This window comes from Diorhabda sublineata, chromosome 1 (genome assembly GCF_026230105.1).
Source record: "Diorhabda sublineata isolate icDioSubl1.1 chromosome 1, icDioSubl1.1, whole genome shotgun sequence".
NCBI lineage: Eukaryota > Metazoa > Arthropoda > Insecta > Coleoptera > Chrysomelidae > Diorhabda > Diorhabda sublineata.
The window spans coordinates 13,257,323-13,329,411 of record NC_079474.1 but is presented as its reverse complement, the minus strand read 5'-3'; the positions used below and the strand labels follow the sequence as shown (position 1 = coordinate 13,329,411).

Below are 72,089 nucleotides of genomic sequence, written 5' to 3'. Positions count from 1 at the left end.
CTATATAATATGAATGCTTTAACTTTAGCGGGGCTTTTCCAGTTGTTCAATTCATTCTTTATCCCGCTAACCGGGATCCGTACAAATCAAGTGCTTTGGACCGCATTATAATGCATATATAATGTTATATTGCAAAAAAAGTTTGAGGCTGTGTTCCGACTCCATCAAGGACATTTAATGGAGTCGAGCATTACAACAGAAGGAGGAAGATTTAATATTACGGATTTGTGGTTGGTTGTGTTGGCAATGCGGACGTCGCATTATTGAAAATGTCATGATTCTATTATCTATGTATATATATATATGTATAACAATTAAATACACGATGTGACAATGCTGTCACGTTCATTGTCATCTTATCAAATTTGATTTAAATGAAGTTATGACTTTTTGATTATACATCATTAGTTAATTTTCCATAAATCATTAAATAGCAAAAAAACATAAAAATATATCTACATGGAGATCAGGATTTGTAGAAAAGTTGCTCTAAGAGGCGGCGATTTCTTTAAAAATTATTTGGAGAGGCTAGAATTTGTTAAAAAACATCCATGGAGGCTTAGACTTGTAGAAAAGTTAATCTAAGAGGCTTCAATTCAATAAAAAATCTTCTACTTAAGCTAGGATTTGTTAAAAAACTTCTATGGAGGCTTAGACTTGCAGAAAAGTTAATCTAAGAAGCTTCAATTCAATAAAAAATCTTCTACTTAGGCTAGGATTTGTTAAAAAACATCTTTGGAGGCTTAGACTTGTTGAAAAGTTAATCTAAGATGCTTTAATTCAATAAAAAATCGTCTACAGAGAATAGGATTTGTTAAAAAACATCTATGGGGGCTTAGACTTGTAGAAAAGTTAATCTAAGAGGCTTCAATTCAATAAAAACTCGTCTACTTCGGCTAAAATTTGTTAAAAAAATATTTATGGAGGCTTAGACTTGTAGAAAAGTTAATCTAAGATGCTTTAATTCAATAAAAAATCGTTTACAGAGACTAGGAATTGTTAAAGAGGCTTCAATTCAATAAAAAATCGTCTACTTAGGCTAGGATTTGTTAAAAAACATCTATGGAGGCTTAGACTTGTAGAAAATTTAATCTAAGATGCTTTAATTCGATAAAAAATCGTTTACAGAGACTAGGATTTGTTAAAAAACATTTATGGAGGCTTAGACTTGTAGAAAAGTTAATCTAAGAGGTTTCAATTCAATAAAAAATCATCTACTTAGGGTAGGATTTGTTAAAAAACCATCTATGAGCTTAAGGTTAATTCAAAACTTTCAATAAAGTGTAGAAAATGTCGAAAAACATCTAGAAATTGATGTAGGAGCCTGTGATTCATTAAAAAGTCACTTATAGAGGCTAAGATTTGTTACAAAATCATCAAGGAGCTTGAATTTTTTAAAGAAATAATCAAAAAGTCTATAAGTTGTTAAAAAATCATCTAGGAGTCTTGGAATTCATGAAAATCATCTAAAGAGGCTAGGATTTGTTGAAAATGTATCTATGGAAGCTAAGATCGTCTACAGAGAGTGGGATTTGTTGAAATACCATCTAGGAGCTTGAGGTTTGTTAAGAAATTTTATAGAAAAAATAATTTTAGAGGCTTCAATCAATAACTAAAACATGATTGTTGATAAGATTACCTAGAAGGCTTTGATTTATTGAAATATTTTTTCTTAGCTATGGTAGGAATCTACTCGACGAATTATTTATGAAGCTATTGTATTGTATTATTAGATAATCATCTTCAGAGGCGAATATTTGGTGAAAAGGTAATCTAGGAGTCTAGAATTTGTTGAAAAAATGATCTAGGAACTTGATGCTTGTTAAAGTCATTTAAAAGTATAGTCTAAATCGTATAACAAAATCTAGAAAGCTATGTTTGGGTGAAAGATAGTCTAAAGAGGCTAGGACTCATTGAATGATCATCTATAGAGGCTAGGATTCCATCTATAATCATCTATAGAGGCTAGCATTTCTTAAAATATCATATGGGAGTTGGAGATATGTTGAAAGCTTGTTTTAAAGTGTAGAAGTTGTTGAATAATCATCTGGGAGTTTAAGATTTGTTAGGACATCATTTATAGGAGATAAAATTTGTTGAAAAATCATCAACGAAACTAAGAATTATTGAAATGATGAACTATGAGGCTATAATTTGTTAAAAAATCTTCTAGGAGGCTAGGATTTGATGATAAATCATCTAAAGAGGCTAGGATTAATTTAAAAATTGCTCTAGTAGTTTAAAGTTTATTAGAAGTTATTTAAAAAATAATCTGAGAGGTTTAGTTTATAAAAATTATATAGAGGCTGGAATTGATTTACCTATAAGGGTGAGGTTAGTATTGAAAATCCAAGCAAGATATGTTGAGGCATCTTTAAAATTAACCTGTAAGTTAAGAATGTGTAGATTACCAAGGAGTCTAAGCTCCGTTATAAAAATAATTTAAGAGGCTAGTATTTTTTGATAAATAATCAAAGAGGTTGTAAAAGCATGTAGGAGGTCAAGGATTGTTGAAGAGCGACCTAAAAGGCTAGGATTTGTTACAAAAATCATATAGAACGCTAGAATTTGGATGGAATAAATTTAGCATTTGATAAAAATTCTTTGTTCAAATAAATAAAATCGAGTGTATTTTTTTAAATAAACCAAAATAGCGTATTGGTACACATCCACGGCGTCCACCTTACAACGAGTATCATATTAATCTTCAAGCTTCTGCGGTTGATGTATATTATATTGGATATTATAACTAAGGAAAAACCAAAGCCTAGGCTATAGGTATATAGCGCCCTCTTTATCTCGCCCCGCATTTAATTCTGCTTTTCCTTCCTTCCCGCATACATATACATATATATATACAACAAACAAAAGCTCTCTCACTAAGTTTTATTGTGTCTATATTAATTAACGGCTTTGTAATTGGGATTTAGTACGAATTTTTCGACGTACCAAACGAACATAGAATAGTAGAAACACGCTTCTAACAATAGTGAAACTAAAAAGTGAAAAATTTTCGAAAGGATCCACGGAAACACATTTTAAGCGACAAAATTGTGATTTGAAAATATCGACAGAGGCTAGGATTAATTTGAAAACCATCTAGTGACTTGAGGTTTGCTAAGAAATCATTCAAAACTGTAGAATTCATTGAAAAAGCATCTAGGAGGCTGGAATCTTATAAAAAATCTTCTACAGAGGCTAGGATTTGTTGAAAAATTATCTGTGGAGGCTGAGATTTGTAGAAAAGGTGATGTAGGAGGCTTTAATTCATTGAGAAATATTTACAAAGGCTAGGATTTGTCGAAAACTATTTAGGAGCTTGAGGTTTGCTAAGAAATCATTTAAAACTGTAGAAATCATTGTAAAATCATCTAGGAGGCTAGAATTTGATAAAAAAGCATTACAAAGGCTAGGATTTGTTGAAAATGTATATGTGGAGGCTAAGATTTGTCGAAAATATGATTTAGGAGGCTTTAATTCATTCAGAAATATCTACAGATGCTAGGATTTATCGAAAAACCATGTAGAGGCTTGAGTTTTGCTAAGAAAACATTTAAAACTGTATAAATCATTGTAAAATCATTTAGGAGGCTAGGATTTGATGAAAAAGCATTACAAAGGCTAGGATTTGTTGAAAATGTATATATAGAGGCTAAGATTTGTCGAAAATATGATTTAGGAGGCTTTAATTCATTGAGAAATATCTAGAGATGCTAGGATTTATCGAAAAACCATGTAGAGGCTTGAGTTTTGCTAAGAAAACATCTAAAACTCTAGAAATCATTGGGAAAGCATCTAGGAAGCTGGAATCTGATGAAAAATCTTCTACAGAGGCTAGGATTTGTTGAAAAATTATCTGTGGAGGCTAAGATTTGTAGAAAAGGTGATGTAGGAGGCTTTAATTCATTGAGAAATATATACAGAGGCTAGGATTTATCGAAAAACCATGTAGAGGCTTGAGTTTTGCTAAGAAATCATCTAAAACTGTAGAATTCATTGAAAAAGCATCTAGGAGGCTGGAATCTGATAAGAAATCTTCTACAGAGGCGAGAATTTGTCGAAAAATTATCTGTGGAGGCTAAGATTTATGGAAAAGGTGATGTAGGAGGCCTTAATTCATTGAGAAATATATACAGAGGCTAGGATTTATCGAAAAACCATGTAGAGGCTTGAGTTTTGCTAAGAAATCATCAAAAACTGTAGAATTCATTGAAAAAGCATCTAGGAGGCTGGAATCTGATAAGAAATCTTCTACAGAGGCGAGAATTTGTCGAAAAATTATCTGTGGAGGCTAAGATTTATGGAAAAGGTGATGTAGGAGGCCTTAATTCGTTGAGAAATAGCTACAGAGGCTAGGATTTGTTGAAAAATTATCTGTGGAGGCTGAGATTTGTAGAAAAGGTGATGTAGGAGGCTTTAATCCATTGAAAATATCTACAGAGGCTAGGATTAATTGGAAAACCATTTAGTGGCTTGAGGTTGGCTCAGAAATCATTTAAAACTGTAGAATTCAGTGAGTAAGCATTTAGGTGGCCGGAATCTGATGAAAAATCATCTACAGAGGCTAGGATTTGTTGAAAAATTATCTGTAGAGGCTCAGATTTGTAGAAAAGGTTTAATTAATTAGAAATTCATCTATACAACCTCGAGTTCGTCAAAAAACCATCTAGGAGCTTGAGGTTTGCCAAGAAATCATGTAGTGTAGAATTAATTAAATGTGAAAAAAAGTGAGAGAGTAGAGTTTGTTAAAAAATTTTCTAGGAGGTTAGGAATTGATAAAAAATCATCTATAGAGGCTATGATGTATTGGAAAATTATCTAGGAGCGGTTTGCAGTTTGTGCAGAATACATTTGAATGTGTAGAATTTGTTATAAATTTTCTCAGGAAGCTGGCAATTGATGAAAAATCATCTAAAGAGGTGAAAAATTATTGGAATGTGTAGAATTTGTTGTGAAAAATTATCCAGGAGGGTAGAATTTTCTGAAAAATCATTCCAAAGGGCTAGGATTTATTGAAAACCCATTTATAGAGGCTAAGATTTGTAGAAAAGATGATCTAATATGCTTTGGTCCATTAAAAAACCCTCTACAGAGAATAGGATTTGTTGAAATGCCATCTAGGAGCTTGAAGTTTATTAAGGCTACGAATTGGTGAAAAATCTTCTATAGAGGCTTGAATGTGGGAGCTTACGACTGATTGCAAAATTCGATATTCAATCTCACGTTTTTTTTGTTTGCCATACAAAAATAACAATCATTATGATGGTTAATAGATCTCATAAAAAAATTAATTTGTTGCTTTTTCTACAGTGTTGCTAGAAAAATACTAATCCAAGTGAATTTTCCATAATTAATTCATATTATTTTTAATTAATAAACGTTTAAACCAGAACTAATTTATCAAAATTAAATTTTTCCCTAAAATTTCCAGCTTTCTTTAATCATCTTGATGCACGAAAGAATTAAAAGACGTAGAGGAGAATGATTAAGATTTTCTTAGGCAGGAAATAAGTCAGACGTGGATCGAAATAATGAAAAGAGTGAAAAGAAAACGACAGGCCCCTGGGCTCGGGTGAAAAACAGTTTAAAAATTTAATTATCTTGACATAAACTGCGGAAAAATCGGTAAGTGGAAAAGCTCTTTTCAGAACCAATTAACTTAAAAAATCAAGCGACGTCTGTTTTACTTTTTTCGTTTATTTAATGGTAGTAGAATCGGGGTTTTATTTTATGCTTTTTATGACCCAAAAAGGGAGAAATAGTCGTTTGTTTTATTTTGGATTTATGTAAATGTAATTATCAAAAGTTGTGAAAAGAAATAACACGAATTATTTTTTTTAATATTCAATTGAATTACAAATTTAACGGCTAGTCGAAGAAATCAAGCACAAAAAGGGCAAATCCTTGGAATTTCTGAGCAGTGAGTGGTATCAAGATGCAATTAAGTGCATTCCATTCGGGAAAACCTCAGAAAAATCTTTGTAGTAGTTATAAAATTGGCCGAAAATATGTATCCTGGAGGTTTTCGAGGTCGCTGAACACGAATATCACAACAGACATGACCTGCAATCAATAAGCTTGAAAAGAGTTTATTAACAAGAGTTTATTGTAATTTATATATAACCATGTGCTTTTGTGGATTGCTTTGAGACTTCCTAATCTTCTAAGAAGAATGTTTAGAAAACAGGTTCAATTAGAAGTTATTAGAAATATTTTTCCTTTTCTTTCTTTTCTTGTATTTCTTCGTTCATATCCTTATAAAAATCCCCACGGGCCGTTTTCATACATCCACAATCCCTCTTTAAAAGCTGCATAAACAAGTTTTCATCGAGGGTGCTTACGATATACAAAAAAAAAATAAAAATTCAACTGGCATTTCCAAACGATACGTCTATTACGGTTATTTGGTATGTTACATAATTTGAGTATGGTTTATTCTACGAAAGCATCCGAGTTGAAAATTGGAGAGAAAACACAAAAGGCTGAAGGGTTCAAGGGTTCTAATTGATGATAAATTGATGAATCTTTGTATGTAAATTGTGTATGCCCATGAATCGAAACTAGAGCTACCCACCAGAGACGTATTGCAATTTTAACAATTTAAACAGAAAAAATCAGTCTCGTGATTATTTTAATGAGAGGACAGAAGAGCAGTAAAACAAAAGAGCGAAAGGTAAGATAAAGGAGACGGAAAGATAAAGGAGAATACAATAGAAAAGAAAAATAACAGGCAGATAGATTGGCAGGAGGATAGAATGAAGGACGTATAGATAGAAGAATAAACAAAAGAAAAGTAAAACAAAAGGGCAAAAGAACGGAAGACAATATGGCAGAAAGACCGAAAGATAAAAGGAAAGGATAATAGGAAACTAGAATAACAGGAAGATAGATTGACAGATTGGCAGGAGGATAGAATGAAGGACGCATAGATAGAAGAATAAACAAAAGAACAGTAAAACAAATAGGCAAAAGAACGGAAGACAATATGGCAGAAACACCGAAAGATAAAAGGAAAGGATAATAGGAAACTAGAATAACAGGAAGATAGATTGACAGATTGGCAGGAGGATAGAATGAAGGACATATAGATAGAAGAATTGACAGAAGAACAGTAAAACAAAAAGGCAAAAGAACGGAAGACAATATGGCAGAAAGACCGAAAGATAAGAGGAAAGGATAATAGGAAACTAGAATAACAGGAAGATAGATTGACAGATTGGCAGGAGGATAGAATGAAGGACGCATAGATAGAAGAATAAACAAAAGAACAGTAAAATAAAAAGGCAAAAGAACGGAAGACAATATGGCAGAAAGACCGAAAGATAAAAGGAAAGGATAATAGGAAACTAGAATAACAGGAAGATAGATTGACAGATTGGCAGGAGGATAGAATGAAGGACATATAGATAGAAGAATTGACAGAAGAACAGTAAAACAAAAAGGCAAAAGAACGGAAGACAATGTGGCAGAAAGACCGAAAGATAAGAGGAAAGGATAATAGGAAACTAGAATAACAGGAAGATAGTTTGACAGATTGGCAGGAGGATAGAATGAAGGACATATAGATAGAAGAATGGACAGAAGAACAGTAAAACAAAAGGATAAAAGGAAGAAAAGACAAAATGATGGAAGGGTTGAAGAAGGACATATAAATAGAAGGATGGGTAGGAGATCAAAACGATCGAAAGATAGAAAGGCAGTAAGATAGAAAGACGAAAGCCAAAGGACAAAAATGTGAAAACACAGGCGACGGAAAGAAAAAATCATAGAGTGGCAGAAGGTAGGAAATACAGAACGATCCAAGGAATAAAGGAGGATGTACTTAAAAAAAGGATAAAAAATAATGACGAAATGAAAGAGGAGAAGAAGGAAAGGAGGATAGAAAAATCTTGTGCTAAAATGACATAATGACAAGACAGAAGGACAGGTGGGCAGTGGAAGAGGATATGGAACAGTTAAGCTGAAAGTTCAAATAACTGAAAGAGAGAAAGACGAAAATATAAAAGGACAAGAATATTGAAACAAAAGGAACAAAACTAAAACACTGGGACAGAAGTGTTGTTAGAAAAGCTGGGAAACCGAGAGCTAGAAATACAGAAGGAGAGTGGGATATAAGGAGAAAACAACAGGAGGATGAAAAGTTAAAATGATAAAGCGACAAAAAAATGAAAAGAGAAAATGATAGAATGACAGAAGAAGAGAAATATTGAAAGATATTATAATAAAATGACAGAATGACCAGACCAAAGAACTCGTGGACAGAAGAAAGAACAAATAGTAGAAAAAGGAGACAGGATATGAGATTAGGAGAAATAAAGAACAAAACAATAGAAGTGTGAACGGATGGGAAAGATAAAATGACAGAAAGACAGATAAACGATTAAAAGAGAGACAGAAAGACAGATAAACGAATAAAAGAGAGACAGAAAGACGAAAATATAAAAGGACGAGAATATAGAAACATGAAAGGACAGTAGATAAGACAATTGGGCATAAATATATATGGAAAGGCAAGGCAACCGAGGGCTACAAAAAGATAGGTGAAAAATGATAGAGGGGCAGGTCAAGAGGATAGAAACTTATAAGGATAAAATGACAGAAGACATTTTAAGAGAAAGATAGGATAGAACAATAGGGAGATAGGGAATTGGAAGGCAAAAAGTAGAATGACAGAAGAACGGACATGTGGAATGTGAGTCTTATCTTCAACTATCTCATGATTGGCAGTTGTAACACCCTCTTCAGCAATATAAATATATCCAAATCGTTGGATGAGGACCCGATCTTAACTTATCAGATTTCTCGTTGGTACCGATGGCAGAATTATTATTTCACATTCAACAATTTTCAGTTTTTGTGATTTTTCGTACCGAAATTATATGAAAACTACATTTATTCATAAAAATATGAAATTATGTGGTGAATTTTAAATGCATTCTGATTTATTTTCTATATAAATAGAACGTCTTCTATTGATTGCTGATTTATATCCGGCTCGAAGGACCAGACGATGTAATTCTAATAAATAGCACATTTTACTTTGTACATATAACATTATATACTAAATATGTGTTTTTTGGGCTAGTTGGTCCCTGTATTATCCGACACCCAGATAATACATCATAAGGTGCGAGCCGAATATCACAAATGACAATGGAGTAAATTTGTAGCCATATACCAGGATTAGAAATTTAAATTTGTTTGACGAAATTAAAAATAACTGTTTAATATGCACGTCGGCAGGTTTTTTTCACGGTTTATTAACTTCAGATAAAAGTTAACAGTCGGTTAATTGCTGTCTAATGGAAATCGGGGAGACCCACTATCAAAGCTCAACTTAAATTTATGGGTACGGCAATGTTTAGTAAACAATGCTACTAACGAGAGTCGTTGAAGATATTTATTAGGGTTTATATTTGATTTGATTGTTCTTTTCATTTAGTATTTGAACGGTAAACTGTTTAGTTCCTCGGTGATTAATTAATTAAAGATGGCGTGAACCCGAACTACAATTCTAAATAAACATCTGATTGGGTTATCTGTTTAATTTGAATAATTTCAATGTGAAATATGATACCGAATAGAGAAACCTTCCAATGAAAATTCAAGAATTTTCTCGACCCTTTGTCCCTCAATTTTAATTTAATATTTTTCCACGAATTTAACTGGAGGAAGACATCTTTACGTAGCCGTTGCATTTGACAAGTAAAAAATTATATCGGGGTGTATTTAATTATTCTTTATTAAATAAATTAGTTCTTATTCTTTCCCCCAGTCGGATTTGAAAAAGCGCCGGTTCTTCAGCTTGCCCAAAAAGGACCGTATTAAATACGTTTGAAAGTTTATCAAAAAGACTTTGGATTTGTATGAAGTGCAGGTAGATGTTTTTTAAAAGATAAAAGTCGTTTATGATTATAATTTCGCGAAACATATGTTTGCAAATATTTCTTTTACTATTATTGATTAGTTTCGTGGTATTTCTCCTTTTTGATAATGCTGCAAATCGTAGAAATTTCCAACACCACTCCTACTGCTTAATAATTGCACTGTTTCATCAACATTTTCACATAAATATTTATCTGTTAATGATTGTTATTCACTATTAAAGGACTCTATTGAGTAAGAATTAGTTTTTCCTACTATTTTTGAGGTAATTTTTTATATTGGTAAGTTTGAAGACACGTTGTTTAGTACTATCTTGATAGTCATCAAACGTTTTCATGTAAATATGTAAGCAATTGATCATTGCAAAAGCCTTATTTAACTCTGGGAGAGAATGCTCCTTCGTTATTAACAGTAAAATATTGGGTAGCAAAGTTTAAACGAGACCGTACGATCTGCTAAGACCAGCATCGCAGTGGTCGACCAAACGAGGTGACAACTGCAGAAATGTTGAAAAAATCCACTGGATGATGGTCGACTGGAAGTGTGCTAGCTACCAGACATAGTAGGCATTTCAAAAAGTGCATTACGTCGTATAAAAACTGAAAATTTAGAAATGAGAAAACTTTGCCTGGGATGGTTGCCCCGTTTGCTCACATTGGACAAAAACAGCATTTCCATCGAATATTTGGTAATGTTTCTTAGAAATGGAGCCGTTTCATAACCATGGATAAAACGTGGGTCCATCACTTCACATCCAAATCAAAAGAACAATTAAAACAATGGATCGAAAAGGGAGAATCGGCTCCAAAGAAGACAAAGACCGTTCTATCTGCAGGCGTCTTTTTTTAGGGTGCCCGTGGGATAATTTTCATTGACTATCAACGACGAGTGTTATGCGAATATATTGCAACATTTCAGCAAAGAAATCCAGCAAAAACGGCCGTATTCGGCTAATAAGAAAGTGTTTGATGAATTAAAGCTTGAATTGCTACCCCATTCGCTAGATTTAGTCCCTTCAGACTATTTTCTGTTCCTAAACTTATAAAATGACTCAGTGGTCGGAGATTTTTCGATAAAAAGGGATTACGTTGCAAAATAAATATATTTTTTCCAAAATTTTTTTTGGGTTTTCTTTGTTGGTCCATGTAAAATGCAAATAATTAATTTAAACAAAAAGTTTATACGGATTTGTAGACCCCGAGATACTCGCGCGTTTTTAAACTGAAAATAAAAAAGGTTTTTCGTTTTGTTAACGCCGAAAAGTAATACGTAATAATAAAATCCAACCCCGTCCCCTTCAACGTTACCAATATACTATATCCATTTTAATTGATATACATTTAACAAGCGTATCATTATGACTATTATGCAATGGAATGATCGATCGTTATGGAAAGCGCACCTTTCCGATTCTACGATCGATCCCACTGATTATTGTCGATTTCCCATTGTCGTTTGCAATGGCAACAAAAGCTCGATGACAAATCAGATTTTATTTATGTGATTGATGATAGGAAATCGCTGAACTCGATTCTTGAAAGGTATTGACGATGGGTTATTGTCGAGAATATGTCACTTGTACATGGTTTTTTTGGATATAGCGAAATTTTACCTTAACGAATTCATTTCGAAACGAATCCAGTTTGAATATTTGTCACTAGCTTGCAGAATGTACTACAGAATGTCCCTTAAATACTTTGATTTAAGGACGAAATATTTACAAGCGATAAAAATTTCTTCTTTCATGACAATGTTCGTGTCCACACGCTTTCCAAGGCTACTGTACAAGAATGTGTCTTCACGGGGATTTAACACCCACATTTGTTAATACGGGTAATTATTTAGAATTGGGGCTCCGGGCAAAAATTGTTCCAAAAAAGTTTTCTCGCATTTGGGGTTGTTTCTGAGGGTACAAATAGTAAATTTAAGGCGGGGGAGACATATCATTTTAGACATTACATGGTACAACTTACATATGATAAATCAATGAAACCTAACCTAACCAATTCTTAATATTTACCATCTTGGTTAGGTTAGGTTAGGTTACGTTTCATTGATTTATCATATGTAAGTTGTACCATGTAATGTCTAAAATGATATGTCTCCCCCGCCTTAAATTTACTATTTGTACCCTCAGAAACAACCCCAAATGCGCGAAAAATTTTTTGGAACGATTTTTGCCTGGAGCCCCAATTCTCAATAAGTACCTTAATACGTGGTAATTAAGCAAGTTGTCAATGTTTAAAATCTAATTTTCAATCAGAAGAGACCTAGAATAGATACAATTTGGCAACAAAAACATATAAAAGGTTTTAAGAAATAGGAAATTAAAGAAATTTATAATAAAAATATAAACTATGTGTTTGGGTAATCTACATGTGAACGTTTGTTTCATAGACTTAAGTCTTAAAGTAAACTTAGAAAAGTCTAATGGAGCCAGGTACGGTTTTTGTACCGGCCAGGGTAAGTCTCCTCTTCGAGATGTTAAAGAAAAGTGGTGTTAGAGGTATCAGCAGTTGTGTAATTTTCTGCTTTAAGGCTATGCCTCATGGTTATTCCAGTAGCGACAATTTTGCTTGTTGACATGGCTATTGATGTGGAAGTGAGCCTCATCAGACAATAACACTAGTTCTTTCTATAAAAACTTTATTACAAACGACGCTGGTTGTCTTCTAATGACAGCAAAATATCTAAATTTACATCGCCGCTTGCAATGTTGCTTACTATTTTTGTAGCAATTACAGATCTTTCAAGAAGTCTATATCCGTGACCTACTTACATTTGAATTTTCATCCTTTTTGGTTAAAGGAACCTTAATAATAAAATTAGTATCAAACTAATTGCAAGAGTGACACAAACAAAATAAATGATTCATACTATTCACCTCCGAAATAATTTCGAAACTGTACCGTTTTTCGAAGGAGAAAACAACTACTTTCCTGGTTAAAGCCTTAACTAATATTCTGAAGAGCGTGATCGCCCTTTTGAACTATATTACCATCTCCAATGGTTCGCAATTACAATGAGAGGTTCGTAACTACTGACTAGTTTCGACGTTACTACGTCTCATCAGAGGTTCAACAACTCTCGTTCATGATTGAGACTCGAACTGAAGACAACGTCAAAGAGCGTCGTATCCTTATCTAACATATAAAAATTCAACGTCATTCATAATCTAACCAATCAAAAATTAATGAAACTTCCTATAGTAACCATAATTTTGAATTCTATGAGTTTAAAAATTTTTACAAGCTTTAATAATATGAAAAATCACCAGAAATCTCAATTAATTATTGTAAGTAAAATTTTATTGTTATACATTTATACATATTTCTTATATTGTATTTGACCATAATTTCAGTCCCAGGCTATGAATATATAAGTATTCGAAAGCTCGGAAATATATTAGAATTAGTACACTTTGGTGTTTCCTTGCTACGTTCCCAATAAAAAAACCGCTCATTATGAAAAAAATCAACTAAAAATTATTTTGGGTAATAAAGTTGGTTTAAAGGCATTGTTCCACTTTCTCGCTCCTCCACGAACGGGCGTCTATGATCCCGGCAGGAATCTGACACCCTTATAAAAGCTGTCACTTGCAGAAACTCGTCCTACGAGGGCCGCGATCCGATCCCTTCGGGGTCCTTTTCGCATTGGGGCACGTCACCGCTGGACTATTAGTAATACGATTAACGCCCGTTTTTGCAAATACACTCGGTGTACACTGATTGATTTTTACCGCATCCGGCACAATGGCTATTGTTTTTGACTCGTTTCAATTAATAATACGCGATGGTCTTATTGGGCGCTTTGCTTTTTGTAACATGAACGAAACCGACAAAAGATATAAAATAATACATAAGGATACAAGAAAACTGAGTTTTTCTGGGAAAATCACCATCTATATCAATGCATTTTTGGAAGTGAAGTTTATACAATTTGATGATGGAACGCTCTCGACGAGTTATTCCATCTATTATATTGTCTTCCATAGCAGTGGAGATTAGAACTATTACATACAAAGAAATAACTATAAACGAAGCAAACCAAAAAGAACAAACGAAGAAAGTATAAATAAAAATCATAAACAGTAACCTAGCTTTACATGATGCACGTGTCATTTCTTCAAATCAACGCTAGGTGTCTGGATTTCTTTTAAGTTTTTAACTGCTAGTACAGCTATAGTTTATTTCAGAAAGGTATATAGTAATAAAACCTCATTAGGTATGCAAAGGGACCACAGAGTGACACAACGAATACTTAAGCCACTTTCATACTTTAGCATTGATTTCATTGTAAAATTCTTTCTTTTTATCAAGTACAGGTATGGGTTTAGCCTATTGTTATCCTTTCACAAACACTGAAAATAGTGTGCCAAAGGCGTGCTGATAGGATAGTCCTAAAATCGAAAGCCGAATCTGAAATAGGGTTGGAATGAGGTAGAGGCATTTGCCGACACCAAAATTGAGCCGATCTGGATAGAATTCCCCATTTTATTACTCTATACCTTTCAAGACACTGAAAGATCGTTCTGCCGTTGAAGTAGATAGTCAAAAATAGTTGTAGAAGTGTAAACAAATGAGGAAATACACAGACTTGAATTGAGAAACCAAATGCCGTGTGGATATTGATCTTGAACTTTCGTAGTTTGTTCGGGGAAGACGTGTCTTGTTAGCTGATTCCATAGGCGAACTCAGTGCTCATGAACCACGACTGCCTGTCGAGGAGGTCTTGCAAATACTTTAGGGGTTCTGCTGGACAGCTCGGAAGGAGTATCGATAAAATAGAGTCAAGTCAGCGATCTTCCATCTACGCTCTGAGCTGTCCAAGTTTCTGGTTAGGTTTGCCTATAAATCGAATTGCTCTGTATTGAGTCGAGCATCTTCAGGGTATGCTTGTGAGCCGAGCTCCAAATGTGTGAACGATACTCCAAAGATGGACGATTCTGAGCCTTGTAGAGATTTGGAAGCTGTTGTGGAATATATATTTCTGTGAAGCGAATTTGCGGTGATTTTAGTTGGTATGGCTAAATCCTGAGCTGCAGTACCACCGTTTTTTGTAAAAACAGCAACCTGGGTCTCTGCTGCATGAAACTCAATCAGATATTGTCCACCAAACTTCAAAATGATTTGAAGATCGCTATTAATGGTGATGATCTGTTACAGTCAACGGATTTGGGTGGCAGAGTTCATTAGGACGGTTGATTTTAACGACTACACTGATATCGTCAGCTAAGCTGTAGATCGAGTTTGCAGGTTTGTCGAGTAGATGCAACACCAGCGTTGACCTCAAAGGTTTCTAAAGTGTTTCCATCGATAGCGACCTGGATGGATCGGTTTTCGAGAAAGTTACTAAGCTAGACGATAAACCGTACGATCTTAACGGCATAACAAACTCTGTCAAAAGCCTTCGATATGCTCTAAATTCCCCATATTTATCTATAGCTTCAGTCCATACGTTGGTGATATAGGCCAGGAGATCTTTGGGTGATCTGTTTACAGAAACCGTATTGATGATTGATGATAATGTTAGTAGACTGAAGATATCTCAATCTAGAGCAAAAAATGGAAAAAATAGTTAATGCAATGAAAGCACCATTCTCTGGAAAAGAACCAAAAACCATCACAATAAAATTTTTTTCGATCATATCGACTTTAGCTTTAATCATGTATGTAGCAGTATTGATCCAAAAATATTGTGGTTTATTATTACTTTCTATAATAATTTCCTCGTGGTCGAGATTAACGACAGCCACCTGTTTGTAGTTATCTGAAAATATGTCCGGTATTGGTGTTTGAAGTAACACAAAGCGGAAAGCGATATATATATATGAAAGGGAGTATTTCCTTTGGTCACTTTTACACCCACGTCAAAAAATCAAAATGAAAAATAACACCGTCAAATGCACTTGCCTTCTGACGCAAGGGAGAATTCGACTTTATATTTTCGTGTCGATTTTCTATTAACTTGTGTTTATTGTACATTGAAAACGATCGTAGCCACTGATGAACAATGTCTTATCTACAAAAGATTGTAATATATTTATGTAATGTATGGAAAATTTCTTTATTATATTATCCACCTGTTTATCTTGTTTCATAACCTAACATCAAGATCGTTTCCATGAGAGATGATTCTCCCTGAAGTAGCACGCAACTAAAATATTGAAAATCCTTACCAAATAGTTGAGTAAACTTTGGTCTACTCCGTATATTAAAATTAATATGGATACTATTTTTTTTTTGACAATATTTATATGTTTCCAATTAGTTCCAGCCCACCCTTCATCTTTGGTGTACAATACGATGCAATTTATAATTGTAACCAGACAGACATAGAAATTTTACACACAATAAAAATTTCCGCCGTACCAAATAAGTTTAAATTAATAAATATAAAACATTTACGAATGATATTGAAAGGGACACGCTTCCTAGATACCAGCACCGGCTTTCAAACATTTGTATAATTTATAGGAACGTTTTGTTTTGATTAAAATCAAAACAAAAAGAAATGCATCTCACTGTAGTCCTTCATTTTAAATACTTATACTTTAACATATGAAAACCATATTTATATTTATCACTTGTAGTTTTTACTGCTTAAAATGATTCCAAGATATTAATAAAATCATTATTTAAAAAATTCGGCAACTAGAAAACGTTCAAGCAACTGGGTTGTATTGATGTATTACATCACTCAATAAATCGTGTGACTGACACATAGATGGCGCTGCCATTGTCAAATCCTATAGGACGTTCATGAAGTACCAACTTTCAAAAGACTGTGGGTGAAATTTCATGACATTTAGATTGGTTATAAAAAAGTGACAGCCATTTAAGTGAAGGTAGTTTTGTTTTTTTCAAAACAACGCATTCAGAATAGTTTCGTGTGTAAATTAAGCATTAATTCTTGACGAAAAAAAATACTGTGCAAGGTCAGTGATGGCTTCAAGTGTTATCCGGACTATGTTCCATCCAAAAGAACCATTTATTATTGGTTTGCTAAATATAAACGTGGTTGTACAGATACCGACCATGATAAACGTTCTGGTCGCCTTATTGAATAGTCTGTCAACTGTCATCAACGAAAAATATCGCGTGTGTAGTCTAGAACAAGAAAACGCTCAAACAACTGGGTTGTATTGATGTATTACAACACCCAATAAGTCGTATGACTAACACACAGATGGCGCTGCCATTGTCAAATCCTATATGACGTTTATTAAGTACCAACTTCCAAATGACTGTGGGTGGAATTTCATGACATTTAGATTAGTCATAAAAAAGTGACAGCCAAGTGAAGCTATTTGTGTTATTTTCTAAATAATGGATTCAAAACAGTTTCTTGTGTAAATTAAGCATTAATTCTTGGCGAAAAAATACTATACAAGCTCAGTAATGGCTTCAAAAGGGTTATCTGGACACTATTCCATCGAAAAGAACCATTCATTATTTGTTTGCTAAATTTAAACCGATCATAGTGAATGTTCTGGTGCCCAGATTGAATATTCTGTCAACTGTCATCAACGAAAAATATTACTTGTGTCACCAGTCTAGAACTAGAAAACGTTCAAACAACTGGGTTGTATTGATGTAATACATAACTCAATAAGTCATGTGACTGACACACAGATGGCGCTGCCATTGGCAAATCCTATATGACGTTTATTAAGTACCAACTTCCAAATGACTGTGGGTGACATTTAGCTTAGTCATAAAAAAGTGACAGCCATTTAAGTGAAGCTATTTTTGTTATTTTCTAAATGATGGATTCAAAACAGCTTCTTGTGTAAAGCATTAATTCTTGATTTGCTAAATTTAAACGTTGTCGTACCGACACCGATGGGGGTGAAGGTTTGTCGCGTTTACTCATAGTTGATCAAAAACAGCAACGCGTTGATGATTCAGAGCAGCGTTTGGACATGTTTGCACATAATAAATCAGATTTTTTGCGTCAATATGTAATAATGGATGAAATATGGATCCATCACTTCACTCCAGAACCAAAACGATCATCATCTGGGTGGAATTCAGCCAGTGAACCACGTCCGAAGACACAACAATCAGATCGGAAGGTTATGGCTTCAGTAATTTGGGAATATTATTCATCAACTATCTCCAAAAGCGAGAGAAAATCAATAGCGAATACTAAATAGAATTGTTGGATAGTTTGAATGCAAAAATCAAGGAAAAACGGCCTCGTTAGTCGAAGAAAAAACGACGGTTTCACAGACTGATTCACAAGTCGAATTGATTCATCATCCACCGAACCGATTTGACTTAAAATGGGTGGGAAGGTAGCTTAGAACCAGAAGGCAATATTTTACTTTTTTTCCCGTTTCTGCGGAACGTGACATTAAAAATCAACGCAACAAAGAAACGAAAAATATCGAATCGATTGAAGTAAAATGATGCGTACGACGAAACTCAAAGAAAAATTCAAAGTTTTTATTCCGAGGATCTCGATATTCCCAACCGATTTGCCGTTTGAGTTTTCATCCGCCGTGACCGTGACATCACAAGGCCAATCTTTGAAAGTGTGTGGTCTGAATCTATAAAATCCATGTTTTTCCTATTGTTTCCCAAATATTAATTATCGTAATGAAAAATTGGTTTAACAAAATCCAAAATCTGAACAAAGCTCGCTGGTTTAGCTAGTAAGTATAATATATTATAAACTCCGGATCTGTATGAAACGCATATGTCTTTTCATCCTTTTGTTTGCGCCTTTTTTTATACATTTTCCACGGTTACATCCCTTGCCTTCACTACCACCCCTTCTATTCGATATACGATTTTAATGAATCGAAAGACCATTGGTTACAGTCAAAAATTATTTTCGGTTTACATATTACCCCATCATATCACCATGAATAACATTTAGTACAAAAAATAAGGTTTTAAAGGCTATTATTATTATTTGGTTTCAAAATGAACACGTTTTTATTGGCTGAATTGTATCGATTGCTGTTAATATTCTCCAACCAACTTGTTTTGATTCGAAAAGTAACCAGCCATCATCCAGAATTCGTCTTCTGATAATGAACGTTTACCGTTACTTGAAGGATGTTTTAGTCCAGTTGAAAGTCCTTCTAAGTGAGTCCCTCTGGTGTTATAATGTCCTTGTCTACCCATGCTTAAGTTATCTGCAGCAACCCAGGTCTCATTTAAATAACAAACCTTCATACTTTCATACCATCAGGTTCATTAGGAGGGCATGTAATGGAATATATGGGATAGTTAAACTTTTGTATGGGGCTTGTTAGCTTTAGTCTTTTTCTTGCTCTATCTGGTACACAGCCGATTTTGGACCACCTCCACGAAATTCATCCTGTAGCGATGACGATTGGATCCGAAAAACCAGCTCGACACTGCTGTTGGTTTAATCGTTGGAAGTCATAGAAAATGTCAAACTTTATAATGGCAATGTCAAATTTAACATATTCACGTCGGTGTTGCCACATCTCAAAATTCAAGGAACAGTCCTCAAATTGCGATCAAGTCTCAATATATCCGGATTTCTTCCCAATCGAGCAAGTTTAAGACGGAAAACATTGATAGAAATACAGAATTTTCTTCCAGCTCTAAGGGCTCTTAAATTTCTATTGATTGTTCGTGCTAAGTATATTTCCATAGATAAATGGTGTGAATATTTAAGAAAAATTAAATTAGAACAAGTAATTTTCTCATCAAACATCACTTAACTATTTCTATAGTGAAGAAACCCGATAAGACTCAATTTAATCGAATAAAGGATCCGGATATATTTTGGGGAAACTATGACTTCGTCATTTAGTGGTCCATTTGTAATATTATACTTTCGAAAGCGCGTGTCAAATATTTGCAGATACTTCGGATATTTCGCGAAACATATGTCGGCAAATATTTGTTTTACAATTATTGATTCATTTTGGATACATTTCTACTATTTTTTAATGTAAATTGATCTGAGACAGCTATAAGTAGATTTATTATTATGGACATAATTCGATAATTTTAGTATTTAGTAAAAAATATGATTTATATACTAAATTAGAGGAATTGTATGTTCTTAAATACAATAAGTAGTTTCAAAATCATTACTATAATCATAGTATACAAGATGAGAGTAAATTTCAGTATATATATTCGATATTATTCAAATTAATTCATTCCACTATATTGAATATTCTGTCTACTGTCATAAACAACATATATCACGTGTGTCACCAGTCTAGGACTAGAAAACGTTCAAACAACTGGGTTGTATTGATGTATTACATCACTCAATAAGTCGAGTGACTGACACATAGATGGCGCTGCCATTGTCAAATCCTATATGACGTTTACTAAGTACCAACTTTCAAAAGGCTGTGGGTGAAATTTCATGACATTTAGATTGGTTATAAAAAAGTGACAGCCATTTAAGTGAAGGTAGTTTTGTTATTTTCAAAACAACGCATTCAGATTAGTTTCGTGTGTAAATTAAGCATTAATTCTTGACGAAAAAAAATACTGTCCAAGCTCAGCGATGGCTTCAAGTGTTATCCGGACTCTGTTCCATCCAAAAGAACCATTTATTATTGGTTTGCTAAATATAAACGTGGTTGTACAGATACCGACCATGGTAAACGTTCTGGTCGTCTTATTGAATAGTCTGTCAACTGTCATCAACGAAAAATATCGCGTGTGCAGTCTAGAACAAGAAAACGCTCAAACAACTGAGTTGTATTGATGTATTATATCACCCAATAAGTCGTATGACTAACACACAGATGGCGCTGCCATTGTCAAATCCTATATGACGTTTATTAAGTACCAACTTCCAAATGACTGTGGGTGAAATTTCATGACATTTAGATTAGTCATAAAAAAGTGACAGCCATTTAAGTGAAGCTATTTTTGTTATTTTCTAAATGATGGATTCAAAACAGTTTTTTGTGTAAATTTAGCATTAATTCTTGCTGAAAAAAATGCTGTACAAGCAAAGAACTATTTGTTATTTGTTTGCTAAATTTAAACCAATAATGGTGAACGTTCTGGTCAGTAATTCCATGGAATATTCTGTCAACTGTCATCAATGACACATAGCGCGTGTGTCATTAGTCATTTTGAGTATTAAATTATGCTCGCATCTGTCTATGAGCCTATGTAAGTCATCTGTCACATAAGGCAACCATCTTGTGTGATGTGATGTCTTAAGGACTTTTCAATAAGAATAGGACAGTCCTCCGAACCAAATCTGCCCGACTGTTTTCTGATGTCACAAATTAGACGAAATAACCTCACTTTGAGGTAAAATTAAAACAAATAACATAATAAATAATGTGGTTTCAGTCACATAAAAATCAATTATGAGGTGAATAAAATTTGAGTAGCTTATCGAGTTTAAAAAAAATTATAATCGCAACTGATCCAAAAAACTAGAGTAATCAAATCAAAAGACTGGAATGGACTCAAGAAACATGATTAATACCATTCCACTGGAATAATAGTTTTGGGGATGGCATCGCATATCTAATATTATTTTTGGTTAGCAGAAAATTTTGATTGGGATAGAATCGTCTAAAGTTAAATTTTCAGTGGTACTACTACTCTGCTTGTACCGCGACAGACCTCCACGTCCATCACAGCACCATTTAATAACACGCTAAAGCTCGGCCAAAAACTTTTTTAGCTGAATAGTCATTGACCTATATATCTTGGGGATAGCAGGCGTTTTTGGCACGAAGGACAGCATGGTCATAAGGATATAATTTGACTTTTTTTTCTCCTGCGCTTTTACGAATCAACAAGTGATATCTTTAACTGAAAACACACAATCAAAGATAGAGATTATTCTAGAGAAAATCCTGGTGAAGAATTTAGGCCCGTCTGTAATTTATTTGTGCCACGTTTCAGCGAGAGAACAAGCTCTTCTAACAAATTAGCTGCATTCTTACTCCAGGTTTCCTAAGTTAACTCTAGGTAGCAAAAACAAGATCATCCAAGAAAGATTCATCAGTTATATCTTTTATTTTCCTTATTTCATGAAGTTTAACTCGAAATTTCAAAAGATCTTTTGAATATTCTACCCAAGGCACCCCAAATGCGGTGGATCAGATTATATTGCTACGAATCAAAAAGTGAACCAGAGGAATGGATTTGTCTGAGAAAGGAATTGGAGACGTTTGGATCCCCTTCGAAACGATGTAGCAAATGATGAAATTGATGATAAAGACGGAATATGTAACTTAGAGTTCACAATAATAATCCAATTATATGATTATCGTGTATCGTAGAATTTGGTCATTAAAATTTTATGATGTAGATGTACCGACTTTGATCTTGATCTTAGATTGAGACTTGAGCGGTGCTACGTTTGGTCAGTGCTTCTTTACGGGATGGAGGGTTGGACCCTTAAGGTAAAAAACATCCACAAATTAGAGGCATTCGAAATGTGGGTATATCGTAGAATCTTGAAGATACCATGGACTGCCAAAGTGCGTATCAATAAAGACCGTGAACTCTTTAACATCGTGAAGAGACGAAAGATTGCATATCTTGGCCATATTATGCGAGGCCATAAATATCAATTCCTTCAGCTGATAGTCGAGGGCAGGATTGAAGGTAAGAGAGGATTGGGACGGAAGAGGATGTCATGGTTGCGGAACGTGAGGCAGTGGACGGGTATACAAGATATTCAGACATTGATTCATACCGCTAGAGATAGAGAAGCCATGAAAAATGTGGTAGCGAACATCCATTAATGGATAAGCATTAAAAGAAAAGATGTAGATGGTTAGACGAAAATTCTGATATCGATATTGGATTCACAATGATAGAAACGAATATAATAATAAATTTAGTGACAATGACCAAGCTTTCGATACGCCTCGTAAAAACGATTATCCACGCCAAAATTATTCCTCGGCCAAAATGTTATCGTAATAGAAATAATGAAAGTAAGAGAAAGAGAAAAGGAGCAGCAGTCTCGGGTGTTTTTGTGCAGCGCCATGTGCTTTTATAATCTTATATTAATAATTCAATGTTCCCTCTATTATAGTAATAAAGTAATATGTCATAAAGAAGCCCGATGGGACCAGATGTTGGAGATTTAATATCGTCCCCCTTATCGTTTCGTCCGTCTTCGGCCGTGTTCGGCATCCATCGGCGGATGTAACACTTGAAATCGACGCCGGCAGATAATGGGAATTATTAAAATCCAGCCGGCAATTGTGACTTCATTTCCGGATTTATTTCACTTTTATTGGAGTTTGCGACGATCGTAATTTCATAAGGATTATTCCATAGATAAATTTAATTAAATTCTCATCGACACTCGATTCTAAAAAGATGATTTTCGATTTATTATTATTAAAAAAAATTATATTAATTAAAAACATACAAAATAGAAGTAGAAAAAAGAAAATTAAAGCAATGAAAGACAATAATAAATTAAAGGTAATATTGAACATAGTGGAAATGGAAATGTACCATTCGAAGAAAAAGAAGAAGCATCGGTTTACCACTCTCTATTTCTCTCTACTCATTTCTGATTAGCGTATCCAACCGCGAGGAAATAGAGAAATATAGAGAATGGAAAACGATGTTTTTTCATTCCCTATCATCTTTTAGAATCCACTTAAACAACCCCCTCACCTTGCTCTCTTCCTCTTTAATAACTATATACAGGGTGTTGATGCAAAAAATTCGGGAGGGAGTATATGACGAGAAAATGATACTGGATGATAAACAAATGTCTCATACGAGTTACCAATTTCTTTCTACATTTTAATGTTCTACAACACGATGTTCGACAGTGTGTAGTTGAATTAGAAATGTTTATTCGTGTTTTAATAACTCCTGTTAGCATTTTTAATAAATAATCACAATTTATGATAATTTTCTTCAGAATTTTAAATTCTACATATCTCCTAAACCTTAAATTTCATCGAGTTAAAAAAAGAGTACCTTTTTCCTAAAAATCGATTGAAAAATCCATTATTGCTATCTTTAGATAGTACAGGTTGTCCCTGTAAAAGTTACGTATTGTTAACCATTGGGCATGAGCCACCCCTGGCTTTCAGATAGTAGAGTAGAATTATTTAATCCGTCAAATACACTACATAGACGTACGTAATCATCCATTAAAAAATCATAATAATCGAATGTATAATTCAGAAAATATACTTGAATATAAGTTCTAATTTCGCAACTTTAAATGCCTATAACTCATAAACGAGGGATCGTATGAGAAATTTTTTTATCACAGCATTATTTTCACGTCTACTCACTTCCGAATTTTTTGCATACACCCTAATAAATTCCATATAATATTTGAAAGAGAATATACAAAATAGAGAAATGATAACGAGATGAAAAGTTAGGTTAGATTAGGTTAGAACGTTCAATAAACACGCTCAAACAGCACACGAACATTGTACCAATTTAGGAAAACAAAAATATTATAGGTTAGTTTTAGTTTAAAACAATCAGTCCGGTCCAAATTTGATCGGACCGTGTGTAAACTTTTTGCTAGTAAAAAATTCAAATCAACCCAACAAAAATAAAGCCATTGAATGATATTTAATAACAGATAGAAGGTGAAAAAAAACTATTCAATTCAAAACTCCACATTAATGCAAATTAGTATTGACACACGATTTGCCTGTAAACAGAACTATGTTTTGTAGTGAGCTCAATATTGGGGACATGTCAGTAGCGTAGACGTATCGCAAATATGGTATTTGATACATTTGGAAAAGCGGCTTAAATTTATCTCTATACTTTTAATTTGACATGCAATGTTAATAATTATTACCACACATAAAAGTTATGATATTTTCAATTTAAATCTCCTGCTAAAACACTTTTTACCAATATGGCGGTGCTCTGACGTCAGTACATAGTAAGCTTGTAAACAATTGACGATATTCTGTATTGTTTATTATTTTTTGTCCTTTAAATATGGTGTGAAGTCTTATGTTATTTTATTTTTTATAATATTTTAAACAAAATACACAATTTCGTAGTTAGAACACTTGTTTTTATTGCTTTACACTGAAAGGTTACTTGTCTTCTACTTTTATAACATATAGTGCCTCAATGTACTAATACTTCTTTGAAACTACTGGGAAAATTATTAATTCACGTCCCTATGGAATAAAAGAGTTTATAATCAAATTATTACAATAACGAAATGAATTACTCCCATTATAGTAACACTAATATCATAATTACATGAAAATTTTCTCATTTCTAAATTCAGCATAAAAATGACTGATTGCAAAGAAGCCTATCAACAAATGAACTTAAAAGGTCTCTGGGTGCCAGATCTGGAGAATACGGTTAATGTGGAAGCCCAATGTATGCGATTTTGTCATATTTTTCATTGGTGCACTTTCTTTGTCTTCCAAAGGGGCAGTTTCTCCTCGATTTCGTTCTCCAAACTCTCCAAGAACGTTACCAAATAGTTACTGTTCACGATGTTCCCTTTTTAAGAGAATCGTTAAATACTATACCATGTGCTTCCCATACCAGCCACTTGGTGAGTCTTTCCAAACTTTGGAGTCGATTCATCACGTGCAATCCACTTGGCTGATTGTCGATTGGACTTTTGATATGACATTATGAAGTCATTTTCTGTTTATTGTCACACTTAGACGTAAAAGTTTGATTAAACTCCTCCAAACATTTCTCCTAAGCAACAGCTCGTTGTTAAAACCTCTTGTGAGCTCGCGCTTCACCTACTTTGAATCTTAATATTCATTTACGATATGTCCAACAGGCTCCTTAGATATCTTTAATTTCGTGGACTGTGGGGGGTCCACAGCGTGCATCGACCTTGGAGTTCATTTCGCTTCACTTAAACCTAATAAACTACTTCAGCCACGGTTTCAAAAATACTTTTTATCAAAAAATGATGTTTTATTAACACACAAAAATGTTTTTTATAAATTTCTTCAAACTAACAGAAGTTTCTCCACTCAAATAGTATGACAGCTGTCAAATTTATACACGTGTTTTTTGGGAATTAACTCTAACTGGAATTACCAGTAGGGCCATCTATGTATCAGCCCACGTACTTTTGCAAGCTGGAACTACCGCTTATTATGGTAAATTCACGTGTTTACTATTTAGTGACGTCAGTCTCAGTTGAATATTCCTGGTTGCGGTTAATTCTTAAATTTAATGACTTTCTTCAATTAAAATTAATATGTTTTAAACAAACAATGACGAAAAATTGTATTATGAATTTGTGAGATTTTTAGTAATGAATAAAAATCAGTATGAATTTATTTTTACAACTGTAAAATACCCTATTAATGTACAAGTGAATATTAATTTGCTCTCAGATAATACTCAAATCAATATTCGGTGGTAATCTATATAAAAATAATAATTTTGATTCTATTTACTGTCTATATCCTTATATCGCTAATTTTTTTTAATAATGACGTATGTTATAAAAAATTCCCTTCTCCGTTGTATAAAAAGCGCCGCTGCGGTATATATTCGAAATATATACACGTCCAAAGGGTAAATATTGTGACAAGAACCGAGGGAACACAACCCATTTTGACTGATTAACATATTTGCATATACATATCGATATATAACAAAAGACAACACGATAGAAACCTTTAAAATAAACATTTACGTTGGGCTTGTTTGCATAAAATGAAGTCAATATTTAATGTTTCAGAATACTATGTATTTTTCGAGTCTTTTAAATTCGAATTAACTTAACAATCAAAATATTTTGATAAAGACTGAAAGAGGTCGAACTAATTTTATAACAAATAAGACCTAAAATCAAGGAGGTTTAACAACAAAAGCATTGGGAATTCACCAATCATATAAACTCTTACAAAAACGACAATAAATGATACCCTAGCAGGTGCTGGTTTGCTTCACATGTTTTCTATGAAGATGATTCTATGGATTATGGATCTGCCGTTTTGAGAACTGGAAATAACTTTAAAAATCGCTTGGTTTCGGAAACACCACATATTGTTCAAAATGACCAGTGTATTAATTAAAAAACTGATTCAAATAATCTTGGTGTGGTTTCTGCATTTGTTTTAAATATTTAAAAAACAAATTATATTAAAAATCAACGTCATCAGTAACCAACTAACCTTACATAACCTATAATATTCTACTTCATTCATAACGACTTAACCTATTCTAACCTATAAGAATTCAATGTCATTCATAACGACAATTTATATACGAGGATTGCTACTTAAATTTAAGACAAACAAAAACAAATATTTATAATTGGATACGGTTTTCTTGAATTTCAAAATATACTTCATTAATATCAATACATCTTTGCATGCATTTGAACGCTTCTTCAGGTTCATAGAAAAACGTTGACCTTGAATTTTTTTAACTGAGAAAATAAGTGAGTAGTTTGAACTAATGTGTGAAAGCTTGCATTTTCGTGGTGGAGAATGATTCGTCTACTGCGATTGGTTTCCTTGATTTTTTAAAACACTTCCTGCAAACAAATGCTGGTGTACCATTCAGAATTGTCCTTTCCACGTTTCTCTAATGGAACATGGAGACATAATAGCCGATTTTGGACGACGAAATTCATTCTGTAGCGAAATGAGACCACGATTGAAACTAGCAAAACACTGTTGCTCGAGATGGTCCTTCGTCGCCAAAATCTGAAGCGAGAAGATCGGCAGTTTGCTGTTGGTTCAATCCAGGTCGAAAGTCATAGAAAATCATCGTACGAAACGATTTAATTCCATTTTTTGTCCAACTCTATGATAGCAATGCAATCTCGAGCAACAGGAATCAACAAATATTGGTTTTTGATTATGTTATTAAATTTCTAATATATATGTATTATGACATTGCACTTTGATCAAAATTTGTCTTCAACGATGACGTATTCGAAAGCTACACTACACTAGATCAAACAGCGGCTTATAATTACGTCATCAAAACTAATAATGGTCCGGAACACATCCCATCAAGAACCATCAAAACCACTATTCGGCCTAGAGACCATTATCCTCAGGATCTCTGCATCTACAAGAACTTTTATATAACGGCGACGTAATGGCCACGTGTCATTGCTATTGCGGTAGTTGTACATATTATACATAAATGTCACTTACATGTCTTTGGTGATGGGGTCGCCGGACTGGGAGTCATAGGATATTTAAACGCCGCCTTAGGGTATAATTGCTATTAATCGTGTGTGCGTTAGACAGCCTGGCTGCCTTTGCATGTTATGGACACGATAATGAGGCACAAGAAGCGGGGACCGTTTATATGCATCGTCGGTTTCACAAGGCCTCTCGAATATCGGGACCTTTTCTTCTTAATCATCTCCTTATTCTCTCTCATTCCCTCTTCGACCGCTAGCCAACCGTTCCGTTGATCATAGGGTTACATTACCAGGTTTTGATTTTATTTTCAGATTATGCTCGTTATCAAATAAATTTATTCGATAAATTAGGAAATTTTACTTTAAACGTCCTACTGATTTTATAATGAATCTTTTCTATACAGAAATTTGTGATACAGTTAAGATCCTGATCCAAAACAATCCTTTTCACAGCGGCGCATCATCATCAATTACTCATTCATTATTATGAATTCTAACCTCATTAAGTTATCGTTACTATAAATTGTCTGTGCTTAGTATTTCTGTACGTTTTATAGATTCAACTTCAACCCCATTAAGGTATCCTCTTCAATTATTTATTCGTCCAGTACGCCGGTCAAATTAGTGTAACCACTTGTAGCTTTAAATTATTAACTCCTCAGTTTGTTAAATAAATTGTTTTTAAAAAAGCAAGTTGAATTTATGTTTCTTTGATATTTCATGGTTCGTAAATGCAATTTTTTTTTTTTTGTATTGATGACCTTTTAGTCTATTTTCTAAATACTGAGATGTCTGCCCTATGTACACAGAATCCTCATTAGTACAAGGCACTTGATATATAATATTACTTCTTTTGTTTTTTAATGTTTTAGATTCTAATTTAGTGAAATATTTGGATAATTGTTGGAAAAGTTCTTGTACATATGGTAAGGAACAATGTTTTATGTTTTGATGTTTCGTTAATGTTTTGTTTTTCAATTGATTATTAAAGTTAGAGATGTAAATGTACTTTGTAATCTGTATAACACTTTCTGTTGTATTTGTAAATTTCAAATAATAAAAAATAGTATTAAATCGACACAACTGTCCGCATTTATTGAATCGTACAACAGATTTTTCACTCGACTTCTTTTCACACTAATATTCAACAACATAAAGAAAACGATTTGTCACTTTTTAAAAGGAAGATCATTTTCAACGCTCCAATTTTTTACAGCGAATTATTAAATGTTACCGTCAGGGTGGTCTCTAATCAAACCCTAGAGGGTTAAAAATTCTCAAAAGCTTTTATGGGGGCTTGTTAAGAGCGATTAAGTTTTTTTTATGCATTTGTTTGATAAATAGTTTGTTTTGTATTTTCTATTATGAAAATACAATGGTAAACGAAAACTACCCTTAAATTTACAAAATCTTGTGTGAAACGAATCACTTTCTCATTTCAGAAATTGCCACAATGTTATAGTGGCTGAATTCACATCAAATATTGAACTCAATTTCTAGTAAATCCCGTTGACGTTAAACAAAATTCTCAAGCTCCTGTCTTTAAATACAGACATAAATCTGGTAACACTCATGAAAAATCAACATAAGTCTGACAACACTGTCGAAAAAGATTAGAACGAAGCATGTTCGTGCCTCAGAAAAATATGTCTGTGTCATGATAACACGTGCTTGTCGACTAGACGCTTTTTCAGAATGAATAACCAATATAAGCTCAACAGTGTGGAAGACGTACCAGAAATTGTTAAAAACGGGCTCTGTTGGCGACGCGCCGCGTTCTGGACGTTCTGGTATCTTAACCAACTAACGGCGCGTTAGTTGAGCAGCCAAACCAATCTGTAGTGCAGCTAGAACTTCAATTATGCATGAACTATCGAATTTATCGTCCGCGTCTTCTCTTTCACGAGGATGATTTCGAGCGCAGATTGGAATTTTATAGACGGTACCTTGGATGCGGTCAGGATGATGCGCAGTGCTAGTATCCTATTTTGTGGTCGATTGAAGCAACCTTCAAGGTCAAACGGCGTAACTGCGTGTACTGGATCGACCAGAATCCTCACGTCTTCATTGAGAAAGAATTAAACCTGCCTTGGGTGTGTGTGTGTGTGTGTGTGGGTAGCTATCGTTGGTTCGTACTAGATTGAATATTTGGTTCCAGTTTCATTGGTCTCCACGTTGTGTTATTTCTAGTCGATTTGTTTTACCAATACCTAAATCATTTACAGCACACAAGTTAAAAATAAAGATGGAAGGTGTAGCAACGACTTTTGTTCATATTTGCTTAAATTTTAGTCTTTTTTCGTCGCTTCTTTTACATTAAATAAAGTTTTAACTCACATCAGTAAAGTAAAGTAAAGCGGTCCAGTTTTTGTTGTTAAAACAAATTTTTTTGATATATTTTCATGTAATTTATGACTTTTTGTGGAAATTTTTAACTGATTCATCATTTTGCAATGTTGTGTATTTTTCTTGATGGTGCATATTTGATATATCAGTAAAGTAAAGCGGTATCAGTTACTTGACATTTTTTAGTCCAATTTTTGCTGTTAATACAATTTTTTTGATATAATCTTCATATAATTTATGACTTTTTGTGGAAATATTCAACTGATTCATCATTTTGCAATGTTGCGAGTTTTTCTTGATACTGCATATTTGATACATCAGTAAAGTAACGCGGTATCAGTTACTTGACATTTTTTAGTCCAGTTTTTGTTGTTAATACAATTTTTTGATATAATCTTCATATAATTTATGACTTTTTGTGGAAATATTTAACTGATTCATCATTTTGCAATGTTGCGAGTTTTTCTTGATACTGCATATTTGATATATCAGTAAAGTAAAGCGGTATCAGTTACTTGACATTTTTTAGTCCAGTTTTTGTTGTTAATACAATTTTTTTGATATAATCTTCATATAATTTATGACTTTTTGTGGAAATATTTAACTGATTCATCATTTTGCAATGTTGCGAGTTTTTCTTGATACTGCATATTCGATACATCAGTAAAGTAAAGCGGTATCAGTTACTTGACATTTTTTAGTCCAGTTTTTGCTGTTAATACATTTTTTTTGATATAATCTTCACGTAATTTATGACTTTTTGTGGAAATATTCAACTGATTCATCATTTTGCAATGTTGCGAGTTTTTCTTGATACTGCATATTTGATACATCAGTAAAGTAACGCGGTATCAGTTACTTGACATTTTTTAGTCCAGTTTTTGTTGTTAATACAATTTTTTGATATAATCTTCATATAATTTATGACTTTTTGTGGAAATATTTAACTGATTCATCATTTTGCAATGTTGCGAGTTTTTCTTGATACTGCATATTTGATATATCAGTAAAGTAAAGCGGTATCAGTTACTTGACATTTTTTAGTCCAGTTTTTGTTGTTAATACAATTTTTTTGATATAATCTTCATATAATTTATGACTTTTTGTGGAAATATTTAACTGATTCATCATTTTGCAATGTTGCGAGTTTTTCTTGATACTGCATATTCGATACATCAGTAAAGTAAAGCGGTATCAGTTACTTGACATTTTTTAGTCCAGTTTTTGCTGTTAATACATTTTTTTTGATATAATCTTCACGTAATTTATGACTTTTTGTGGAAATATTCAACTGATTCATCATTTTGCAATGTTGCGAGTTTTTCTTGATACTGCATATTTGATACATCCAGTTTTTGTTGTTAATAAAAAGGTTTTTGATATATTTTCATGTAATTTATGACTTTTTGGGAAATTTTTTTTAGAATATGTAGCTCATAATGATATTTCAACCAAGAATTATTTTTGAGTATTGAAGAATATGATATAATGAGTAGCAAAATTATATGCAGCATGCCTGGAATTAAATATTATTAGAATAGAAATCGTTTACGAAGTAGAAGGTACTTTCCAGTGAGTATTGCAAAGGCAATTTCATAGATGAATTTTATCTTCGTCTATATTTGTGTTCACATTATACTTTGTCATTAACGACATCCATCATTAAAATCAGTCTCGAAGACCTCAAAGGTTTACGCCAAAAGTTTTATTTTCTAGATAATATTGTTTTTAAAATTATTTTATTAGTTTTTTATTATATGATCTCAAGACTGAATGCCCCTCTTTATCACCAAAAAACGTCCATATACATGTTTCCGATTTAACTAAAATTGAATGTACAATAAATAATCCTGAACCGATATCTTAAAAAGACATTTCTATTTCACATAAGGCACGGCCATAATTCACAGAAAGCAACATACACTTGCGAATGCCAATATATCATTTAGTTATGACTTTTTGTTGTGTCGTAAATTTAAAAAAATCCTTTTGACTCGAGAGAAAGAGAATCACCCCTTTCTCGCCGAATCAATTCCATATCAATAAATATTGATTTACGAACTAATCGCTCCGAAAAAAGTAGTTTATTTAGCTATAATGTGTGCCATAAATAAAAAAAATAAAGGGGTATAACGGTATTTCATTCTATATATTTAATATAAAAATCATTTGAATTTTATCCATTTAATTGCAAATAATAATAATCCCAAAAGTCAGATGGTTAGGACATGCTTGCAGAATGAATGCAAACAGAATTACCAAAAGAGCACTAATGGATTTGGACTCAGCGTGAATGGAAATCAAGGAAGATTCAAGTGGAAAACAAACACAATTAGTCCAGATCCCAAAAGTCAGATGGTTGGGACATGCTTGCAGAATGAATTCAAACAGAATTACCAAAAGAGCACAAATGGATTTGGACTCGGGGTAAATGGAAATGCAACAGCAAAGGAAGAATCAAGTGGAAAACAGACACAATTAGTCCAGATCCCAAAAGTCAGATGCTTGTAGAATGACCAAGAGAGCAGATATGTATAGGGGAGATAACATCAGATTTGAGAAGAGTGGAGAGAAAGGAAAGAGTATAGAAACGCATGGAGAGGTACAGTAAAAAGAGTAGAGGAATAAGATCGAAGCGGAGCTTAAAAAATTTGAAATATATATTTTATAATTTGTTTATGATGAAGAAAAAATTAGTCATGGGCTTTCAAGACATTAAGTGCTGTAATACATGTATATAATTATAATTCATGCTCGGAGAACCTATCATTGAAATACAAAAGAAGCTACTCCAAGAAATACTGCACCAATCTTCCTATCCATCATTGTTGAAAGCTTTTGCCATGGAAGTAACTCCAAGGACTACTGCATCAAATCTCTCTATCATCCTATCCATCGTTGATGAAATGTTTTGTCATGGAAGTAATTCCAAGGACTAATGCATCAAATCTTCCTATCCATCGTTGTTGAAAGGTTTTGTCATGGAAGTAATTCCAAGGACTACCACATCAAATAAAATTTGCCTATCCACTGTTATGGAAAGTACGGTTATCCTTTCTTCGTTTCTATCGTCCCCTTTTTCACTAATTTCATTAATTTCTTTTTTAGTTCAATACTATCTTTTGTTCCCATAAGTAGGTGCTTTAAATATGAGATATTTCCATTATTTTTACCTTCTCTGTTAAAGTTCCACCATTTTCATTCTCAATATATATTTCGTTTTGATTCTTACCCTTTTTTGAAAGTTTAATTGTTTATTGATTGATTAATTCTATTTATAAATTGCTTTAAAAATTTTTCCAGCAACAAGTCTTCAATCTCTTCAAATACTTATATCTTGTTAAAGTCTTCAGAATACGAGGTGTGGCTATTGAATAACGAGGCTGGAGATATTATGTATAATTATTCATTATCAGCCGCAATATATACCCTTCCTTTATCCCTACATTTATCCATGCGAATCCATTGTTCAAAACAGTACAGAAAGTCTTATTCTATCAGTTCCTTCTAGACGCGCGCTGATTTTTCTTTCACAGCTTCCACAGGATCTAATCTTTCTCTTTTTAATGCAGATACGACATTAGGAAATAGATAGAAGTCGCACGGTGCAGTATCCGGCGAATAAAGTGGATGGTATTATACTGGTATGTTGTACTTGGTTAGAAACTTCTTGATGGACAGTAAGAAATGAGCTGGGACATTGTCTTGATGAAGAAGCCACAATTTGGATCGTTTTTTTCTTATTCTTCCAGGAGTTCGGTAAAAACGTGAAGATAATAATGTTGATTAACAGTTTAATCTTCAAGAATCCAGGGAATAATTAAAGGATTATTAAAAAAAACAATATTAATTGCTTTGAATTTTCATTTACTCTTTTTTGGCTCTTTTTCGATATTTTCATCATTTTTGACATGAAAGGTCGATCCGAACGTAAGTCATCTTCAACATCTTCACTATTTATACGGCAAAATACAAAACAAACCCCTATACAAACGAAGGCCACGGCTACACTGGTTTATCTACAGACATTCGAAAGAGTAGGTTCCATACTAAATAACTGACAGTTCTTTGACGCATGCGTACTTTTTCTGTAGCAGACAACCTCGTAAATTAGAGCAAATCTTCCTTATTAATAGTTTTATAAATTTTGAAAAATTATTTAGAGCTTTACAGGTAACATAAACCAACGTCCATCAGTGTTATAAATATGACCATTATTGGATTTTGTCGGGGAATATTTAATAACATATAAATAATTATATAGTGTATACAAATTATAGTTTACAATTCGACAAAATCAAAACGGTTCATTAATTTAATGATTGACATATAAATCGAACGTCAAATTATAACCAGTTAAGCATCGCCATGCTTTATATCCGACGATACAAAAATGTTCATGATTTTACAAATATTAAATTCGTAGAGAAAAGCCGCTGCTCACATCACGGTGAATGGCAGCCCGTCAAGAACAGGCCATCGGAAAAAATTGAAAAACGTTTCATTAAAATCACGAATTTCAGTATTGTTTTTCTTTTATTTTTTTTTCAAATAATCCCAGCGCATTGTACAGGAAATGTATTTAATCAGGCACGAAGCTATACAAAAAATGACTTTAATGTTTCATATTAAGTTTTATTTTGGTTAAAACCTGCTGCTACGTAAACTTTTTTTTTGAAATTCGATAATTGAATAATGACATGATGTTAAAATGCTAATATACCCTCTTTTGTAATTAATATTGGTGTAAAACCTGCATCCCATAGGCGTGCGAAAAAACATCGATGTTCACTGCCGAAAAAACCATCGACACGCATGCCATTCAATGGAAATATCTCGTACTAACCCTAATAAACTTCTCTGGAACAAACATGAATAGGAGAGAGGAGAGATCCTGCTTAGGAAAGTAACGCCGATCATCATGTATGAGATTGTTACCTGCAGCATTAGAACTGATCCTAACGCCACTAGAATCAATCTTTAGAGAGTAAACTGTTCTAGAACAAACAAGAGAAAGAGATAATCGGTAAAATCACGAAATCCCTGCTAATGTGTAGAAACTTCATAGGAAGATCTAAAGCTGTACCCCAAAGATCCTGCTGTGGAAAGTTAAACCGATCATCACGTTTGAGATAGTTGCCTGGAGCATTAGAACTGATCCTAACGCCACTAAAATCAATCTTTAGAGAGTAAACTGTTCTAGAACAAACAAGAGAAAGAGATAATCGGTGAAGACACGAAATCCCTGCTAATGTGTAGAAACTTCATAGGAAGATCTAAAGCTGTACCCCAAAGATCCTGCTGTGGAAAGTAAAACCGATCATCACGTTTGAGATAGTTGCCTGGATCATTAGAACTGATACTAACGCCACTAGAATCAATCTTTAGAGAGTAAACTGTTCTAGAACAAACAAGAGAAAGAGATAATCGGTGAAGACACGACATCCCTGCTAATGTGTGGAAACTTCATAGGAAGATCTAAAGCTGTACCCCAAAGATTCAGCTGGGGAAAGTAAAGCCGATCATCACGTATGAGATAGTTGCCTGGAGCATTAGAAGTGATCCTAACGCCACTAGAATCAATCTGTAGAGAGTAAACTGTTCTAGAACAAACAAGAGAAAGAGATAATCGGTAAAATCACGAAATCCCTGCTAATGTGTAGAAACTTCATAGGAAGATCTAAATCTGTACCCCAAGTACCTGCTGGGGAAAGTAAAGCCGATCATCATGTATGAGATAGTTGCCTGGATCATTAGAACTGATACTAACGCCTCTAGAATCAATCTTTAGAGAGTAAACTGTTCTAGAACAAACAAGAGAAAGAGATAATCGGTAATATCACGAAATTCCTGCTAATGTGTAGAAACTTCATAGGAAGATCTAAAGCTGTACCCCAAAGATTCAGCTGGGGAAAGTAAAGGCGATCATCACGTATGAGATAGTTACCTGCAGCATTAGAACTGATCCTGACGCCTCTAGAATCAATCTTTAGAGAGTAAACTGTTCTAGAACAAACAAGAGAAAGAGATAATCGGTAAAGACACGAAATCCCTGCTAATGTGTAGAAACTTCATAGGAAGATCTAAAGCTGTACCCCAAGTACCTGCTGGGGAAAGTAAAGCCGATCATCACGTATGAGATAGTTGCCTGGAGCATTAGAACTGTTACTAACGCCACTAGAATCAATCTTTAGAGAGTAAACTGTTCCAGAACAAACAAGAGAAAGAGATAATCGGTAATATCACGAAATTCCTGCTAATGTGTAGAAACTTCATAGGAAGATCTAAAGCTGTACCCCAAGTACCTGCTGGGGAAAGTAAAGCCGATCATCACGTATGAGATAGTTGCCTGGAGCATTAGAACTGATCCTAACGCCACTAGAATCAATCTTTAGAGAGTAAACTGTTCTAGAACAAACAAGAGAAAGAGATAATCGGTAAAATCACGAAATCCCTGCTAATGTGTAGAAACTTCATAGGAAGATCTAAAGCTGTACCCCAAAGATTCAGCTGGGGAAAGTAAAGGCGATCATCACGTATGAGATAGTTACCTGCAGCATTAGAACTGATCCTGACGCCTCTAGAATCAATCTTTAGAGAGTAAACTGTTCTAGAACAAACAAGAGAAAGAGATAATCGGTAATATCACGAAATTCCTGCTAATGTGTAGAAACTTCATAGGAAGATCTAAAGCTGTACCCCAAAGATTCAGCTGGGGAAAGTAAAGGCGATCATCACGTATGAGATAGTTACCTGCAGCATTAGAACTGATCCTGACGCCTCTAGAATCAATCTTTAGAGAGTAAACTGTTCTAGAACAAACAAGAGAAAGAGATAATCGGTAAAGACACGAAATCCCTGCTAATGTGTAGAAACTTCATAGGAAGATCTAAAGCTGTACCCCAAGTACCTGCTGGGGAAAGTAAAGCCGATCATCACGTATGAGATAGTTGCCTGGAGCATTAGAACTGATACTAACGCCACTAGAATCAATCTTTAGAGAGTAAACTGTTCCAGAACAAACAAGAGAAAGAGATAATCGGTAAAGACACGAAATCCCTGCTAATGTGTAGAAACTTCATAGGAAGATCTAAAGCTGTACCCCAAGTACCTGCTGGGGAAAGTAAAACCGATCATCACGTATGAGATAGTTGCCTGGAGCATTAGAACTGATCCTAACGCCACTAGAATCAATCTTTAGAGAGTAAACTGTTCTAGAACAAACAAGAGAAAGAGATAATCGGTAAAATCACGAAATCCCTGCTAATGTGTAGAAACTTCATAGGAAGATCTAAAGCTGTACCCCAAGTACCTGCTGGGGAAAGTAAAGCCGATCATCACGTATGAGATAGTTGCCTGGAGCATTAGAAGTGATACTAACGCCACTAGAATCAATCTGTAGAGAGTAAACTGTTCTAGAACAAACAAGAGAAAGAGATAATCGGTAAAGACACGAAATCCCTGCTAATGTGTAGAAACTTCATAGGAAGATCTAAAGCTGTACCCCAAGTACCTGCTGGGGAAAGTAAAGCCGATCATCATGTATGAGATAGTTGCCTGGATCATTAGAACTGATACTAACGCCACTAGAATCAATCTTTAGAGAGTAAACTGTTCCAGAACAAACAAGAGAAAGAGATAATCGGTAAAGACACGAAATCCCTGCTAATGTGTAGAAACTTCATAGGAAGATCTAAAGCTGTACCCCAAAGATCCTGCTGTGGAAAGTGAAGCCGATCATCACGTATGGTATAGTGACTGATCTAAGCACCACGAAAATTAAGTAGAAGGACTAGACTGTCTGTAATAGTATGTACAAAAGGGTCGACTTTACTAGAAATGATTGGATACTGGAAAACCAGGGGGTAAAACACTTAGATTGTTTAGAGAAGAAGTCATCAGTGATGAGCGATATGCTATGATGGTTTATTAAAGTGAACAAAGCTAAAAGAAAAAGTTGAAAAATGGAAACAGATTAGGAATCGGATAATGTAAAGGTGAGTAAGAAAGTAATTACAAATTTATTATAAAGAAATTAATATTATCGATATATGCACATTAATTTTTTTTCTATTATTGACAACCCTTTTGTATTTAAAAATCACACAGATACCATCCTCCCCATCGAATACAAAAGAAATTATCCGAAAAGACCCGTTACTAATTTCTCTATGGATAAACGGATGCTACTTTATTAAGTATTTTGAAAATAAATAAGGGCGCTACGGCTCATTTGAATGATTAAATTTGCATAATTTACACGCTAGTCCCTAACACTACTACCGCATGACCTTGTTTCCGAACAATCTGCTTCTAATTTATACATTTCTATGTCTGTTCTAATCTATATAAACAGTGTTTCTAAAAGGTTAGAGTTAAATTTCAAGACGAAATTAACCTAACGTATTGTAATGAAATATAACAGTAACATACTTAAAACTTATAAAAAAGAAGAAAGCACTAAAGAGCCCTCTCATAGTATGATAAAAGAACACAATTATGGAAAAAATGACTATCGTTAAAAAACTATAAACAGCGAGAAAGAAAAGTTGTGGCAGAAGTAAATAAAAAAATCCTGAAGTGTAAGTCGTGACTGAAAGATCCTAAAGGAGTTAGTTACGAAAATATGGATGAAATTTGGAAATGTTAGTACGCTGGGTTGTCAGCTTCGGGTGACAGAAATTCGGGGCACTACATGAAGTTATGAAAAGCTCGGTTGTTATGAAATCCACACTGCAGTGGTTTCTGGACTTTGTCCATTTGTACTGCAAGTGAGAAAATACCTTTTCGACATAGAGGCATCAAAAAGAGCAGCTTCAGAAAAAATCAGTATTACAATAGAATGGATATCGAATAGATCTATGGATCTATGGAGAGCTAAGTGCAGTGGTAGCTTTTAAGAAACCTTTAAAGAGATATTTTCTTTAAAGGGCTATTGTCGCTGTCAAAAGTCAAAATCAAGAATCAAAAAATTGGAAATCTGAAACTAAACTTCTATGTCTGCTTGATTCTCATTCATCCTCAGGCGGAAATCAAAAAATTATTCTTCTTTTCTATCAATTATTTCTTCTTTTGAACCTTCCACAGCAGCAAATAGTTCAAAAGCGCTGGTTTCAGTTTTCTGAGGAAATCTATTTGGTTTTTCTATGGTGGCGCAAATATTAACAAGAAAATGAAGATTTGAAGCGGTTTCGAGTGATCAAATGTTTCTGGTTGATCTTTGTCCAAATCTTCTAAGCCCAGCAGTTGTTTCAACGCTTTCAGGCAATCGTTTCTCGAATCGAGAAAATACAAATAAAAGCATTTCAAAATTTTAGAATCTTCTCTTCATGTCTGCTTGATTCTTAGCCATTCTCAGGCGGAAACCAAAAATTTATTCTTCTATTTTATCAATTATTTCTTCTTTTGAACCTTCCACAGCTGCAAATAGTTCAAAAGTGCTGGTTTCAGATTTCTGAAGAAGTCTATTTGGTTTTTCTATAGTGGCGCAAATATTAACAAGAAAATGAAGATTTGAAGCGGTTTCGAGTGATCAAATGTTTCTGGTTGATCTTTGTCCAAATCTTCTAAGCCCAGCAGTTGTTTCAACGCTTTCAGGCAATCGTTTCTCGAATCGAGAAAATACAAATAAAAGCATTTCAAAATTTTAGAATCTTCTCTTCATGTCTGCTTGATTCTTAGCCATTCTCAGGCAGAAACCAAAAATTTATTCTTCTATTCTATCAATTATTTCTTCTTTTGAACCTTCCACAGCAGCAAATAGTTCAAAAGCGCTGGTTTCAGTTTTCTGAGGAAATCTATTTGGTTTTTCTATGGTGGCGCAAATATTAACAAGAAAATGAAGATATGAAGCGATTTCGAGTGATCAAATGTTTCTAGTTGATCTTTGTCCAAATCTTCTAAGCTCGGCAGTTGTTTCAATGCATTCGGGCAATCTTCTATCAAAGAGAGAAAATACAAATAAAAGCATTTCAAAATTTTAGATCCTTCTCTTCTTGTCTTCTTGATTTTTAACCACCCTCAGGCAGAAACCAAAAATTTATTCTTCTATTCTATCAATTATTTCTTCTTTTGAACCTTCCATAGTTGCAAATAGTTCAAAAGCGCTGGTTTCAGTTTTCTGAGGAAATCTATTTGGTTTTTCTATGGTGGCGCAAATATTAACAAGAAAATGAAGATATGAAGCGGTTTCGAGTGATCAAATGTTTCTGGTTGATCTTTGTCCAAATCTTCTAAGCCCAGCAGTTGTTTCAACGCTTTCAGGCAATCGTTTCTCGAATCGAGAAAATACAAATAAAAGCATTTCAAAATTTTAGAATCTTCTCTTCATGTCTGCTTGATTCTTAGCCATTCTCAGGCGGAAACCAAAAATTTATTCTTCTATTTTATCAATTATTTCTTCTTTTGAACCTTCCACAGCAGCAAATAGTTCAAAAGCGCTGGTTTCAGTTTTCTGAGGAAATCTATTTGGTTTTTCTATGGTGGCGCAAATATTAACAAGAAAATGAAGATATGAAGTGATTTCGAGTGATCAAATGTTTCTAGTTGATCTTTGTCCAAATCTTCTAAGCTCGGCAGTTGTTTCAATGCATTCGGGCAATCTTCTATCAAAGAGAGAAAATACAAATAAAAGCATTTCAAAATTTTAGATCCTTCTCTTCTTGTCTTCTTGATTTTTAACCACCCTCAGGCGGAAACCAAAAATTTATTCTTCTATTCTATCAATTATTTCTTCTTTTGAACCTTCCATAGTTGCAAATAGTTCAAAACCGCTGGTTTCAGTTTTCTGAGGAAGTCTATTTGGTTTTTCTATGGTGGCGCATATATTAGCTAGAAAATGAAGATATGAAGCGGTTTCTAGTGATCAAATGTTTCTGGTTGATGTTGGTCCAAATCCTCTAAGCTCGGCAGTTGTTTCAATGCATTCGGGCAATCTTCTATCAAAGAGAGAAAATACAAATAAAAGCATTTCAAAATTTTAGATCCTTCTCTTCTTGTCTTCTTGATTTTTAAACACCCTCAGGCGGAAACCAAAAATTTATTCTTCTATTCTATCAATTATTTCTTCTTTTGAACCTTCCATAGTTGCAAATAGTTCAAAACCGCTGGTTTCAGTTTTCTGAGGAAGTCTATTTGGTTTTTCTATGGTGGCGCATATATTAGCTAGAAAATGAAGATATGAAGCGGTTTCTAGTGATCAAATGTTTCTGGTTGATGTTGGTCCAAATCCTCTAAGCTCAGCAGTTGTTTCAACGCATTCAGGCAATCGTCTCTCAAAGAGAGGAAATACAAAAAAAAGCATTTCAAAATTTTAGATTCTTCTCCATGGTAGGCCTAGTGACAACAACCTAGTTGGTACAAGTTGGGCAAGCTGTTTAGAGCATACGTTTTCTAACCAATATATCTGAGTGTGATTGGTCAAAGGGTGTTTTTTAATTTCTTTTAAATCAATATTTGCAATCGAATAGTTGCAGTAAAATGGTTTCTAGAAAACAACATTCTATGATTGTATATTTTTCGATTAGTAGTGAGATAAATATTTTCCGCTATTCTATATCCAATTTAAACTAAATAATTAGCGAAGTGAAATATCCAGCATTACAAAAATAAATTTTTAAGCTTCAGAAACACGCGGAAATCACTTAAAACAGGCGCTCGAGTTTCGTTTATCTTTAACTCATTTAAAAACAGTTTTCCATTAATAATTTAAGTGCAGTTAGTTAAAGTGTTGATTAAAAATTAAATTTTTTGGGGAAAAAACCCTTTTTCAAGACTATAAATTAAATCAAACCCAGACTCAAACCGTCGGGTTTTACCATTATAACGGCTGACTAATTTTCAATTTGCTTACATAGATTGGGGCCAAAATAACCAAGTGAAAAAAAATACAAATCGGGATAAAAGTCAATTCGACTTATTATAAAATATTTGACAATACTTTTTCAATATTTTTTCATCGACAGCATATGCTCTAATCTCTAAACTCTAACCTATTTCTTCCACAAATCCACTTCCACTTTCTATAAAATTTTATGTTAATTCTCACACTCTCTCATAATAATAAATATAATACAGAATTATAATTAAGTAGTGCACAAAATTCAACAAATTTTGCAGACTAGAAACAGTTAAAGCAGAATTGTTGCAAAATTTAATGGAACGGGAATGCTCCAAAATCTGGAAGAGCAAAAATAAACAATATCCGTACATAAACACGGATGTATTTAGATATATATGTACTTCTCTATCAACATTAATCTGTCAAAATAACTTCCTGTGAGAATACCACATTGTATCTTAAATGTTAAACCCGGAAAATGACAGAAATTATCCCAAAAAAAAACACTTTCCCATATTCGAGGTTTTCGTTTGCCTCGTCACGAAATTAATGTACCTTGGGTACGCCTCGACTTGAGGTCCTTCTAGTGGGACTGACTCTTCCTTTATGGAAGGTTAAAGGTGGATTTCGTCTTTTCGAATCGTGCCCTTAGTTCCTGGTTCTTAGTCAAATCCTCGTTTACAGTAATACCAATACATTGTTTGGCTCTTTTGTTGAAACTTGATTGATATAAAGTTGCCTTTCTGTGTCGAAGTTGTTTCTATGATCTTCAAATAGTTTTTCAAGATATACTTTACAATTTTGTATTTTTTATTCATGATTATATTGCCTTTCGCGTCCGTCAACATTCGTCGTTACATCGTTTCATTTCTTTCTATAATTGTTTTCTCTACATCGTCTTTTCTTTCTGTTGAACGTTGAGGTTATGGTCTTAAGATACTTTACCTCTAATCTGCGAGGAAGATAATTTGGTAATGGAGATTCTTCTCAATATTTTGACTTTAATATCTCACGAATATAATAAATTGGTTTCTATAAATCAATCATCATCATCAATTTTTGTCAATATACATTTCATATTTTGTTTATTTAGATATGAGCGTGGTATCAAGTCGAATCAACATGTATCCGGCGAAATTTCAGTAAAAATAAAATTCATTTCCCGGGATAATAAAAAATCATTGATTTACTGCAAGTCTTTACAGTTGTATAGCGTAGCGGGGGTAGAACCAATCAAAATAGATTATTTCCGAGGCACGCCTTTTATAAATGTGCTTCTCTTATGTTTTTATTTCTTTTTTATGAGGATTTTATAGCCCCTACTACCGCAACAAAAGCCCTCTTGTTTTTATTTCGGTATTATTTTGTGTTATGCTAGAATACTAGTTAGCGAGGTTGCCGTTTATGTTCGATAAAATTATTATTAACCAATATACTTAACGAATACGTTCAACTTTCTCAAATGGAAGTAAATATAAATATAATTCGTGGGATATTTGTCGTTTAAAGTCCCAATATAACTGTTTATGATGTAGGCAACAAAAAAAATATTTTATTAAGAACGAAGTGGAGATAAGAGTCGCCCTACTGCGATCTAAATAGTAAACAATTTGTCCAGGTCTGCTTTAGAATATTTACAGAATCATTGAATCATTTGAAAGTATAGATAAACAACATCACACAAAATATTAGTTCCTTTGAATTCCTAATAAAAACTAGTTACTAAATCGAATAATAATAAGTAAATATTAGATAGATTTTCGATTCATAGTGTATTAAAGGTCAATTTATATTTAAATAAAAGTTTTCTGTAAAATAAAGTATGTGGCAACCGTGGCTTCAAGATCAACCATCAACAAGCCGATTTGTAGATTCGTTAAACGTCCTTCAGGAGCCTAGCACAGAGAGAGGACAAACAGTTACAAAGGATGTCAACCTCTATCAACAGAGGTTCAAAAATTGATTTTAACTATCTTCAATCAACTTTGCAGTCGAGGAATGTCCAAGAGAGACGCTATCCAGGTAACAATGTTATTGACAATCTACGTACGTTCGCATTAAACATGATGCCAAATCTTCAAGGTATTCTTGCAAAACTGGAAAGGAAACATATCCTTGAGGTATATTCGGTACGATTACTAGAAAGATTTAATAAAAATCTAGTTTTCGATACATAACAGTAGATTACTTGGTTGAAACATGGTTTGACAGCCATGACATGGTTCGTAAAGCGTGGACAAATGATAATTGGGAATGTAAAACGATACCACCACATTCTAGAGGCAAACCCTCGAAGGATGTTAAGGATAGCTCTTTAGATTACCACCAGGATATTGAAGGGACCTTTTCCGAGTCTTGGAGACAGGAGTTTCTACCCGAACAAAGATTTATATTTCGGAGAAGAAGCAAGAATGGTCACACGTTATATATCCAATCAAATTAATATGGTTCCAACTATGAGGTTTTATGGGAGAAATATTCTGGTCTAATTATTCGAAAGTAGTGAAGAAATTACGCGGAAGAGTTTGGTGGTATTGAGCGCATATCATATCCAGTATTTACCCCGGACCTTGTACCGTCAGATTATTATTAATTGTCTTAAAGACCTTGCCGAATGTTGAGCTAAAAATGATTATTTAAAAAACGAAGTAACCTTTGAAAATTGATATTATTTATGAGACATACCCTGTATAATTCATTTTGTGAATTGACCTCGTACGTTTTCAATATTATATTTAACCGAAAAATCACCAGATAGCCGCTATAAAAGTGCAGCTTAAGGGTGCTACAAAATCGAATCAAAATATAAAGAAAACTCCACCCCTTCGAATAACTCAAGCCCAACCCCCTTTGCCGGTAGTCTAAGGGTGAATTTCAGTAGAAATACATCAGTTCAGTTAAATAACTACCGCTGCGCAGAAGGGTGCAAATAAAAACCGTGTTCATTACTGTGTATATGTATTTATTCAAATATCACATTTTCCACGTGTTTCTTTATAAAATGACAATTACCCTGTAACGAGAACGGATTTATTATGTATCAAAGTACGTTACAATTTTTGACCAGCCATCGAGAAAAGATGTTGAAAAGTATAAACAACAATCAAAATTCTTTTTCGATGGAAAACCTCTTGTCCAACGGTAAATTATCTCCTGAGAATTTAGAAACTAGTAAAGATTCAGAAGAATTCAAAAATTCCCACCAAAACAAAATCGAGGATGACGACGACAGATTATCGCCTATATCTTCGGGTAGTTTACAAGCTGAAAAAAATGACGTTTTCTTGAGGTTTAATAGTTGTTTGAGAAATAGGTTATGTTCGAACTGTGGAAGATTAGACTGTAATTTTATTCAATGTAGATTAAGTGAAGGTGTTAAAGATTCTAAACCGGTATTGAAGTTTAGTGTAAGTGCCATTTTGGGTGATGATAAAACGCAACAAAGAAATAGTAATAACAATAATGGTGAGTATTCTACGAGCTATTGTTAAATAGTACATTATTCACTAGTGTCTAATGGAAGTTATTATTCACGAGGCGGAGTTTACTGCCTCGATTGCTAGCGAGTGAATAATAACTCATTATACGCGAACTACTAAATATTTTTGTTGGAGAATTTTGTTATATTATTATTTTATTTTTACAAATATTCACCAAATTTATTAAACATAGTACATAGTTATCGAAAATTATAATAATCGTATAAGAAATTTGATTAGGAAACTTCAGCAGCTCCTCTAATTTTTGGTGAAGGAAAATGAAAGGAACTTTCATTTTCTATGTCAATTTTTAGTTGATTTTTAAACCTAATTTTACATAAAATATCAAAATACAGAAATTTTGACAGTTGAAGCTATTTCGATTTATAACTTATTTCACAAACCATGATACGTTAAGAAACAGATATACGTCAAACACATTAATGTTACTGACAGCTCAGAGTTAATGTTCCGTGCCTTCAAAATGGAGGTTCCGGTTTCGAATCTTGTTTCGGAAAATTTACTTTTTTTCAATTTTTTTTGTGTGCAGAACTAAATTGAGAATATGTAGAAGTGTTTTACACGATAAAATTATGAAAACCGATTTTTATTGACAGCTAAATGAAGAAAGCATCTGAAAATATTGATTAATGATTCATTAATAAGGATTGAAATTGTGACCTTCCATACTCTAGTCTATTTTTATGTACGAGTAAGTAATAAAACTTACTAATCTGAAATATAGTCCGGTCATTTTAAATATTAATAAAATATAATGTCAATATTTTCAAAAATTCCTTGACTTTTCCGGCAATGAATAAATTAGGCAACTTCACAAGTTCCTATAATTTCTGATGGTGCTAAAGAAAAGGAACTTTCATTTTTAGTTGGATGTCAAACATAATTTTAGATAAAATATCAAAACACAGAAATGTTGACAGTTGAGGCTATTTCAATTTAAACTTATTTCACAAACCATGATACGTTAAGAAACAGATATATGTCAAACACATTAATGTTACTGACAGCTCAGAGTTAATGTTCCGTACCTTCAAAATGGAGGTCCCGGTTTCGAATATGGAAAATTTACTTTTTAAATTTTAATATCAAATATTGATGAAGAATAATCTGAATATTTCCTAAAATTCTCAAAAATGTTCCTAAGCTAAAACAAGTTTTCGCTCTGTTATTAGTCTTTTATAACTATAAGCTGTACAAACATTAGAAAAAGGTTTAGACTGGTCGTGTGTATTGAAGATTACATAGCTGCATCATAAGATTTTTTCCAATAACTATCTATTTGACAATAAAAGCTAGAAATTTTGATTCCAAAAATATCTTCTTGAAAAATTCCATCGAAAATACAGTTTAGCTTGCAACTTGCAACTTGCCAGCTACAGTGTGCAATTTATTGTAAATTCTAGTGAGATTATGGAAAATCTGGAGAAATCTGTAAAGGCCTAAAAATCGATCTTTCAACAGTTAATGAAAAAACATTAATATATAATTGTTTCAAATTATTTAGAGATAAACATTTATGTAAAATGTTAAAACCACAGTGAAATTTGCACTACGCCTATGCTTGGTATTGGGAAATCAACGATTTGCATAGTTATTAAAGAAGAGGAAACAAAAATTTCATACAGAAAATCATTTGAAAGAAAGAAAGTGCATTTTTCTTAAGAAAATAATTTCAGACAGTAGACTAAGGACGAGATGATAAGTACTACCCTAAACTGAGCTGAAAGAATTTTAGAAAGTATGTTTTAATAGTATTAAGACCTCGTCCCCGACATGAAGCCGGCCCTGTCCGGTTATAATGAAGTTCTAAGATTTGGCCAAGTGACGTCCCATTTTATTTTTTCATATAATAGAGTATAGATCACTCGCATAATGTCAGATTCTACAATATGTACTAAATTTATATCAAACACTCTATATAATCTGCGTATTTTGAAATAGTTTAGTGTACAACAAGTATTGAAAATGAAAGTTTTCACACGAGTTTGCAAATTTGAGCCAACGAGTGTGATATCGAATTTTCAACACGTGTTGATCACAGAAAACCCAGCGGTACTCATTTCTTCTACTTCTTCTTCTACTCATCTCTCAACTTAAAGAAATTGCTATAATTTTCTCAAATTCGATCTGTCACTTGTCAAGGGTTCAAAAGTCAAATTTAAAATGACATTTAGTGAAGCACAAAATAAATGCTGTTGTGTGGAAATGTAGATATCGGGAATCATCGACTTGTGTGCAAAATAAAAATACACAGCCAACGGCCAATCAGATTTGCCTAATTTTCACACAACTATGTCGTTCGTTCGTTTCAGTGTTGACAGTTCTATAATTTTTTCAATCTCTGTCACTTGTCAACGGTTCAAATGTCAAATGTAAAATGACATTTAGTGTAGCACAAAATAAATGCTGTTGTGTGGAAATGTAGATATCGGTAATCATCGACCTGTGTACGAGATGAAAATACACAGCCGTCGGCTAATCAGATTTGCCTAATTTTCACACAACTATGTCGTTCGTTCGTTTCAGTGTTGACAGTTCTATAATTTTTTCAATCTCTGTCACTTGTCAACGGTTCAAATGTAAAATGACATTTAGTGAAGCATAAAATAAATGCTGTTGTATGGAAATATAGATATCGGTAATCATCGACTTGTATGCAAAATAAAAATACACAGCCAACGGCCAATCACATTTCCCAAACTTTTCAAATTGGTATACGGTTCGTTCGTTCACTTGTCAACGGTTCAAAAGTCAACTTTAAAATGTCATTCGGCAAAGCACAAAATGAATGTTATTGTGTGGAAATGTAGATATCGGTAATCATCGACCTGTGTGCAAAATAAAAATACACAGCCGACGGCCAATCAGATTTCCTAAACTTTTCAAATTGGTATACGGTTCGTTCCTTTCCGTGTTGACAGTTGTATAATTTTTCCAATCTCTGTCACTTGTCAACGGTTCAAATGTCAAATTTAAAATATCATTCGGCAAAGCACAAAATGAATGCTGTTGTGTGGAAATGTAGATATCGGTAATCATCGACCTGTGTGCAAAATAAAAATACACAGCCGTGATCCAATCAAATTTCCCAAATTTTCAAATTGATATACCGTTTGTTCGTTTCCGTGTTGACAGTTGTATAATTTTTTCAATCTCTGTCACTTGTCAACGGTTCAAAAGTCAAATTTAAAATGACATTTGGTAAAACACAAAATAAATGCTGTTGTGTGGAAATGTAGATATCGGTAATCATCGACGTGTGTGCAAAATGAATAAATACAGCCGTCGGCCAATCAGATTTCCCAAATTTTTCAATCGGGTCACATTTTATGATATTGAACATTTAGAGATGAACACGTCAAATAAAAAATGACAGAAACAAAAAATAAATATTATATAAACTACCACTTATTATTTTAAATGATCAAAAACTTAAATAGAAGAGAGTTTCTCTTCCTTTATTCCAAAACACCTTATCAAAACATCCCATTATGTATCTATCTATTCACAATGTTCAACAAACCATTGTATTGCGGGTTCACAATGTTTTTTTTTTCGTGTTAATCCCTCGTATATTTACAGTAAGGATTTAAGAAACGCACCAACAAAAGGGCATTTTTATTAGCTTCATAGATACATTGTGTTTTCATAAGTCCCTTTGCGACTGTTCTTTTCAACGCAATAAATTCAACAATATCATTCAATAATACATAACATGATCGTTGTTTTTTTAATGCCTTCGGTGATTTTTTTTTCTTATATCCCGCGATAAAAAAAAGGAAAAATGGGCGTACATATTAAAAATAAATGTATTTCGGGGATTTGTCATGGGCGTGTGAATATTATTGGTTGGTTAATGCCCGTTGAAACGTATCAGAGACGGGCTAGGACATGGGTTCCCAAACTTTTTTGTTTCATACACCATTTTCAAAATGCTTCTGAATCCGGTGGAGCTACATCACTACCAATTACCACATCTCGAAAAAATGATTAGATCGAGTTTCAACGACGAATTAATAGTTTTCTAAAAAAAAAGTTGGAATTGATTGCTTGATATTTAAAAATAAAATCCATTGAACAAATTTTCAATTAAGCGTTAATTGATTGTGCCGTTTCAACAAACGGATTTATGATCGATTGTGGTATTTCTATTGACAGAATATCTGATTTCAAAATCATCAAGCAACCAAATCTTGAACATAAGAGGATAGTCCCAGAGCTACCTGGTCTGACCTATAGATGACGGTAGTTGCCAGCCCCCCTCGGACTATTTTCTATTCCCAGACTTGAAAAAATGATTCGGTGGTCAAAGATTTTCCAACGATGTAGACGTGATGTGTTACTTAATGGCCATTTTGAAGAGCTTGACGATTCCTATTATAAAAAGGATATCGAACTTATTGAACATCGCTGGTAAAAGGTGTATGGATCTTGAAGGAGATTACGCTGAAAAATAAATATATTTTTTTCTTCTGAGACGATTCTCGTATTTCTGAATATCTTCATCGAGGTATTCTACCTGCGACGAGTTTGAAAACAAGTAATAATCGCTGAGAAATCCCTTGGAGTGTCCCATGGACCCATGTCGTTCCATTTGGATCCCTTTGGTAATCACGGGGTTAGTAAGTTACCACGATTTGTTTTCAACATGATTCTTTGAGGATTCAGGTTGAAAACCTATATTTACATTAATGCATCTAAACGTTCTTGATTTTAGGTCTCTTCTGTTTTTTTTTTTAAAAGAAAGATAAATTTTGACGTTTAGAAACAATTGAAACGAAATTGCAGATCAACACTTCAAAGAAATCTCTTCAGGAATCATAGTCCAGCTTGCGAATGATATCAAATGTGTTTTCAAAAACCTCATCTAAAAACCTTCACTCCTGTATATACCTAAACAAATATCATGGAAGATTTAAGGAATAAAAATCAGATCATGTTTTAAATTTGATCCACACTTAGCCCATAGATGATTTACTAGACTTCAGATCATAATTTTCGAAAAGCCTTCGCGAACAAAGACAATTTTTATATATCCATATTTTTAACTAAGGTACGCTTGTTAATATCGGTTATTTGATGTTTTGTTTTACAATTTTTCCCTACTCCTACCATAGATACTCTAAGAAAAACCCCAAAGAACCTCTGGCTACGGCTAAGTTACAATAAAGACGGCTACGTTTCACTATAAATAGTTTCAACTTCAGAAATCTTTACTATTATCGGTGTTTTCGATTTTGGACGTTTTTTTGTAACTTGGTGAAACTTACAATACCAGTTTGCAAAAGAAATGTCTCTCACTCGTGCGAATTGTTTGTTTCAATTCAAATATTTGCACTTTATGAAACAATACACTATGATTACACGCATTTTTTTTAACTGAATCAGTATCGAGTCAGCTCGCTTTCCAAAAGCTCCCACAACGACTTTTGCATAATGAACAGTTGCCTCAGACCTACGAGTGAACCACAACCAATCTAGATCAAGTTTGTCCACACTAACTGAAAGAGACAGATCAATAATCAAAGTTCCAGAACTACTTAAAACTTACATATACATAAAAAAGGTGAAATTAAAATTAGCCGCGCATGCCTAATCTCTAAGAGCAGCGTAGAAGCGTCTAAGCTTTCGAAATCTATTCGCTTCCCTGTCCTGAGAAAGAGTGACTCCTAAATAAATAGTATGGGGTGTCGTAACATAATGTGGAAGGTAGAAGAAGAACCCATTCGGAAGAAAATGGATTAGAAGACGTAGATTAATGTAGTGGCCAGCTAGGTAACCAGATCTTACTTTTCTTGTCTTTGTCGCATAGTGAACAGGAGGACAAAGTTTGAACAATTACTGTAAGAAATAATTTTTAAAAAATGAACACGAGACAATATTTACAAGTCTGTTTTTCACAATACTCTAAATCTTGTAATCCAATGAAAGTCACGTTCGAGATAAGAAAATTAAGACGATGGCGACGTCACAAAAACCTTTTCGAGAAAACTTTTCACCATCAATAAACAACAAGGCTAAATTGTCCGCTCGACGGAAATGCTCGTCCGAGTTACGAGGGGGTTGATTCCGGCGTGCGTCAGCTGCGGCGGCACTTATCTACTGCTTAAACTGTAACGGTCTCTAAGTCGAAACGCCCTAAGGGTTCAAATCCCGCCGCTCTCGACTAAATCTTTTCCTCTGGCGGCGGCTTTTCGGCTTCGGCCTGTCGAAAAAACCTGCCGCCGCATTTCGCACGTATTAATTCAAACGCGCCATTCCGAATGCTAAATTCGGGAATAAATTGACTTGCATCCGTACGGAATTTTATTTTATTCTATTCAGATGCCGACGACGACGGTGTCGAGGTATCGTATAAATCAGGGAATGTGTTAGGGAAATTTTCTCATTCTCCGCGGGATTGTTTTTAAAAACGTTTTAACTGCAAACTGCCCATTGATATTTCACCGATTAATTGTTATTGACTTTGTGTTTTCAACACGTACAGCTAAACAGACCAATTCACTGATAATCTTTTATGCTATGAAAGAATATTTCGTATATAAAGAGACCTCTTGACATGATGGAAAATAGAACGTAAGATAAATAAGACATCCTTGGCATGAGACGTAAGATCAACAGATCAGAAACTCATTTCTCCATGGAATTGCACCAAACCCATAATGTTGCGAGATCTTGTAACAAACAATCAGCTGGCGCATTCTTTTCATCATTAATGCTTTTTCCATTGCATTGCACGTTGTCTTGAATCATGTCAAGCTAGTAAGACATTCTAATAACTCACGGACTAAAATAAACTACATAAATCTATTTATTTTCAATTTTTTTACTAAACATTTCTCATCCCATTCAAAAAACCCCAAAGTTGACAAAAGGGCCAAGCCTGAGCCAGTCCTGGGAAGCCTAGGTTCGGCGTACCTGTTTTGCCAATGCGTGGGCCAGGCTACCTAACCCAGCTTCGGTCATACCAATGATTACCAAGCTTGGGCCAAGCCTGGATATCCCAGCCTTGGCCATTCGTTGAAAATCCAGACTTGGGCCAAGGTTGGGCCAATCCTGGTTAACCCAAGATTCGGCTGTTTGGTCACATCCGGCGTGTCTCGAGTTTTTCGCCCAACACCCCGTCGGCAGCCATACTTTTTTTTATTATGGATCTGGTCAATTCGATCTTTAGTTTATTCAATGTGTGTGTTTCTTATCACATCACATTTTTTATTATTTATTACTACTAAAAGTAACCACGTCTGATGCGTATCTTCGAGTTCAAAGATGACGTGCTTTGAATAGAGAAAAAAAAAACTAACTCAAATGTGAACGGACAAAGATTGAATAATTTAAGTGAGTACATCAGCTCTGTGAGTGAGTTTAACGATAGTGGTGTTGGAATTGTGCAATTTATAAGCGTTTGTTAATCAAAATTTGGAGATTTGGAATTGTGAATATTTTTATTTAACTAATTATTTGATATTATCATGTTGTTAATTACTGTAAGAGTAAGATTAAATATGAAAATTTATGTTTGTTTACTATTAAAATCAAAAAAATCATATTGAATCAAAAATTAATAAAGATAAAGAAGAAAAAGTGACGAATATGTCTTGGTATTTCTGTCCTGGCAGTTAAGGTTGGCTCAGTCCTGGCATTTAAGCATGACCAGCCTTGGAGACCAAGCCTAGCCCGTCGTTATCACTCTAGAGTTTTACCAAGACTGGGCCAAGCCTGGCTTACAAGCTTGGCTCAGAGTTCTACATAGTTGGGCCAAGCCTGGGCCAAGCTTGTACCCTTGGAATTTTCCTCTATGAGATGTCAGGCGTGGAAATGAGAAAAAATCACATAAGACCAAGTCAAACTACTAAAAAGAGATTCATCATCATATTGAAAGAACCAATTTACAGTCTACTACAAACAGCATTATTTTGATAACTACTTTGAGCTGACGACAAAATTTATTATGAAAATATCAAATTTGACATATTCACATCAGTGTTGCCATATCTCAGCAATTAAGTAGCAGCCCTCGTAATTATATCAGCTTGACTATTTACCAGTAATGATCAGATTTTTCAAAGCACGTTTCGAGATTTTAGGATTTGGAGACGTAGAGAACGTTGTAAGAGATCAAACAACTAAAGCCTTAAGAATAGCAGCATGTTTGAACGAAACCTCACGGCGAGATATTGGAATAGAAGCCAAATCGAGAATATATAAGACCCATAATGACTTACACCGCAGAGACACGGCCAGAAACAGCGAAAACCAAAAGAATGATGGAAACAGCAGATATAAAAGTGCTACGCAGTATAGCCGGGAAAACCGTACTGGAACAAGGACAAGGAAAGAAGTGAGAACATCAGAAGATTGTGCAAAATAGATGACGTCAACGAATGGGTTCTATCAAGAAAGAAAGAATGGAATGAACACACAACAGACTGGTCAAGATGGCGCGAGATAAATTCGCATTGGGCCGAAGGAGTACCGGCAGACCCAGAAAAAGGTGGAGCAACAACCTTGAAGAAGGATTGGAGGCAAGGATAACGAAGATAAAACAAGCGACTACGCCTCCTTGTAAGGGTTGATACAACGATGCCTTCTTGCAAGCCAATAGAATGTGGAGTGCTACAAGGCTCGATACTAGGCTCTATGTTGTTTGTTCTGTTTATAAACAACATTGTCTATGTAGACATCAGTGTTACCAGTTTCTCTTGTAGCAACCCTGGTATCACCGCACTTCATAGGACATTCTACAATCAAAATTTTATCATATAAAAATACATTGCAACCACCATTTAGGTCGTTAAGTCTGTAAAATTCTCAAGGCTTGTTGTGGACAATTCCTTGAAATGGTAGCTGCAGATTGTCGCCTTAATTAAGTTCCTCCTGTTTTGCGCTGAGATTTATTTTCCAAAGAACTGAACTTATCCACCACTTTAACAGTTTATTATGCTCTTATTGAGTCGCATCTCGGATGTGCCCTTCTCAATTTGAGAGAATCTTCAAACTACAAAAGAGATCTGTTGGATATTTTCGAACTAAGGGCTGATTGCAGAGATTTTAAATGATTGAAAATTCTGACTGTTTCTTTTTTCATTGAATCCGTTTGTCTAATTCCACGTTCAGAATTAGTTGAGGGCTCAATATTTTACAATGCAAAAAAAATGCACAATCACTTGCCAATTGAAATCGAATCGATATAATCTTTTCCCGCATTTGGCAATAATTTGAGGGCAAACTTACTGGACAGTACCTTCTACTTTGTTAACGATTTCTATTTTAATAATTATATTCAGTTCCATGCATGCTGCATATTATTTTGCTACTCATTATTATTTTCTTCTGTATATTGAAATGTTATTTTATTTGTTTAATCTTTATTTAATTATGTTTATGTTTGCTTTTCAGTTTTTACAAGCTTTTGTCTACTTTCTTCAATAATCTAAAATAATTCTTGGTTGACATATCATTATGAGCCACATATTTAGTGAATTTCTTTCTTTGAATCCCTTTGCCTAATTGGTAAGCATGCTTCTCCAATTTTTTAACGATCGTTGCATGGCTATGCACTTAGGAACTATAGAAAAAAATATACCTACACGTTCAGAATAATTCAGATAAAGGCTCAATATTTTACAATACAAAAAAATGCACAATCACTTGCCAATTGAAATCAAATTGTAACATATTCTTCCTGATTCCAATATATTCCTGATATATTTACTGGAAATTGCCTTCTACTTCCGTATATTGAAATTTTATTGTATTTGTATCTTTATTTAGTTATTTTTAAGTTAGTTTTTTAGTTGTTACAAGCTTTTGTGTACAAATTTTAACAGTTTTTTGACGATTTAACGTCTTTCTATTTACAATGTCCTAATTTACAAAAATTTCTTCTATCGACACAACAAAATAACGCATTTGTCATATACTGATTTTTTGACAACCCTGTAGTAGTTTTACATTGATCATATTGTGTTTCTCTTTTCATAACACAAGACATTTATCTAGCAAATAAATCATCAACAGTAGAATTTGGGAAAATATTCGTACAGTTGAAGCAACTTGAAACGTCACTGTAACTATGGTAACGGTCTTGGGAAGGGCGCGTACACTTGACGAAGGTGTTGAAGTGTGTGACATCATTTGCTCCTCCGGTGCAGCCGACGGTTCAACTTGGCACTTTCCCGACGGGCGTCCCAACGCCACCCTGTTGCAGACAACTTAATAATATTACGTTAGAACAATGTAAACATAATTATTTATCTCTGATTTTACGTGATTTAAATTTGTGTTTGTCAAATAATAATTCAGTAGAAATTAGGATTTCAGAAGTTTAATCCATTAATACAGGGTCTTTCACGACGAACTGAATCGTTATGCATATGGGAAAGTATTGGGACTAGTGCTAAAATAATTTCAGTTTTTTGAAACTTCCGGGTATTTTCAAACTTCGTTATTTTTAACGGAATGTTATGGTTTCTGTTAAAGTTTTGGAATCTACGCAAAATTTCGATATAACTTTATATAAGGCATAGTATGCCTAAAGTCCACCATATTTTAATTATTTCACATTTTCGAAATTTTTGGATACATGCCGCCCTCCACTAAAAAAATTATATTTCCAAGTTTAAGTGAGTCAGGTCTAATATTTTTGGGATTTTGAAAAATAACACTTATAACTTTCGAAATCTGTGAAAAACTTGACAAAAATTTATATAGGGTGTCCAGAAAATGGTGCCGAATTTCGCTGTCTAAAAACTTCGAAAATTTAATTTATTCAAAACCCTCATTTTTCTCTTTACCATTTAATTAAATTAAGGGATTAGTTAGTTAGTAAATTCATATATCTCAAATTAATTAGAAACTTGATCTTGGGAACAACCATTTCGAACATTTACTTTAGTTTAATTTTTAGTGCTTTTAAATTTTTTAATTAACTAAAGTATTTTAATTTTTGATACGTTAACTTTTGTTATTCGATATTGGTTGACAATTCAAAACCTTTCAACCATTCAAGTTTCTACAAAAACCGTTAATATATGAATATTTAGATAGCGAAATTCGGCACCATTTTCTGAACACCCTATATTTTCTTGTTTGATTAGCTGAAAGTGTTATTTGTCCAAATCCCAAAAATATTTAAACCTGACTCACTTAAACTGGGAAATATTTTTTTAGTGGAGGGCTGCATGTGTCCAAAAATTTCGAAAATGTGCATTCCGTTTAAAATAACGAAATTTGAGTATAACCGGAAGTTTCAGAAAACTGAAATTATTTTAGTTGAAACGAGCATTTCGGAAAACCCATGCAAGCAAATTTTTATAACACTAGTCCTAGTACTTTCCCATATACATATCGAATCAGTCATGAAAGACCCTGTACATAAAGTTTGTTATAGTACTTAATTCTGTTACTATGATAAATAAAGGACAATTGTGATCAAATTAAGGATTGACTTAAAAGAAAACCACGCATCTATTTAAATTTATTAACTTTATGTCCCAAAAGCACCTGGCCCAACAAAGAAAACAAAAAAATTTTCGAAAAAAATATATTTATGTCGTCGACATCGCCTCTTCATTGTTGGAAAATCTTTTTTTCAAGGTTGGAAACAGAAAATAATCCACCAGGGCTAAATCTGGCGAATAGAGTGCATGAAGTAGCCATTCAAACTTTAATTCATTAATTTTGGCTTGTGCAATATTGGATGTGTGAGCTGGTGCATTTTCTTTATGAAACAACACTTTCTTCTTAACCAAACGCGGCCATTTTTGCTGGATTTCTTCGCCAAAACGCTGCAATAAGATCGCATAACACTCGCTGTTGAAAGATTCTTCATTTTCTCAAAAAAGTCAATGAAAATTATTCCACGCGCACCTCAAAAAACCGACGCTTGCAAATGGAATGGTCTTTGTCTTCTTTGGAGCTGGTTCACCCTTTTCAGTCCATTGTTTTGATTGTTCTTTTGTGTCCGGTGTAAAGTGATGGACCCACGTTACGAAGCGACATAAAAATTTGACTTTATTTCTGTCAAACATAGTCAAACACTCGATGGAAACATCTTCACGACGCTGTTTTCGTTTCATTGTGAGCAAACGCTTTTTCATGTCATCTTCAGTTAAATTACGATGTACCGCACTTTTTGAAATGCCTACTATGTCCCCTAGCTCGCCCCCTTTTAGTCGACGATCATCCAGTAGATTTTCTTCGACATTTAAGGAGTCGTCACCTCATTTGGTCGACCTCTGCGTTACTGGTCTTTGCAGATCGTACGGTCTCGTCTAAACTTTGCTACCCAATATTTTACTGTTGATATCGAAGGAGCAATCTCATCCAGAGTGAATTCTATCACATAATGATGACTAATTTTTTCCATGTTTACAAATTTATGATTGCCAAACAAATAATAAACAACGTGGCGTCTTCAAACTTGAAACATATGCTGTATGGCATAGTACTTTCTAATACGGTGAAATTTCTCAAACTACGACCATCTTTAGGTCAGACCAGGTACTTCTGGAACCATCTTCGTACACTAGAGGTTCAGCGACAAAAAAATACATAGTCAGACATCCTGTAATCGCTGTAACCCCATTCTTCCCTCTTGAACTGATTGACATTTTTTAGGGGGCAGTTCGTAACACGGTTAGCCCTTATTGTGCCAATCGCATAGTAGCCCAACTCTCGCAGATATCAACGAGGCGAAAAAATTGTCAAAGTATATTTTTATGTCACTTGGAGCTGTCTTTCTAGACACAGCTTCACCCATTGTACAAACTACAAGCCGCCATGTAACCAGTACTGGCACATATACTAAGCTGGAATTTCTGGAACCGTTGGTGATGTTCATGGTGAACACACTGTTTACACTACCACTACACCAACACTCACAATTACACTGTATAACGCGCGTTTCGATAACCAAGTTATCGTCTTCAGAGACCGAAGATAAACAGTTTACCTTTAGTCGCGCGCGCGTGTTTTCAGTGTGTCACATATAGCCCAATTTTTGTAGCCAAATCTTGTGGGTTTTCCCTTGATACATTGTTTGGCGTAATGCTTTCCATGGTACGGAATCATGCTTTTATCGTTTTTGAAATAATTCGCCCAAACTGTCTAGCAGCAGACGCAACTTATACAGCCTTTAAAAAGAAGCTGATAAATCCGTATTACCATTCAAATATAAATTTCGAAGTTCCGCTTCAAATCTATCACATCTTAAACTTCCTGCAAGAATTTTCAGCAACCAAAATCACATAAATAAATAAATATTTTTGTCCCGCGTAGAGGTTTGTTTGGTCTACATTTATTTCACTAAATCTTTGTGGAAAAAGAACCTGGAATATTCTAGGAAATCCTGATTTTCTTCAGACTTTGATTGTGTGTTGTAGTCTTTGTATGAAGATAATTGTCATTTTCTTCTTAATCTGTGACTTTTTAAGCGGCCGCAAAGTTTTGGTATTTGACGATTGGATTCCTGAAGATATTGAGGGCAGATGATCATCTCTAATTGCTTAAAAAACGTAGTAGTTCAGATCTAATCACGTCGTGGTTCAACATAAATAAAGCTTCATTAACATCCTCTCATTCCAAAGCAACACCATCGAGCCCAATACGCATGATTTATCTTGAATTATAAACAACATTATTTTCTTTATTTCTTTCCATCGCTAACACCTCCTAGAGTTTTCCAAACATCAATATTTCTTGTAAACAATAAATACGCACGTGAATGTCGAATCAAAATAAAAAATTCTCGTAATTCAAATGACAATTGACAAGTGTGTGCTTTGTGTCGATGATGTTCTTCAATTTAACAAAAAATTTTCGTTTGTCGGCAGATAATTTAGTGCACGTTACGACAACAGCGGCGCCGACGGGTCCACCTAGTTTATTAGGCCTCTCGACCTACCTCAACAATCATTCAACTTCGATAGCTAAACCTGTTGCGAGTAGACCACCGCATTTTAATCCTCACCTATTACTAGCAGCGCACTGTAGGCCGCAACCTTATTTAACAGGTAAGTCAATTTATATCGTGAATAATTTTCGAAAGAGATGCTTTTCTACATTCATATTTCGCCGTAAATAATATCTAAATTAGTAAAGTAATGCACCAAATTTATAAAACGTATTACTTTATATTTTTCTGATAGTCTTTCCGATTTTGGAACTGTGTACTAGCAATTGGAGTTCTTTCAATATGTGCTTCGTTAAATTAAATCACAGGATATCAGTTCACGTGAACGTGCGGTCCACTCAACTAATCCTCTTCTCCCTATCCATTCTCCAAAATGAACATTCGCGAGTTCGCGATGTTCGCGAGTGTTGGATCGTTATTCATTTGCCCACGAAAATCTCCGAGCGTTTTCAGATCAATTTGGCCCGTCACGTGACCATCAAAAATGTACAGACCCACGAAACATCCCAGGCAAGTTTGATTCTTCTTCAATTGTAGACGTGAGGATTCTGGTCGTTCCAGTACACTCAGTTATGCTGATTAACCGTACCGTTCAGCTTGAAGGCTGCAGATACAATTGTATGAAGCAAGGATATGCTTCGTTTTAATCTTTTTTCGATTTATTGCGCCTTTAATAAATGTTTATCTCTTATAAGAGTTCAAATTTCTTTGGTAGCTAGAAGAAATTAGTTAATATAATTAAAGAAATCACAAATCCATGTGTCAAACTCTGGCCCAGCACAGTCACTATGTGCCCAGGGATTACACATTTCCGGGAAAAGTATCTAACAAAGCATACACGCTGCATCGGCAGGAGTTTCTCTTCCTATTGGGGCGTCTGGTTCATTATCTGAATTAGCTTGGATATCTTCTGGACCTTCACTTTATTCAGTGTCCCTGGTCTTGGTTTTTTTTTTTACTTTATTTTCCAATTTTCTTCTTATTTGTTTCAATGAGATCATTTTTATAAGATGACGAAGTTATAACCGAGGACAGAGCAGCTTTTCTACTTCTACAAGATGCCTTTCTACTTTTTTTGCGCACGAGGTTTATGTCTTAAGGAGATACTAGAACTAGAGTGCTGCTATCAATTCCGTAAGATCAAGATTTGCTGTCTTATATTGGTTCAATGACCAGTTTCAGAAATAGATTCTTCTATGTGAGTATCAGGTCTCAGTGGAAGCTCATTTTTTGACTCAGACCTATATTTAAGACCCTTTGCCATTCAACCTGGATACGATTCGGACCAATAGTGCGTATTATAGCAATTTATTATACCATTACTATAAAATGCAGTCTCATCTGTTCATTAAATTCATGGAAGTATTTCAGAATCGTCGTGTATCAAATTTAACAACAGCCAGTTGTAATAATCCAATCTAACATCAAAATAACAACGCCATCTAGTATAAAAAACGGGTTAAAAAGAACGGGACTTACAAGCATTTTCTCATAACAAAGTTCTCACTCTCCCCCACGTCTTATTTTAAGAGATACATTAAAAATTGTTGAATAAAAAATGCGTCAAATTTGTTGAAGAATTTGACTTTTGTATAAAAAGTGCCACTGAATTGGGTAAATTCTAAAAAATTTCGCTTTTTTAAATTTTATATTAAATTAAATATAATCCATTCCGGATATATGGCCGACGATCTTTCTTAGCTGCTCACCCGGTATAATATATTCTCTGATAAATAATTATGCATCTCAATGTGTATTGATGGACATAATATCTTCCAAACAACAACAAATTTATAAAAAATGGTTTAAACAGAACACTTACAAGCATTTTCTCATAACAAAGTTCCCACTCTCCCCCACGTCTTATTTTAAGAGATACATTAAAAGTTGTTCAATAAAAAATGCGCCGAATTTATTTAGGAATTTGATCATTGTTTAAAAAGTGCCACTGAATTGGGCAAATTCTAAAAAAATTCCCTTTTTTAAATTTAATTTTAAATTAAATATAATCCATTCCGGATATATGGCCGACGATCTTTCTTAGCTGCTCACCCGGTATAATATATTCTCTGATAAATAATTATGCATCTCAATGTGTATTGCTGGACATAATATCTTCCAAACAACAACAAATTTATAAAAAATGGGCTAAATAGAACGGGACTTATAAGCATGTTCTCATAACAAAGTTCCCACTCTCCCCCACGTCTTATTTTAAGAGATAGATTAAAAGTTGTTCAATAAAAAATGCGTCAAATTTATTGAAGAATTTGATTATTGTATAAAAAGTGCCACTGAATTGGGCAAATTCTAAAAAAATTCTCTTTTTTAAATTTAATTTTAAATTAAATATAATCCATTCCGGATATATGGCCGACGATCTTTCTTAGTTGCTCACCCGGTATAATATGTTCTCTGATAAATAATTATGCATATCAATGTGTATTGCTGGACATAATATCTTCCAAACAACAACAAATTTATAAAAAATGGTTTAAACAGAACACTTACAAGCATTTTCTCATAACAAAGTTCCCACTCTCCCCCACGTCTTATTTTAAGAGATAGATTAAAAGTTGTTCAATAAAAAATGCGCCGAATTTATTGAAGAATTTGATTATTGTATAAAAAGTGCCACTGAATTGGGCAAATTCTAAAAAAATTCTCTTTTTTAAATTTAATTTTAAATTAAATATAATCCATTCCGGATATATGGCCGACGATCTTTCTTAGTTGCTCACCCGGTATAATATGTTCTCTGATAAATAATTATGCATATCAATGTGTATTGCTGGACATAATATCTTCCAAACAACAACAAATTTATAAAAAATGGTTTAAACAGAACACTTACAAGCATTTTCTCATAACAAAGTTCCCACTCTCCCCCACGTCTTATTTTAAGAGATATATTAAAAGTTGTTCAATAAAAAATGCGTCAAATTTGTTGAAGAATTTGATTATTGTATAAAAAGTGCCACTGAATTGGGCAAATTCTAAAAAAATTCTCTTTTTTAAATTTAATTTTAAATTAAATATAATCCATTCCGGATATATGGCCGACGATCTTTCTTAGTTGCTCACCCGGTATAATATGTTCTCTGATAAATAATTATGCATATCAATGTGTATTGCTGGACATAATATCTTCCAAACAACAACAAATTTATAAAAAATGGTTTAAACAGAACACTTACAAGCATTTTCTCATAACAAAGTTCCCACTCTCCCCCACGTCTTATTTTAAGAGATAGATTAAAAGTTGTTCAATAAAAAATGCGTCAAATTTGTTGAAGAATTTGATTATTGCATAAAAAGTGCCACTGAATTGGATGAATTCTAAAAAAATTCCCTTTTTTAAATTTAATTTTAAATTAAATATAATCCATTCCGGATATATGGCCGACGATCTTTCTTAGTTGCTCACCCGGTATAATATGTTCTCTGATAAATAATTATGCATATCAATGTGTATTGCTGGACATATCTTCCAAACAACAACAAATTTATAAAAAATGGTTTAAACAGAACACTTACAAGCATTTTCTCATAACAAAGTTCCCACTCTCCCCCACGTCTTATTTTAAGAGATAGATTAAAAGTTGTTGAATAAAAAATGCGTCAAATTTGTTGAAGAATTTGATTATTGCATAAAAAGTGCCACTGAATTGGATGAATTCTAAAAAAATTCCCTTTTTTAAATTTAATTTTAAATTAAATATAATCCATTCCGGATATATGGCCGACGATCTTTCTTAGTTGCTCACCCGGTATAATATATTCTCTGATAAATAATTATGCATCTCAATGTGTATTGATGGACGTAATATCTTCCAAACAACAACAAATTTATAAAAAATGGTTTAAACAGAACACTTACAAGCATTTTCTCATAACAAAGTTCCCACTCTCCCCCACGTCTTATTTTAAGAGATAGATTAAAAGTTGTTCAATAAAAAATGCGCCGAATTTATTGAAGAATTTGATTATTGCATAAAAAGTGCCACTGAATTGGATGAATTCTAAAAAAATTCCCTTTTTTAAATTTAATTTTAAATTAAATATAATCCATTCCGGATATATGGCCGACGATCTTTCTTAGTTGCTCACCCGGTATAATATATTCTCTGATAAATAATTATGCATATCAATGTGTATTGCTGGACATAATATCTTCCAAACAACAACAAATTTATAAAAAATGGTTTAAACAGAACACTTACAAGCATTTTCTCATAACAAAGTTCCCACTCTCCCCCACGTCTTATTTTAAGAGATATATTAAAAGTTGTTCAATAAAAAATGCGTCAAATTTGTTGAAGAATTTGATTATTGCATAAAAAGTGCCACTGAATTGGATGAATTCTAAAAAAATTCCCTTTTTTAAATTTAATTTTAAATTAAATATAATCCATTCCGGATATATGGCCGACGATCTTTCTTAGTTGCTCACCCGGTATAATATGTTCTCTGATAAATAATTATGCATATCAATGTGTATTGCTGGACATAATATCTTCCAAACAACAACAAATTTATAAAAAATGGTTTAAACAGAACACTTACAAGCATTTTCTCATAACAAAGTTCCCACTCTCCCCCACGTCTTATTTTAAGAGATAGATTAAAAGTTGTTGAATAAAAAATGCGTCAAATTTGTTGAAGAATTTGATTATTGCATAAAAAGTGCCACTGAATTGGATGAATTCTAAAAAAATTCCCTTTTTTAAATTTAATTTTAAATTAAATATAATCCATTCCGGATATATGGCCGACGATCTTTCTTAGTTGCTCACCCGGTATAATATATTCTCTGATAAATAATTATGCATCTCAATGTGTATTGATGGACGTAATATCTTCCAAACAACAACAAATTTATAAAAAATGGTTTAAACAGAACACTTACAAGCATTTTCTCATAACAAAGTTCCCACTCTCCCCCACGTCTTATTTTAAGAGATAGATTAAAAGTTGTTGAATAAAAAATTTGTCAAATTTGTTGAAGAATTTGATTATTATATAAAAAGTGCCACTGATTGGGCAAATTCTAAAAAATTTCGCTTTTTTAAATTTTATGTTAAATTAAATATAATCCATTCTGTATATATGGCCGACGATCTTTCTTAGTTGCTCACCCCGTATAATATATTCTCTGATAAATAATTATGCATCTCAATGTGTATTGATGGACATAATATCTTCCAAACAAAAACAAATTTATAAAAAATGGTTTAAACAGAACACTTACAAGCATTTTCTCATAACAAAGTTCCCACTCTCCCCCACGTCTTATTTTAAGAGATAGATTAAAAGTTGTTGAATAAAAAATGCGCCGAATTTATTTAGGAATTTGATCATTGTTTAAAAAGTGCCACTGAATTGGATGAATTCTAAAAAAATTCCCTTTTTTAAATTTAATTTTAAATTAAATATAATCCATTCCGGATATATGGCCGACGGTCTTTCTTAGTTGCTCACCCTGTATAATATATTCTCTGATAAAGTATTATGCATCTCAATGTGTATTTTAAAATTTAAAACATAGAGTCAAATATGAATGTAGTAAATTAAGTCATACGAATTTTTAATGTATTGATAAAGAGCGCAAATTAAGGTAAACCACCGAACTTACGTATAATAATAAATTTTGTCGATTTATTTCAGTATCCACACCTATATCCGGTAACCATTCGGCTGTTTTTCCTTTACCCGGTTCGTTTCCATGGGCGCACAGCGGTCGGGGGAAGCCCCGAAGAGGTATGATGAGGCGTGCCGTGTTCAGCGATTTACAACGAAAAGGACTCGAGAGGCGGTTTCAAATACAAAAATATATCTCGAAACCAGACAGGAAGAAACTTGCCGAAAAGTTAGGATTAAAAGATAGTCAGGTTAGTTATGAATGAAACACACGTAATTTCGATATAAAACGATTCTTTGTGATAAGTCGACGCATATCTCCCGTGAAGAATTTTGGTTATCAACATTGCAATCTAGTAATGTGGAAGAGTTGATGATTTATTGAACCAGAGTCTTAAACATGATGTTCATGTTTGCTTGGCATATACAGATTCAAAAATCTCGGCTCTTTACTTTTTATTCCTGTTTCTCCTTAATTTTTCCATGGTTGATTCGATCGAATGCCTTTTTATAGTCTATTAAACATCGCAATTTATCTATCTGCATCTTAAAAACAAGACCTGTACTGAGTACAAAGTATGTTTAAGCCCCAAATCTTCGGGAGATATTTGGCTCTCACATTTTTGTAAATTATTTTGTGAATCACTTGCCAGCCGATTTTTGGAGTGTCCACTGCATACATCGTCCTTGGAGCTCATTTCGTAAACAACCGTTGATTCTTCTGGGGCAAAAATATTGCCTTCAATAGTAATCTGCCAAAAAAAAAATACAAGAAATTCCTTTTTGGCCATTTTTTCAAACAGATAAAAGTTACTTCACTCAAAATTTTATAATACACAAACTATTTGTAGGATAGCCGTTAAATTTATATACGTATAGATTTAATGCTAATAGCGCGCCATCTATGTGTCAGTCTACAAGGTTTTCATGACACTCATAAGCGTTTTCGTAGTGAGAATGTAGTAAAATTAAACACCGAACACCAACATTCAATATTCAAATTGACCCTCGATAGAAATTATCGTCAAGTAAAATATAAAAAATTTTGGTGTTTAATTTTGCCACAATCCCACTACGAAAACGCTGATAATCTAACGGACATTTAGAAATGTATTAAATTTAAAAAAGGAAATGATTAATCGATAATCAAGGAAATAATTCCACTCCAAACTAGAAGAAAAAACGTAAACATATACCGATAATCCGATTTTCAAGACTGAATCCAAACATTCAAACCGATACACATTTTCTGTGTGCGTGTGTGTTTGTGTGCGGTTAGGAGGGTGACTGCAAGTAAATATTCGCATCCGTAAACGTCGTGTTTTTAAATGGAGATAGAACTACCCCTTGTTAAGAGCGCTATCAAAAACATATGTTGCAGATCTAACGCAGAGGATAATATAATAGCCGAGACTTTTGACTGAGGGGAAAGAATCTATTAGGAGTCGGTTTCTCTGTTGATGTGCCATCGATCAAAAACATCGGTTGTAGTACAATGACTTATTATTTCGTTTCCGGGGCTATTTACTTATTTCTTTTTTTTTATTTTAATTAATAAAAATAAGCAGAAACACATGAAGATGAAGATGAGAAGAAAATGAGAAATTGAAAAAAAACTACATACTGTCCCTAGAAGAAGAATGAAGAATATTCAGCAAAGAATGAGATAAAGAAAACGATATAAACGGTATAAAATATGAGGAAATTCAAAAAACAAAATAGTATAAAGATGATATAGAGGAAGAACGAGGAAAATTCAGCAATAATAGAGATGAAAATAACGAGATAACCGTCGTAAATTATGAAGAAATATAAAAAACAAAAGGACTGTAAAACAAAATGAAAAAAAAACACTACAAAGAAGACGTAGATGAAGAATGAGAAATATATAATGAATGAGAGCAAAAAACACAAAATAAACGACGTAAATTATGAAGAAATTCAGAATAAAAACAGTATAAAGAGGAACTAGAGGAAGAAAGAGGAAGATTCAGCAATAATAGAGATGAAAATAACGAGATAACCGTCGTAAATTATGAAGAAATAAAAAAAACAAAAGGACTGTAAAACAAAATGAAAAAAAAAACACTACAAAGAAGACGTAGATGAAGAATGAGAAATATATAATGAATGAGAGCAAAAAAAACGAAATAAACGACGTAAATTATGAAGAAAATTAGAAAAAATACAGTTTAAAGGGTACCTAGAGGAAGCACGAGGAAAATTCAGCAATAATAGAGATGAAAATAACGAGATAACATTAGTAAATTATGAAGAAATAATAAAAAAACAAAGGGACTGTGAAACAAAATGAAAAAATAAACACTACAAAGAAGACGTAGATGAAGAATGAGAAATATATAATGAATGAGAGCAAAAAACACAAAATAAACGACGTAAATTATGAAGAAATTCAGAATAAAAACAGTATAAAGAGGAGCTAGAGGAAGAAAGAGGAAAATGCAGCAATATTAGAGATGAAAATAACGAGATAACCGTCGTAAATTATGAAGAAATAAAAAAAAACAAAAGGACTGTAAAACAAAATGAAAAAAAAACACTACAAAGAAGACGTAGATGAAGAATGAGAAATATATAATGAATGAGAGCGAAATAACGAAATAAACGACGTAGATTATGAAGAAGTTCAGAAAAAAACAGTATAAAGAGGACTTAGAGGAAGAACGAGGAAGATTCAGCAATAATAGAGATGAAAATAACGAGATAACCGTCGTAAATTATGAAGAAATGAGAAAAAAACAACGAAAATGGATAGCAAAATTTAACAAATAGTACGAAGAAGACCTACAGGATGAATGGAAGAGAATCAGCAAAAAATATGTATAAACGAAAAAAATCAATAGAAACGATTTCGAAAATGAAAAATACAGAACGAAACAACACAAAAAGGAACCTGTGGATATTTACAACATAAACCAAGAAATATTGTCAGTTATAGTGGAAGGAAAACTATAATGACGATACTAAATCATTGACTTGGAAATATATTTATGAATTTTGAATGATGTATCGTTATTTCTTGATAAAACACTTTAGAATAGTCGCGCGTGCCTAAATCTCAAGGAGTGGCTCAGCTCCGCAGCCACCTAGGCGTTCGAGAACTGCTATCTTCTCTGTCCCCAGAGAGAATGAATTTCTCTTCGATTTGAAACGTCTCGTCTAGGTGCTTGTACGTGTGTTGGTTTTCCCTAAAACGTGTACCAGGTATATCAGAGAGGATAAACTGAATTGCATGCAGTTAAAACATCAATAAATTTATAACAGAAACGGAATCCAAAAAAAGGAACTTTGAAAATTTGGCGACGTGGATATTGATACAGGAGTGAACGAAAAGCATAGGAAATAGTCAAACAAGCTGCGTTAATGGTATTCTTTGGACCGAAACCCTTCTACGTAACTAAAATTCATCACAAAACCGATCAGGTAAATAAAAGAAAACAGTCAAAACCCTGATGAGTTCATTACACACACAGACGAGCCTTTATTTTGCGTTTGTGATTTGGTGGATAAGAAAAAAGTCGAATAACGATAGATCTAGCGAATAGGGTGGCTGTGGGTGCTAAGCACGGCGTCATAACTGACAGTTTGCATTGCTGTGATAAGAATACGTAATGTCAGGGCAATTTTTGACAGTTTGACGTAGAACACACATTTTGAAGGACCGTAGGATAAATTTAAATCGCACTTGGCATTAGTATTAGTGGGGTACCTAGAGTCTATCATCCGGAGTCGGAGTGGAGGAGGAAAGAAAAAGGATCGGCGAAGTGCCATTCTTCTCCAGGATAACCGCGCCTTCATACCGCGCATCTCAGAGCTAGAACGTCCCCTCTACAATCCGGACTTATCATTCTGCGACTATTACATGTTTGGACCAATGAATTTGACTCCTACGACGAGATAGAAGAGTTTGTGTGTACATAGCTGTCCGAGGTGTCTCTTCTTGGATATCGGCATCAAAAAACTTGCGAAGACGTTGCAAAAATATGTAATTAGTGAAGGAAATTACCTAGAAAAACTGTGAATATTTTCGATAGTGAAACGAGTTTGTTTATTTACATATTGTGATGTATTGAATTCTAAGTTTTTTGGGCTAATTATAGTAAAATAATGTAAAAATTCAGATAAAAATCTCTTTGCCTTAAGAACGCGTAATTAAAGACATACACCCGAAATCAAAAAGAAAATAAATCTTGATGAAATGATTTCGTAAGATAAAGCGTTTTCCGAGGAAGTTAGCGTGGTACACAGATCAATTGTCGGGACAAACCAAAAAAAAAAAAAAGAAATATTCTACCTCGAAAATTCACAGCAACGAGTCGGACGGAAAGGTTCGAGTTTTTCGTTCTCTCACAAGGGGTGGTCGATTCATCCCTGAGAGAAGCGACGAAAGGCATTTGTAGGAAGAGAGTGGGGATTTGTCGTCGCTTATTGGTAGAGATTCTTACATAATCTTCCTCGACGGCCCGCCTAGTACGATTTATTAAGTTGAAAGGGAAGGGGACGAGGTATTTTCAACCCCAAACAGAGCTCTTAAATACTCGTTTAAATCAGTTCCTTTGAGATTAAATCTAATATAATGTCGTTTAATTATGATTGCGATAAACCTTGATTGTTTAATGGGAAAACTGTTTTTCCTCCTTTCTCTCTTTCTCACTATATAGATATATCCGGGTTTTCCGGTTAAGGAAATTCACGCCTTAACGTTTTGATATACTATACAAGGGATATCGTAAATGATTTATGCATTTCTCTTATTTAATTTCGAATATTGTTCTGTCAGATTCGTCCAGCATCTCTGTAAGTTCCTTTCGGGTGTTAAACTTCTTGAATGCACATTATTTTATTTAAGAGGGTTTCGTGTTAAAACGTTTCATTAAAAGGTTGTTTATACATTCATTGACCTAAAAAGTTACTGTTTTTAATATAATGCAGCTGCGTGTGATTTATGCATTGCACAAAGCGCCGAAAAGGAATTGAGAATGGGAAAAAAATCGATAACGATTGAAGTGTAAACACCAAACGGGGTGTGTGTGTGTGTGTGTGTGTGCTTCTAAACACACACGGCGTGTGTCTAATTATTTACAGATCAATGGGATTAAATTGAATTTTCAAAGAACGACATTTTCGATTAGAATATAGTACGAGCTTTGTTTCTAACAGTTTCAAAGAAAAAATTTGGAAATCAACTGGAGCGGAACAAGCTTTTTACATAGTTTTATTGTTCATGCAGCTAAAGGTCGGTTTATAAACTTTTACGCTCGCGCCTGGATTGGCGTTCAACATAAATTCAACAGATCACGAAGTATGAGCCTACGAGAGCGTCAGCACGGGCGCGAACTTCAGAGCTCACAAATCCATCTTAATTCCTAACGCGAACGCGAACGTAAGCGTCAGCGCAAGAATTAATAAATCCTTCTAAGTTCTTTGTGGTTTGGATGAGAACGTCATGTTGAGAAAGGTTTGTTGTGGATGGTAGAGACTGAAAGACAAAAGAAAAAGAAAGAAGAGGAAAAGAAAGTAACCACTACGTTTATACAACGAAAGAACAGTCAAGACAGTTGATTCATATAAGTAATACTCCTAAATGGACACTTGATATGGGAAAAAACGTCCCTACGTTATAGCTCCGACAATATTCATTTTCTCGCTCGTTCGAGACACTTTATCTATATTGCGCATGCTTCAAACTACTAACTGAAGCGCTCGGAGGAGAGAGAGAAAGATACACTGCTTGTTTCACTTATAGGAACAAATGGCGACTTTTGTTAATTTCATCAGTATCTAATATTTCTTCAATGTACTGCATTTTCCCAGTTTTCACTTGTTTTAGATCAGGAACATTTATAAAATTATAGAAAATATTGAGATTATTCTGTAATGATATTTGAATTGGCCGTACTTTTGATTAGAAATTAGTAAAATTTATCGATTTATTTCAGGTGAAAATTTGGTTCCAAAATCGGCGTATGAAATGGCGCAATTCCAAAGAAAGAGAACTTCTGGCCGCCGGTGGTTCCCGCGAACAAACCCTCCCCAATAAAAATAATCCACATCCGGATCTCAGCGACGCTGACGGTGACAAACCCAAACTAGACCTTAGCGATATACAAGATATTTCGCCAGCCGGTTCGCCGATTGAACCAATGAGTAACGTCGTTCATACGTCAACTGTCAACTATCAAATGTACGACGGAATGGATTACGAAAGTTCAAATGACAGCGACGAAGAGATAAACGTCACTTGATTTGTTATTAGGAAAAAACTGGAATCGAATCCATAGAAAAGATTCAATCTGATAGCTTCATTTTATGTATTATAAAATTGTTTATTTGAAAGGATGATTTACAAAAATATGTACTATAACAGTTTCACAATTTTCAAAATCAAATTTAAATGTTATCATTTCTTTTTGGACTGAACAAAATCAGAAATTTTTAGGAGAAAACGATGATTTTTCCATTTTCTACAACCAAAAAACAAAGTCACCGCCATAGTTTGAAATATTTTAAATTTTATGCTCTTTTCATATCGATAATTGTCAAAAAAAACTTCTACACTCAGCACAATCACGAGTAAATATTTTTTTGTAAATAATAATGGTAGAAATAAAAATCCCCTTAGATACTCTGTAATTATTATTGCAAATTATTGTAAATATATAATTTCGAAGATATTAATGTATAAATAAAATATTATAAATGATTTTTGTTTTAATTCATATCAAAAAACTTATTGAGTAAACCATCACATGTACGTAATCCTCGCAACCATTTATACACTTTTACCCCATTGGAACTTTCCAATTTCATACTCGTAACATCTGGAACTATTTATTTTGAACCTCCTTCA

The 72,089-nt window shown here is 33.7% G+C and overlaps 1 protein-coding gene across 1 annotated transcript; it reads left to right on the top strand.

The window, feature by feature from the left end:
- Positions 1 to 45,198: 45,198 nt before the first annotated feature.
- On the top strand, positions 45,199 to 71,484 carry LOC130445795 (homeobox protein DBX1). The gene is made up of 4 exons (XM_056781677.1): positions 45,199 to 45,628; positions 59,499 to 59,678; positions 65,246 to 65,469; positions 71,179 to 71,484. Exons 1-4 carry the CDS (start codon positions 45,199 to 45,201, stop codon positions 71,482 to 71,484), a joined length of 1,140 nt encoding a protein of 379 aa, XP_056637655.1.
- The last annotated feature ends 605 nt before the right edge of the window (positions 71,485 to 72,089 follow it).

Coding starts and splice junctions, on each gene's coding strand:
- LOC130445795 (XM_056781677.1), top strand. CDS start 45,199: ATGTATCAAAGTACGTTACAATTTTTGACCAGCCATCGAGAAAAGATG. Junction 59,679..65,245: donor GCCGCAACCTTATTTAACAG/GTAAGTCAATTT, acceptor GATTTATTTCAG/TATCCACACCTATATCCGGT. Junction 65,470..71,178: donor TAGGATTAAAAGATAGTCAG/GTTAGTTATGAA, acceptor GATTTATTTCAG/GTGAAAATTTGGTTCCAAAA.